Below are 72,089 nucleotides of genomic sequence, written 5' to 3'. Positions count from 1 at the left end.
AGTGTTTAAGGAGCAGGGTATGATCAGCTCTTGGAAAATTCTCAGACTGGTTGACATCAAGGTGAAGTTTCAAGCATCATCAATCTTCTGGTTTCAACCTGTCTAGGGTCTATGTTATTATGGTCAGCAGTTTTCATCTGGAAGGCGTCTGCTCCCTGTAAAAACAACTTAGGAATGTGTGTCAGGCCTTTATCTATATCTTTCAGGGAATTGGGAGTTTGGTGATTCTGCTGTGTGGTGGATTTATAGTCTAAATAGCTACCAGTTGTTCAGCCCAATAGCTATTCTTTATTTCTACATCTTCACATTTCCTGATCATTAACTCTTTTTTTCTTTTATGGTAGAGAGATTTTTTATTTATTTTGTTTTTACATCTTTATTGGAGTATAATTGCTTTACAATGTTGTGTTAGTTTCTGTTGTTCAACAAAGTGAACCAGCTATATGTATACATATATCCCCATATCCTCTCTCTCTTGCGCCTCCCACCCACCCTCCCTATCCCACCCCCCTAGGTCATCACAAGGCACCGAGCTGATCTCCCTGTGCTATGCAGCAGTTTCCCACTAGCCATCCACTTTACATTTGGTAGTATATATATATGTCAATGTTTCTCTCTCAGTTCGTCCCAGCCTCCCCTTCCCCCACTGCATCCTCAAGTCTGTTCTGTATGTCTGTGTCTTTATTCCTGCCCTGCCACTAGGTCCATCAGTACCATTTTTCTAGATTCCATATATATGCATTAACATACAGCATTTGTTTTTCTCTTTCTTACTTACTTCACTCTGTATGACAGACTCTAGGTCCATCCACCTCACTACAAGTAACTCAATTTTGTTCCTTTTTATGGCTGAGTAATATTCCATTGTATATATGTACCACATCTTCTTTGTTCATTCCTCTGTTGATGAACACTTAGGTTGCTTCTATGTCCTGGTTATTGTAAATAGAGCTGCAATGAATATTGTGGTACACGACTCTTTTTGAATTATGGTTATCTCAGGGTATATGCCCAGTAGTGGGATTGCTGGGTCATATAGTAGTTCTATTTTTCATATTTTAAGGAACTTCCATACTGTTCTCCATAGTGGCTGTATCAATTTACATTCCCACCAACAGTGTAGGAGGGTTACCTTTTCTCCAAACCCTCACCAGCATTTATGTTTCTAGTTTTTTCAATGATGGCCATTCTGACTGGTGTGTGGTGATACCTCATTGTGGTTTTGATTTGCATTTCTCTAATGATTAGAGATGTTGAGCATCTTTTCATGTGTTTGTTGACAATCTGTATGTCTTCTTTGGAGAAATGTCTATTTAGGACTTCAGCCCATTTTTGGATTGGGTTGTTTGTTGTTTTGATATTGAGTTGCATGAGCTGCTTGTATATTTTGGAGATTGATCCTTTGTCAGTTGCTTTGTTTGCAAATATTTTCTCCCATTCTGAGGGTTGTTTTTCATCCTGTTTATGGTTTCTTTTGTTGTGCAAAAGCTTTTAAGTTTTATTAGGTCCCATTTGTTTTTTTTATTTTTGTTTTTAGTTCCATTACTCTAGGAGGTGAATGATCATTAACTCTTGAGTCAGCCTTTTACTTCAAAAAGCGAGGACATTGGGGCTTGCATATGGTTTAATTTCTGCTGCAGAAACAGCCGAAGAGTTTCTAGTAACAGGAGAAGGAAATGTCCTGACTCATGGTCGTTCCTGTCACGTGTCCTCTATCTCCTGGTCTGTGGATTGGGACCCTCTGAAATACCTAAAGTCCCTCTCTCCCCTTTACATTTAGATCATACAACACGTCCACATAAGCAGCACTAAAGTCTGTAATGGAAATGCATGAAAACCTACTGGTTATTGTGGTGCTCTTGCCAAATCCTCCTTGATTTTCCCTGACTTACTCCTGCATATTCAGATTTTTTTTTATTTTTAATCTAGACTTCAACTGTCTACTCCACAAACCTAGTTTGAATTAACTCAATCAGTTTTATTCTCCCTTCAGGTGACCTCAAATCATCTACTAAATGTACCAGGTCTTTGGGATCATTTTTCATTTCATGGTCTCATCCTATTTACAGATCAGATAGTGGGCTAACACAATATTATCTACTGATTGATTTCATTTATTTGACATCTCAGGATTATTTTTCAAATTGTTTCCATTGTACTATATGGGAAAAATGTGGAAAAAATATTTATTAAGTCCTCAACCCTTCTAGAAGCTCATTGCTCTTCCAGAATTTGAAGGATTCGTTGCAGTGATGATATGAGCCCATTACTCACTTGTAATTCTGTGAATAATTCTGAAAGGCAAGTGTAATCATGAAAGTGTATCATAGAAGTAGTGGATCCTTGTCATAGGCAAGAGGATAACAAGGGCAAAATTTATTTCCAAATACTCTTGGAAGAAATTACATGTAAATAATAATTTTATGCCTCTGGTATGTCAACTATTAATAACTATGTAAATATTTCACATAGTATTGAAACTAGAGGCAACATTACAGGCAATTTTTCTCCATCCAGGAAGTACAGTCAAGTATTGGTAGTGATAGATGCTTCTAACCAAGATCTGCCACTATACAGACTGCCAACAAACACATGAAAGAATGCTCAACATCATTAATCATTAGAGAAATGCAAATCAAAACTACAATGAGATATCATCTCACACCAGTCAGAATGGCCATCATCAAAAAATCTAGAAACAATAAATGCTGGAGAGGATGTGGAGAAAAGGGAACACTCTTGCACTGCTGGTGGGAATGTGAATTGGTTCAGCCACTATGGAGAACAGTATGGAGGTTCCTTAAAAAACTACAAATAGAACTACCATATGACCCAGCAATCCCACTACTGGGCATATACCCTGAGAAAACCAAAATTCAATAAGAGTCATGTACCAAAATGTTCTAAATGATCTAAATAGACATTTCTCCAAAGAAGATATACAGATTGCCAATAAACACATGAAAGGATGGTCAACATCACTAATCATTAGAGAATTTTAAATCAAAACTGCAATGATGTATCACCTCACACCAGTCAGAAGGGCCATCAACAAAAAATCTACAAACAATAAATGCTGGAGAGGATGTGGAGAAAAGGGAACCCTCTTGTACTGTTGGTGGGAATGTAAATTGATACAGCCACTATGGAGAACAGTATGGAGGTTCCTTAAAAAACTAAAAATAGAACTACCATATGACCCAGCAATCCCACTACTGGGCATATACCATGAGAAAACCATAATTCAAAAAGAGACATATACCACAATGGTCATTGCAGCACTATTTACAATAGCTAGAACCTGGAAGCAACCTAAGTGTCCATCAACAGATGAATGGATAAAGAAGATGTGGCACATATATACAATGGAATATTACTCCGCCATAAAAAGAAACAAAATTGAGTTATTTGTACTGAGGTGGATGGGCCTAGAGTCTGTCATACAGAGTGAAGTAAGTCAGAAAAAGAAAAACAAATACCATATGCTAGCACATATATATGGAATCTTAAAAAAAAAAAAAACTAACACACCACTGTAAAGCAATTATACTCCAATAAAGATGTTAAGAATAATATATAGTTCTGATCAACCTAGGGGCAGGACAGGAATAAAGATGCAGACATAGAGAATGGACTTGAGGACAATGGGAGGGGAAGGGTAAGCTGGGAGGAAGTGAGAGAGTAGCACTGACATATATATACTACGAAATGTAAAAGAAATAGCTAGTGGCAAGCAGCTGCATTGCACAGTGAGATCAGTTTGGTGCTTTGTGAACACATAGAGCAGTGGGATGGGGAGGGTGGGAGGGAAGTGCAAGAGGGAGGGGATAAGGGGATATATGTATACATACAGCTGATTCAGTTTGTTATGCTGCAGAAACTAATACAAGATTGTAAAGCAATTATACTCCAATAAAATGTTAAAGAATATTTTTATATAGAAAAAACTAAAATAAATTAACCTCCTCAACCTCAAGAGCTGTAGAGCGGATGTTTTAAAACTGAAATAAATTTAAAGTGTTTTTATTTTCAAGATGCTGTCACAATCCTGTTTCAAGTTCCCTTTAACCTTGTAGCTTCTGAAAAATGGATTACTTCATATACACATAATGTTTGCCTTCTAGGTTATTTTTATATTTATACTCATGATCTTTATTCTAAGTGCCTCCTGTTATAAATACAAAATTACTACAGTTGAGTGATAAACTAGATTATTTGACTTGGGAGTCCAATAAGTAAGGTGGGAGTCCAATAAACTATATTATTTGACTTGGGAGTCCAATAAGTAAGGTGGGGTGAAAGAGCTGTGCTTAAAAGAAGAAAATAGAAGACAGAGTTAGTATGAGGTGACTTATTAGAAGGGAGAAATAATAATATATTTTGACGCTGAGCCTCTGGGAACTAGCCCTGTGTGACTGCTTCTGGTCTAGGCTAGCACCAAGAGCCCTGGAGAGGGAACCTGCTGACTCTGCCTCCAGGAGCTTAAGGTTAAACTCTTCTGTCCTGGCTTTAGTGTAGAGGAACTGATAGGGAGAATCTGTCCTTCTGAATAATTCAAGCCAAAATTAACCTTGGATAAGAAGGCCATGGTCTTTACCCTAGTTTTGAGCTTTCAATATATATATATTCATTGAGCCCATTAAATTAAGCCTAAAATACTATCAATCGTCTAGGTAACTGATCAGTTAACTAGAATTGTAAACAATCCAATTGTTCCTCACTTGGGGAATGAATAAACAAACTCTGGTAGGTCCACACATTGAATTCTACACAGCAATATAAAGAATAAACTGATACACACAACTATATGAATGAATCCTAAACCACAATACTAAGTGCCAAAAGCCAGACTCAAATTGCTATATATATTTAAATTTCCATTTTAGGAAACTCTGGAAAAGTGAAAAGTTTAAGTTAGGAAACTATATTAGTGGCTGCAGGGAGCTTGGATTGGAGGAAGAATTAACAATAAAGTGGCATGAAGGAAATTCTTGTTGTGATGGAATTGTTCTAATTATTCAGAACGTGATCTTGCCTTTCTGTCCCTTATTTTTCTCATCAGGAGGGTAAAAAGTACACCATCAAGCCTCTAGAGCTATTATAAGATTAAGTGACACAAAATAATTGCAAAACACCAGATACCAAATATGCAATCAGGAAATACACTGTAAGGGAATTATATTCAATATCCTGTAATAAAACAAAATGGAAAAGAATATGAAAAAGAATATATTTATATGTATAACTGAATCACTTTTCTGTACAGCGGAAACAATACATTATAATGTTACAAGGTTGTAAATCAACTATATTTCTATAAAATAAAAAAAATACACTGTAAAATCAGTGTTAGATATCTACTTTCTGTCATTGTACCCTAAAGTAAATGAATTATTCTTCAGTGTTTGCCTAATGCAAGTCTTTGCCTGGAGCAACTTTCTCATAGGATCCACATATATGAGGACCAGGAAATATATCTGGAGAGCTACTAACCTGTTGGTACCTGAGTAAATAAGTGGAACCAGCTATTTCACGTCAGACAGGGCTAGAATTACTTCCCACATATACTAGAGACTTCATGCAAATCACCAGAAGCTACCTTATATGGTACACAAATTACCCAATTATGGCCCCTCCAGGAGATCAATTCTGAAAAGATATCATTGTTTTGGACTAAAGCAACTCCACCCTAGGATAAGGGTTGGCAATTGAAGCATAGACTGGATTTCAGCTGGTCTGGCTTCCTCTTGGGTTTCTTTGAGCAGGGCACAGCTTGTTCAACCTGTCATTCTTTTTTTTAAAATAAAAGACAATTTTATTTTCTTTAACACAACTCCATAGAAAAAGTGGGTACCATGGTCTAAATAAGACTCATTTGATATCAGCAGTATACATTATGTAAAACTTGGAATCTCAAGGAAACTAAACTTTCTGCTGCCTTTTTGTTTACATAAGCTCACCTAGACAATGCCCTTCCTTCACCATGAAGATAGACAGCAGCTCAGTTCCAGTCAAGGTCTGGTTAGTTTTGACTCAGTCAAAATAGAAGGAAACCTGGATACAGGCTCCGGACTCTGTCCTGTTACATCATGAGATAAACTTGCAGTGAGTGTGAGCACTGCCATCTGCTTTGGAAGGCCTCAGCTTGGGCATTAGACCTATAAAGCACCAATTCTGGTGGAGCATCAACCTGTTCATTCTTGACCAGATTTATATCCTGTAAAGATCACACCCAAAGTATAAATTCAAATATCGCTTGGGGCTTAGGTGTCCCTATCTGATCTGTAGGCCACAGACTATTTGCTTTTAAGCAACAAACCAATGAATTAGACTCCTAGGGAGGCATGCCTATAGGAAAAAACATGATGCTTATTATGTTTTCCAAATTATAAAAGTTATAGATGCAAAATATGGCATTGAGATAGTATAGAAAAGTATAAAAAAGAAGGTGAAAAGCACCCCTAACACCCCATTCCTAAGAATTAATAGCTAGTATATATATTGCTGTATTTCAAACATATATATATATTTATATATATATATACTTAAAAAAAATATATATATTTTCTGTACTTAGATCTTAGCTCCATAAACATCAATATTAATGACATCCAGGTTTTTAGAAGAACAGCTCGAGCAAGGTTTCCATATATGATTCAGGATTGAATGGTTGTTCCTTGCTTTTCCTGGCCTTGATGACCTTGAAGAAGAAAGAGGTAAAGATAAACAATGAGATGACCCTGATTATACATTTCCCCCTTCACTCACACTGTGTCACCTTGCTATGGGCTGCATCCCTTTTTCTCTTCCCGTCTGAGGGGCTCTTCTCCCACTCTCACCTATCTTCTTTAGTGAATTCCTGTCTTTTGAGTCAACACCCCCAATTCTTGGTTGGGACCCTGAAATGAGATATGCACTCACACCCAGCGTGAGCGCATGTGGACAGGCAGGAGTTGTTGGAGAACAAGAGAGAGGAAGGAGCAGGTGTACTCAATGCCAAGTGTTGAAGGGAAAGTTCTTACTGGGAGAAAAGGTGGAAGGAAGGGGCAAAAGTTATTCCTGGCACCATGCTGTGAAGGAAGGATTGGGATATCTCATTGAGAGCCTGAGCACTGGCAAGATCGAAGAGCATGTGCATTTCTGAGTGCCTGATATATCAGCCTTTGTATTTGATCTGTTTGCATTCCAGCGCAGGCATACCTTGGAGATATTATGGGTTCACTTCCAGACCACTGTGATAAAGTGAATATTGCAATAAAATGACACACAACTTTTTTGCTTTCCCAGTGCATATAAAAGTTGTTTACACTATACTGTAGCCTATTAAGTGTGCAAGAGCATTAATGTATATACCTTAATCAAAAAGTACATTTTGCTAAAAACAGCTGACCATCACCTATCTCTCAGCCTTCATAGAATTGAAGAGTGTTAGGACCTTACCCTGGGAATGTTGTGGCTGGTTTGACCTTCTATCCAGACCACTAAAACTTTTTCCATATCAACAATAAGGCTATTTTGCTTTCTTATCATTCATGTGTTCACTGGGATAACATTTTTAATTTCCTTTAAAAACATTTCTTGTGCATTCACAACTTGTCTATTTGGTGCAAGAGGCCTAGCTTTTGGCTTCTTTTTTTTTTTTGCCTTCCTCACTAAGCTTAATAATGTCTAGTTTTTGATTTAACATGAGGGATATGTGACTCTTCCTTTCACTTGAACACTTAGAGGCCTCTGTAGGGTTATTAATTGGCCTAATTTCAATATTGTTTTGTCTCAGGGAATAGGGAGGCCCAACGAGGAGAGAGATGGGGGAATGGTCCATCAGTGGAGCAGTCAGAACACACATAACATTTATCAAAGAAACTCACCATCTTATATGGGTGTGTGGTTCATGGCACTGCAAAACAATTTCAGTAGTAACATCAAAGATCACAGACCTCTCAGGCTGGTGAGTGCTGGTCGGCGCCGATCCTCTGTGTGGGAATCTCTCCCACTTTGCCCTCCGCACCCCTGTTGCTGTGCTCTCCTCCGTGGCTCCGAAGCCTTCCCCCTCCACCGCCTGCAGTCTCCGCCCGCGAAGGGGCTTCCTAGTTTGTGGAAACTTTTCCTCCTTCACAGCTCCCTCCCAGAGGTGCAGGTCCTGTCCCTATTCTTTTTTCTCTGCTTTTCCTTTTCTCCTTTGCCCTACCCAGGTATGTGGGGAGTTTCTTGTCTTTTGGGAGGTCTGAGGTCTTCTGCCGTCGTTCAGTAGGTGTTCTGGAGGAGTTGTTCCACATGTAGATGTAGTTGTGGTGTATCAATGGGGAGGAAGTTGAGCTCCACATCTTACTTCTCCACCATCTTAAAGGAGCCCCAAGAATTTTTAATTTCATTTATTGTGCTGTTCATCATTGTTTGTTTGCTCTTTAGTTCTTCTAGTTTCTTTTTAAATGTTTCTTGTATTTTCTCCATTCTGTTTCCAAGATTTTGGATCATCTTTACTATCATTACTCTGAATTCTTTTTCAGGTAGACTGCCTATTTCCTCTTCATTTGTTTGGTCTGGTGGGTGTTTACCTCGCTCCTTCATCTGCTGCATACTTCTCTGTCTTCTCATTTTGCTTAACGTACTGTGTTTGGGGTCCCTTTTTTCAGGCTGCAGGTTCATAGTTCCCATTGTTTTTCGTGTCTGCCCCCATTGTGTAAGTTTGTTTCAGTGACTTGTGTAGGCTTCCTGGTGGAGGGAACTGGTGACTGTGTTCTGGTAGATGAGGCTGGATCTTGTCTTTCTGGTGGGCAGGACCACGTCCAGTGGTGTGTTTTGGGGTGTCTATGACCTTATTATAATTTTAGGCAGCCTCTCTGCTAATGGGTGGGTTTGTGTTCCTATCTTGCTAGTTGTTTGGCATGGGGTGTCCACCACTGGAGCTTGCTGGCCATTGGGTGGAGCTGGGTCTTAGAGTTGAGGCGGTGATCCCTGGGAGAGCTCTTGCCAATTGATATTACGTGTGGCCAGGAGGTCTCTGGTGGTCCGATGTCCTGAACTCGTCTCTCCCACCTCAGAGGCTCAGGCCTGACACCAGGCCAGAGCAGCAAGACCCTGTCAGCCCCATGGCTCAGAAGAAAAGGGAGAAAAAAAGAAAGAAAAAATAATAATTTAAGAAAAGTAAATTAAAAAATAAAAGAAAAGAAAATGTAGTAAAAGAAAATTATTAAAATAAAAAATATAAATGTAATAAAAAAAGAAGAGAGCAACCAAACCAATAAACAAATCCACCAATGATAACAAGTGCTAAAAACTATACTAAGATAAACATAAAAATCAGAAACAAGTCAGTCGCAGATAGCAAACTCCAAGTCTACAGTTGCTCCCAAAATCCACCACCTCAATTTTGGGTTGGTTCGTTGTCTATTCAGGTATTCCACAGATTAAGGGTACCTCAAGTTGATTTTGGGGATTTAAGCTGCTTGCTGCTCCTGAGGCTGCCCAGAGAGATTTCCCTTTCTCTTCTTTGTTCGCACAGCTCCTGGGATTCAGCTTTGGTTTGGGCCCCACCTCTGCATGTAGGTTGCCCTCAGGCTCTGTTCCCACCCAGACAGGATGGGGTTAAAGCAGCAGCTGATTAGGGGGCTCTGGCTCACTCATGCACGGGGGAGTAGTTATAATTGGAATGAGGGGTGAGCCTGCAGTGGCACAGGCCAGCGTGACGCTGCAACAGCCTGAGGCACACTGTGTGTTCTCCCTGGGAAGTTGTCCCTGGATCATGGGACCCTGGCAGTGGCAGGCTGCACAGGCTCCTGGGGTGTGTGTGTGTGTGTGTGTGGATAGTGACCTGTGCTTGCACACAGGATTCTTGGTGACTGCAGCAGCAGCATTAGCGTTTCATGCCCGTCTCTGCTGTCTGTGCTGACAGTTGCAGCTCACTCCCATCTCTGAAGCTTGTTTAGGTGGTGCTCTGCCTTCTGTGGGAAGACAGGGAAGGAATCCTCTCACCTCACACACCACAAAACAATGGTCTCTTGCCTCTTAGGCAGCTCCAGACTTTTTCCCGGACTCCCTCCCTGATAGCTGTGGCACAGTAGCCCCCTTCAGGCTGTGTTCACGCAGCCAACCCCAGTCCTCTCCCTGGGGTCTGACCTCCGAAGTTCAAGCCTCAGCTCCCAGCCCCCAGCCTCCCTGGCGGGTGAGCAGACAAGCTTCTCAGGCTGGTGAGTGCTGGTCGGCACCGATCCTCTGTGCGGGAATCTCTCCACTTTGCCCTTTGCACCCCTGTTGCTGCGTTCTCCTCGGTGGCTCTGAAACTTCCCCCCCGGAAACCACCCCCCGTATCCGCCAGTGAAAGGGCTTCCTAGTGTGTGGAAACTTTTCCTCCTTCACATCTCCCTCTCAGAGGTGTGGGTTCCATCCCTATTCTTTTGTCTCTGTTTTTCTTTTGCCCTACCCAGGTATGTGGGGATTTTCTTGTCTTTTGGGAGGTCTGAGGTCTTCTGCCAGCATTCAGTAGGTGTTCTGTAGGAGTTGTTCCACATGTACATGTATTTTTGATGTATTTGTGGGGAGGAAGGTGATCTCCATGTCTTACTCCTCCGCCATCTTGAAAGTCCACTCTATAAAAATGTATATATATATTTTTTTGCGGTACACGGGCCTCTCACTTCTGTGGCCTCTCGCCTTGCGGAGCATAGGCTCCGGACATGCAGGCTCTGGACGCGCAGGCTCAGCGGCCATGGCTCACAGGCCCAGCCGCTCCGCGGCATGTGGGATCTTCCCAGACCGGGGCACAAACCCGCGACCCCTGCATCGGCAGGTGGACTCCCAACCACTGTGCCACCAGGAAAGCCCTATAAAAATATTTTGAAATGAATAATTTCTAAAGTCTCTCCAAGCTTATAGAGGAGAATAAACAATTCCTATTAATCAACATAAAATTATATATAATTACCTTCTGGACTACAAACAGCCTATTCACAATTGTTTTATGTGGCTGAGTTTGAAGCTTACAATCTTTGGGGTTTCACCAGGTTTTCTGATAATGTGCTGTGGGACACTGATCTGTTGGTCAGATTCAACATCACACACAATGGAGGCACTATTTGCTTCCAGGAAACAACTATGCCAATAATATTTTGATATCATAATTTTTTTTTGGAGTGAATTTATCCTTCAGCTATTTATTGAAAACTTTTACATAAAAGAATGCACTCTCCATAGCCACTGCAGTGTGAAACATCTATTGTTTTCCTTCTTGGGTCTCAAATTCAAATGGCTTCATCTCTTTCAGCACCATGACTGTCACAGGCTTTTCTGCAATACTCTTGCCTGATGGATTCCTGCTGGACCACTGTCTTTTTCCACTCAGGCTGAAGGCAACAGAAGAAAGACTTCAGCTTGAGTAAAGAAGGTACTATTGAGGAAACATTACTTCATTCATGATATTAAACCTCTGAAAGCCAGCCAAGGTAGATGGAGTCAAAGAAGAGTTATAGAGGGGTTAGGAAGAGATATGAGACCTAGAATTATCTAGATAGACAAGAGAGTGCATAGGCAAGAATTCACGTCCTACTTTCAGATGAGGCCATATTACCAGCTTTGGAGGCAGACTCCCTGAACTGCATCCTTGCTTTTCTACTGTATGTGAAGAGCCCATCAGATCTCTGAGACATTGCTTACAAGGCAAAGAGGTGAAGCTGGTCCTTCTATTGACTGCATTAGGACACAAGATGTCCTCATTCCTCCACCCAATACTGTCCTGAATATTCATTTTACTCTGGTATAAAAGTAAGGGAGTTCATCAGGAGGTTAAAAAAAAATCAGCAATCTCAAACTCTTGCTTTTCCTTAAAAAAAAAAAAAAAAAAAAAACAGACTTCTATCAGAGCTGTTTCTTAAGACCCAAAAAGTATACGTTACAAAGAGAGAGAGAAAAAAAGATTAGAGATCAATGCAAGCTCACCCTGAAATGCGTGCCTCAGTTGATAAATGAATATGAAGATCACTATAAATAAAAGATGCTATGCCTTTTGGAGTAAAATATGAGGGCAGTCACAATGTGATGGATCAAGTTTACCTCAATTAACCCCCTGGGATAAACAGGGGTTTGGAGTTTGCTGCATTTGAAAACTGAACTGATTTAAAAAAAAAACAAGCTTCTATATGAAAAGAGTCATCCAGAGGCGCAAAAAGGAGAATTCAGTTTCTTTCCTTTTAGGTAGTCTCTCTCAGACACCTGCACAAGATTTAGAAAATGCTTTCCCCTGGACAACAGAAAGCAGTGCGATCATTCAGCATTCTGTGAAGGTGCACCAACTTATCTTATTGGTTGATGTGATAGCTGGAAGCTCTGTTTAGGGGATGGATTCTTTTTGGCCATTTCAGTCCACAAGCTTTGCTCAGAAAATATGCTTTCCATTAGGATGTACACAAATCACTTTTGTAACATACCATTCATTAGATTAATGTTAGTATTAGCGCTTTGTAGAGCACATATGTGTCATGGGCATCTTTCCAGAAATGCATTATGTAACACATGGGTTTCCAGTTCATAATTGCAAAGGTTTCAAAACCTGAGCTTCAGAGGAGACTTTAGAAACAGGCAAGCTGCAATGAATTGTTCACTCCTTTGCCTAACTAGTCTTCCCAAATTATGCGCCTTTTCCAGGAAATGAGATCAAAATAAAAATGAAATTCTTGGTTAAAAAAAAAAGCAAGGGAGTTCAATTATCTGCACAAACCTTCCCAAATTTTTAGAGATGCTCCTGTGCTTGATAAAATGACAGATTAAGTTAGATGTGAGGAAAGGGAATGACCTAGATCTGAGATCCTACAAATGAGTTAAAGAGAGAATTTAAAAGAAGAATCAACTCTACTTTTATGAATTTACCCTTAGAAATAATGAACTACTGCTAAGGTTTATATAAAAGAATTATATCTTGTTATCTGTAATTCTAAAAAATTGAAATAATTTAAATATAAAAAAACAGGGATTTGATTAAATTAAATATGTGATAGTCAGACGAGATAATACTATATAAATATTAAAACTGCTTTAGAGGAATAGTATGATAAATTGATTCAAAAAGGGTAAAGGTCCCAAACAAAATATACAATGTGTTTCTTATTAGATAAATAAACATTAAGTCACACACACACAATCACACTAGAGAGATATTTACCAATATCAAATATGGTTTTCTCTAGGTGATAAGATTATAGGTAATTATTTTCTTTGTGCTTTTCCAAATTGACAGAGATAGGAGATCGGGGTGTTGTTTTAGAGGCAAATGCTACTTTTGAAAAGCAAGTTGCTGCCCAAACTCAAAGGGGAATAGAGAAAAACAGAGGCCAAGTGTAGGACCTCCTGAGTGGAATCTCCAGTAGGACCTGGAGTGCAGGAAATGTCTATCCATTAGAGGACACTGATGGACCATGAAACAGACTCTATTTGAACCAATTCAGGAAAGTGTCAGCTTCACTTAGGTCACTCCAAGATTTCTTCTGTTTGTACCACTTACCTATAGCTGGACAATGTATATTTCCATTACTGATGACTGGAAGGCACCACTTACACCTGAATCTTGTCTCCCTGTCCAGAGAAAGTGGTTGTTCTAGACAAAAGGAAGAGAGTATGTATAATCAGTTTCCAGAGTTCATGCATCTGTAAAATGATATGATACCTGCCTCACAGGGAATGACATTGCATGCTTGTGGTGAATTCTGTGGTGAGTCTCCCATATGTTGTCTGCTGCTCCTCTTTAGGAAAGGTAATCATTCTTACAGAAGCCAAGACTCTCTCCAGGTATCACTCTTGCCTGAAGAGAGCTACCTCATCTTAGTGCAGGTGCATAAAGGTCTTCCTTCCTGTATCCAAATTATGACAACTCTGAAAGGTATTCCCATCTCCTGAGCTCCCTGTGGGATTTGCTGGGGTATTTGCTGCAATGCATTGGAGATGAAATTTTGCCTCTTCTTCTATGTCATTCCCTTGCAGGTATTAATCCTGAGAACACTCTCACATATACCGCCTGAAAACAACTGTCTATTCCAGAGTTTTCTTCTTATAGAATCCACCCTGTAACAATGTGTTAAGATGCCCAGAGCCTGGCAGAGATTAGGAGCCAGTAGGTGTTTAATCTGATGAAACTGAAGCAATTTCCCTTTTTGTTACCCAGACATACCTTTCATATTATAGCCTTGTTCTCTTTACTTGCATGCTGTGCGATAAAGAACAGAGGGCTCCAATGTGGGACATGACAAGGACAGTGACTGGAGGATGCTCTTACAAGGACTGAGGCCCCTCCACTTGCTCATCACAACTAATATGAGAGACTTCCAGTGGGGCATGTTCATGACATCATTTCTGGGAGCTGCAGAAACATCAGAAATCACTTCAACTTGACTTCTCTCTTTCATTAGCTTTGCTCCTTTTTTCCATTTGTATTTCTTATCAATGGGTTAAAAGTAAATAATACACATTAACCCAGAAGAGATAAACATAGGTAGCTGAGAAAATGTAAATATTTCCTCTCGGGAATACAAGAAAATTATCTTGAGTCAAAACTTGCGCTGGGATCACACACACCTGCAGCTGCTTTAGCATATTGTAGCAGTAGGTAAATACCTTCAGAGATATAGGTACAGGAATATAATGATACACAAAAACATTCTGTCTCTGACATAGATGTTGTCAGACCAAATCCAGGAGAATATATTGACCAGAAATCTACTGTAAGAAATAACAATGGAAATTTTTCAGGCTAGAAGAAAGAAATGTCACACAGAAAGAAGAACTTACTGAAATAATGAAGAACACTTTAAAAGGCAAATACATGGGTAAATATGAAGAGTACTGACAGTTTAATACCACAACAATGATGAGGACAGTGACAGTGATGATGATAATAATGATGACACTGTATGTGATTATAACATGTAGAGGTAAAATATGCAATAATAATAATCATAATATTAGCACAAAAGATGGGGGGCACATAAGTTAACTTTTACTGCATAATAAACCACCCCAAAGCTTAGTGGCTTAAAAAAAACAAACATTACTATCTCTTATAATTCTGTAGATTGTCTGAGCAGTTCTTCTAATCTTGGCTGGCAGATGACTTCTCATACACACACGTCTGGGACTTTAGCTGAGACGCTGGGAAGACTGTGATAACTGAGGCTTCATCCCTTGTGGTGTCTCATCACCTAAATGCTAAGCAAGGTTTGTTCACAGTAAGGCAGAAGGGTTCCCAGAAACAAGAGAAGGCAAGCTCCAATGTACATATGGTTTTCACATCTGTTCTTCATGTTTCCTAATGCCCCATTGGCTAAAGCAAGTCACATGCCTACAGCCAGATTCAGAGGTTAAGATATGGAGACTTGGGCTTCCCTGGTGGCACGGTGGTTGAGAATCCGCCAACAGATGCAGGGGACACGGGTTCGTGTCCCGGCCCGGGAAGATCCCACATGCCGCGGAGAGGCTGGGCCCGTGAGCCATGGCCGCTGAGCCTGCGCGTCCGGAGCCTGTGCTCCACAACAGGAGAGGCCACAGCAGTGAGAGGCCCGCGTACCGCAAAAAAAAAAAAAACAAAAAAAAACTATGAAATTTAAGTTAATTCATTTTGCCCCCTTTGCTGAGTAAATCTTAGTAAATTATATATTTTAGTAATGGGACAGTCTCAAAATTAGACATTAGGGTGGAGAGCTCAGTGTTTTCAACAGTAAAACATCTCATCACCAATTTTAGTGTAAAGTAATATCTGAGAAAACCTTGCGAGTAAAAAGAGGAAATTCCGAAATAAAGCAGAGTAAAGGAATTCTTGTTCTAGCAAGGATCATCAGAGAAGCCCTCCTGGAAATTGGTCTGTCTCAGACAAAATGATCAAATAGGGGATGAAAATAGCAGAAAGTCAGAGAGGTGGGAAAGTATGCCTTGTCCACTATTTTAAGTGTCAGAGAACAATAGCTATGATGAACCAGGAACTGCATCTATTCATATACTTTCCCTGTGCCGTGCAATGCAGACGAGATTAATGGCGCCAGTTCTAGGTGTGTACAGTAGGACACAACTGAGCTACATCACCCCTGATGTTTTCATAGAGGTTCAGTCTCCTTTCCTGCTCCAGCACTGAGTCTCATCTTTATTCTACTTAAAATGGGGAGATCATCACAGAGCCACTGATGCCTTTTCTGACACCAGAATTATCCAAGGTTTACGGTATTAGTTTGGGAAAAAGAAAAAATAAAAGAAAATAAATTTGAGATGCAGATTGCAGAATGAGAGAGAAGAGAGACTATATGGGAGAAGCATTCAAGTTGGAAAGAAAAGAATTCCACCTTATAATTTAACTAAATTCCCACTTGGTGCAAGTGTTCCAACTTCCCTCTCATGCCTAACCTTTCTAACCCTAGCCCTCCTCAGATATACCTTTCACCCTAAATTTTGCACATAACTGCTTGTCACTGCATTTTGGTTTTTGTTTTCTGAATTCTTAATCTATCTTATTTCCTAACCACCATAATGTTCTACTCCTGATTTTCAATTAAAATTTATTTTCCAGAAATATCCACTTGCTCTCTCCTGGCAGTTCATTCACTTCACCATGTTCTGGACCCGGGCTAGACAGTTTCCACACTTTATCTCCTAACCAACCTATAAGCACAGGCGATACTAAGAAATATTTAACAAACTGCATGGTGCAAGGATTGACCAACTAGAACAAGTGTCCACTGTAAATGGCCAGTATAGTCATACAAGACAATTATCACTTCACTGACCTTATCTTCCACAATTTTCTCCCTCACTCCACTCCAGGCACAGTGGCCTCCTCAGAGTTCCTCAAGCTTCCAGGAACACTCATATTTCAAAGACATTTGTAACTGTTGGGTTTTTGTCTGCCTAAAAGATATTTTTCTGAGTGTATTTGGTTTGTACTTATCACTTTCTATTCTATATGTTTTATTCATTTTACTCATTTTATTCATGTCTCTACCCACTAGAATGTACACTCCATAATGGTAAAGATCTTTTTCTATTTTGTTTCCTGTTTTATTTCCAGCATATGGAAGGGTGACTGGCACAGAGCCTGCACTCAGTGATTATTTTTGTATAAATTAATTTACTAATTTAATCTACAGAACAGTACCCTGATATAGATAATTTTATTATCTCCATCTTATAAAAAGGGAAATTGCAAATCAGAGAGACTGTATAATTTGTCCAAGAATACACAGACAGTCAGTGGCAGAGCCTGGATTAATCTCCATCTATTTGATTACAAAAGTCATGCTCTTTCTACTGTGCCATGCTGCCTTTAAGGAGAAAATGGTTCATGGTTGGTGTCCGGTCCAACACAGATGTAGATGTGTGGATTTTGTGCCCTCTTAAATTCCCTTCTGGCCAAAGAATTGTATTCCTCATGATGGATCTAAATCGCTCTCAACATGGCTTATATTTTTATGTTTAGATCTTGAGTTTCCAGGATATATACTAAGGCCTTAAGGAAGTGCAAAACAGAAACAACAGTGTAGAAGAGGAGGGATTGGAGCTTAGGGAGGTTGATCCACAGGCACTCACCAACAATTAAAGGTAAAAGAGAGAGAGAAAGAGGCAATTATCTCGTTTCTAGTTTGGAAAATTGGGTGGTAAACAAAAATAAGAAAGGAGGAATTGATTTACCATAGACAGAAAGGTATGCATGGGAGAAGTTTTGATACATCTTTAGGACTTTAGAATTTTAGGGCCGAGATATTTGAGTATCCAACTGGTTCACGGCCCAACTCATGTAATGTGCTTCTCATTTTGATTACCTGTCCTATATCCCTGGTTATGAATTTTCCTGTTTCCTTCATCATGTCATTAGTTCTGATTTAGCTTCATAACAATTTGGCTGAAATAAAGTGGCTTAAAATTTTGAGCAATGCAGACTGAAGTAGAGGGGAGAGCAAGGTGAGAAGAGTGGAGATGAAGCTGGGGTGCTGACTCAGTAGGAGGGCTTATTCTGCTGGAGGCATCAGCATTCCGTGGAACTACATCCAAAGAGACAAGGCAAAACAGAGATTGGCTCAGGATATATCAGTAACTGGAACAATCCAATGTGGCAGGAAGTGTCTGTAATTTAAACCAGCGGTTCCCAGCCTTTTCAGCATCAGGGACCGGTTTGATAGAAGACAATTTTTCCACGGGCGTGGGTGGGAGATAGTTTCAGGATGATTCAAGCACATTACACTTACTATTCCGTGGCTGATCTGACAGGAGGCGGAACTCAGGCAGTAATGAGAGTGATGGGGAGCGGCTGTAAATACAGATGAAGCTTCACTTGCTCACCTGCCGCTCACTTCCTGTTGTGCAGCCAGGTTCCTAACAGGCCAGGGGCCGCCACCGGTCCCTACCCCAGGGCTTGGGGACCCCTGATTTAAACCTTATGGGAGCCCCATAAAAAATATGAGACTCAAAGAAGGCCAGGCAACTGAGGCTTATATTACCATCCTGAGCTAAGCAGAAGCGGGTAGAGGTCTGGGGCCTCAAAGGGGAAGAAGAAAATTCACAGGAAGATAAGAAGAACAGATGTTTGGTAAATAGATGTTTGCCCTACCATGCAGATAAGTCCTTCTGATGTAAAAAGTTACCTTTGGTAATACCTCTCTTTCTGGTAGAGGCCCCCTATCTAAATTCTTTTAGGTAGGTTTAGGGAGATGTAAAAAGGTTTTCCTGAGTCTGCTGGTTCTTAATTGCCTTTAGCTCAAAATCCACATGTCAAAGTGAGATATTTGGGGGTGACATTGTACTCCTCCTCATTCCTAACTCTTATTTAGACTCTTCAGTAGGTTTTGCATCATTTGCTCATGTGTCTCTTGGATTTGTTGCTTTAAGCAATTGGCCTCCAACTCTGGGATTTCTTTCCCCTGCCTATTCTGACTACTGGCCCTACCAATTATTGGCTCACATGGCCATCCTAGCCTCCTAAGGGAAGGGAGCTTGGGACTGGAAAGATGGATGTAAGAGGCAATAGGATCTAAGAAAAACATAACTATCTTCTCCACTTGAAGTTGCTAACATCTACTAGCTGTATACATGCCAGATTCAACCTGTAATTTTTCCCTTATATCTCTTTCTGGAGGCTGTTGCTGGCACTTCTGATGTGTGATTGACATGGCATTCCTTAATCAGATTACCAAAAGTTGGGTGTTGATTTTATTTTTGCAGAAAGCAGAACAGAGGAATCATATATATATATATATATATATATATATATATATATATATATAAAATATGACCTAAATGACAACACAGGAAGGATGAAAGTATTTGGTGTTTGGAAAAGAGAACAAAATCCAGTGTAAAGAAGGGGATAAACTTCAACTTACATTCTTCAAGCTGTCAAAAGCTGGAGAAAAACTACAGCTAAAATCTGGAGTTCATAGTTTCATTAAGGTGAGAACTTCACGGAGGAAAGGCAACTCTCCAAAAGGATAATGTTTTGTGTTCGCTTTCAGCAAACTGGACAGGTGCTATTGAAGAGGATATGGTGTGGAAGACCCTGATATTTAGTACGCTTACAGCTCACAGAACTTAGGAGTTTCCTTTTAGGAAATACACATCCTAGGCACACAGTTAAGAGGACATGGACTTCATAAAGCAGAGACACATGCTGTGGTACCCACACAACCCTACAGACTGTTGAATACTTAGTGTTCAACACTAAGTCTAATGCAGGCGGTTTGCCCAAAGTTGGACAAATTATTCTGAAAGAGGTATATAAAAGTAGACACAGACCAGGTATACCTTGAGGACACATTTCTCAAAGCCAATTCCTTGCACCTATCATAGTCCAGGGAAATTGAATCAGGATAAACCCGTACTGCTGACTTTTCGTCTCTCCCACATACCAGTACATCTTGCTGCCACTACTTGGTCCTCTTCCCCATTTCTTAGCTTTGTTTGCACTGGCTGCTGTCTCCCTTTTTAAGAGTGGGGTGGAGACTTGAGACACTGGCATATGTGACCTTGTTAAGTAGGAGTGTATATCTCGAGCCAGATTTAACTTCAGAAGAGTGATTCAAGAGTGAACAATGTACTAGGAGGAAGGAAAGAAGATAATTTTATGAGAAGAAAAGAAAGATGCACTTTAGGAGGACAGTGGAGCATTGAAGGGGTAATTGATCAACTTCATCTCAGACTATGTATATGTTTTCTTCATCCAGGTTATTAAGGTCAAAAATTGAAATGAAATGGATCAATTCAGATCAACTGGTCTAAACAGCATTTAATTGAAGAATACCTAATACAGACAGCCTCTTCAATCAGACTGTGAGTTACTGGAGAGCAGCAGTACACAGGTTCCTTCCCAAACCCAGGCTAGTCAGAATGGGATAATTCCTGGATAAACAATTCCATACAGATGAGTAAAAATAACCAAATTCACAGGAAATCAAATATCAAAGATTTATAGCATGAAAAGATTGTCAACCTCACTGATAATCTGAAAAATGAAGTTAATATAAAATTTACTTTTTTCTTATGTTTAAGTGTACTAGAAGACCACTAAGGTTCCAAAAAAGGGCTTGGCAAAATTTTTCTGTAAAGCACCAAATAGCATATATTTTAAACTATGTGGGCCCTAGAGTCTCTGTTACGGATGCTTAACCTTGCACTGGCTACCAAAGGAGCCATAGACAATCCATAGATGAATGAGCATGTTTGTGTCCAATAAAACTGTATGGTGGACATTGAAATTTGAATTTGATATAATTTTCATGTGCCACATTCTTCTTTTGATTTTTTCCCCAAGCATTAAAAAGGTATACATAAGAAAATTTTTTGATAATTTAAACTTCACCAAAATGAACGTCTTTTCAAAAGTTACCTTTAAATCATGAAAAGGCAAGCCAAAGATTGAGACATAGTATTTGCTAGTCACATAGCCACTAAAGACCCTGTACCCAGAATTTATAAAGGATTCTCAAAACTCAGTATCATGCAAACAAACAGCTGAATTTTTAAGATGGGCAAAAAGAAATACATAGGTGGCAAATAAGGACATAAAAAGATGCTCAGCCTTATTTATCTTTAGGGAAATGCAGAATAAAACTACAGTGAGATACCACTATGCACCAATTAGAATGACTAAAATTTAAAAAGATTGACCATACCAGGGGCTGATGAAGATGAGGAGGAAGTAGAACTGTCATGCAATGGTGGCAAGAATGTTAAGTGGTACAGAACTTGGCAAAAAAGTTGGATAGTTTCTTTGTTTTTTAAAATTAACATGCACTTACAATGCTAAACTCTGAGGTGGATGCAGAGCAACTGATATTCTCACACATTGCTCAGGGGAATGAAAAATGCTACAGCCACCTTAGAAAACAGTTTGGCAATTTCTTTTTTTTTTTTTTTTTTTTTTTTTGCGCTATGCGGGCCTCTTACTGTTGTGGCCTCTCCCGTTGCGGAGCACAGGCTCAGCGGCCGTGGCTCACGGGCCCAGCCGCTCCGCGGCATGTGGGATCTTCCCGGACCGGGGCACGAACCCGTGTCCCCTGCCTCGGCAGGCGGACTCTCAACCACTGCGCCACCAGGGAAGCCCGGCAATTTCTTATATATTTGAAATACATTTATCATATGAACCAACAGTCTCACCCCAAGATTTTTATTCATTGAAAATGATAACACAGGTTCACACAAAAATCTGCGTGCGAATATCTGCAGCAATTTTATTTGTAAATATGTCAAAGTGTCAACAATCCAATTGCTCCTCACTTGGGGAATGGATAAACAAACTTTGGTGGGTCCACACATTGAATTCTATGCAGCAATAAACAGGAATAAACTGATATACACAACTACATGGATGAATCTTAAACATACTATACTAAGTGAAAGAAGTCAGACTCAAAATGCTATATACATTTTAACTTCCATTTTAGGAAACTCTGGAAAAGGGAAAAGTTTAAGTTAAGAAACTATGTCAGTGGTTACCAGGAGCTTGGATTGGAGGAAGCTTTGACAATAAAGTGTCATGAGGGAAATTCTTGTTATGATGGACTGTTCTAATCATTAGGAACATGATCTTACCTTCTGTCCCTTATTTTTCTTACTAGGGGAGTGAAAAGAAGAACATTATCAACCCTCTAGAGCTAATATAAGATTAAGTGACACAAAATAATTGCAAAACACCAGGTACCAAATATGTGATCAAGAAATACACTGTAAGGAAACTATATTCAATATCCTGTAATAAACCATAATGGAAAAGAATACAAAAAAGAATACATTCATATGTATAGCTGAATCAGTTTGCTGTACAGCAGAAATTAACACACACTATAAATCAACTCTACTTCAATAAAATACATGTAAAAAACTACATTGTAAATTTCAGTGTTAGCTATCTACTTTCCGCCATTGTACTCTAAACTAAATTAATTATTCGTCAGTGTTTGCCTAATGCAAGTCTTTGCCTGGAGCAACTTCCTCATAGGATCCACACATGTGAGAACCAGGAAGTATAGCTGCAGAGCTACTTACCCGTCAGTACCTGAATAAGTAAGTGGAACCAGTTATTTCACATCAGACAGGGCTAGAATTACTTCCAACATATACTAGTGACTTCATGCAAATCATCAGAAGCTGCCTTATTTGGTACACAAATTACCCAATTATGGCCCCTCCAGGAGATCAATTCTGAAAAGATATCATTGTTTTGGACTAAAGCAACTCCACCCTACGATAGGGGTTGGCAATTGAAGCACAGACTAGTTTCAGCTGCTCTGCCTTCTTCTTGGGTTTCTTTGAGCAGGGCACAGCTTGTTCAACCTGTTCATTCTTTACCAGAGTTATATTCTGTAAAGATCACAACCAAAGTATAAATCCAAATATTGCTTGGGTCTTAAGTATCCCTATCTGATTTGCAGCCCACAGACTATTTGCTTTTAAGCAATGAACTAGACTCCTAGGGAGGCATGTCTTTAGGAAAAATCATGTTTATTATTATTTCCAAATTATAAAAGTTATAGATGCAAAATGAGGAATTGAGATGATACAGAGAAGTATAAAAAAATGCAGAGCACCCCATCCTTAAGAATTAATGGCTAGTATACATATTGTGGTATTTCAACCATATGTATACATATATACTTTTTTTCTGTACTTAGATCTTAGCTCCATAAACATCAATATTAATGACATCCAGGTTTTTAGAAGAACAGCTATAATCAGGTTTCCATATATGATTCAGGATCGAATGGTTGTTCCTTGATTTTCCTGGCCTTGGTGACCTTGAAGAAGAAAGAGATAAGATAAACAATGAGATGACCCTGATTATACATTTCCCCCTTCACTCACACTGTGTCACCTTGCTATGGGCTGCATCCCTTTTTCTCTTCCCGTCTGAGGGGCTCTCCTCCCACTCTCACCTATCTTCTTTAGTGAATTCCTGTCTTTTGAGTCAACACTCCCAATTCTTGGCTGGAACCCTGAAATGAGATATGCACTCACACCCAGCGTGAGTGCATGTGGACAGGCAGGAGTTGTTGGAGAACAAGAGAGAGGAAGGAGCAGGTGTACGCAAAGCCAAGAGTTGAAGGGAAAGTTCTTACTGGAAAGAAAGGTGGAAGAAAGGGGCAAAAGTTATTCCTGGCACCATGCTGTGAAGGAAGGATTGGGATATATCATTGAGAGTCTGAGTAATGGCAAGATCAAAGAGCATGTGCATGTTGGTGGGAATGTAAATTGATGCACTATGGAGAACAGTATGGAGGTTACTTAAAAAACTAAAACTAGAACTACCATATGACCCAGCAATCCCACTACTGGGCATATACCCTGAGAAAACCATAATTCAAAAAGAGTCATGTACCACAATGCTCATTGCAGCTCTGTTTACAATAAAATAGCCAGGACATGGAAGCAACCTAAGTGTCCATCGACAGATGAATGGATAAAGAAGATGTGACACATATATACAATGGAATATTACTCAGCCATAAAAAGAAATGAAACTGAGTCATTTGTAGTGAGGTGGATGGACCTAGAGACTGTCATACAGAGTGAAGTAAGTCAGAAAGAGAAAAACAAATACCGTATGCTAACACATATATATGGAATCTTGAAAAAAAAATGGTTCTGAAGAACCTAGGGACAGGACAGGAATAAAGACGCAGACATAGAGAATGGACTTGAGGACACGGGGAGGGGGAAGGGTAAGCTGGGAAGAAGTGCGAGAATGGCATGGACTTATATATACTACCAAATGTAAAATAGGTAGCTAGTGGGAAGCAGCCGCATAGCACAGGGAGATCAACCCGCTGCTTTGTGACCACCTAGAGGGGTGGGATAGGGAGGATGGGAGGAGGGGAGATGCAAGAGGTAGGGGATATGGGGATATATACATATGTATAGCTGATTCACTTTGTTGTAAAGCAGAAACTAACACACCGTTGTAAAGCAATTATACTCCAATAAAGATGTTAAAAAAAAAAAAAGGGGGGGGTCTTCCCTGGTGGCACAGTGGTTGAGAGTCCGCCTGCTGATGCAGGGGACGCGGGTTCGTGCCCCGGTCCAGGAGAATCCCACATGCCGAGGAGCGGCTGGGCCCGTGAGTCATGGCTGCTGGGCGTGCGCGTCCGCAGCCTGTGCTCCGCGGCGGGAGAGGCCACGGCAGTGAGAGGCCCGCGTACCGCAAAAAAAAAAAAAAAGGATCATCAGAGTAGCTACTGCATAGGGTTATTCTGAAAATTAAATGAGAAGATCTATGTACGATATTTAGCACATGTCCAAAATTATCAATATCATCCACTCAAGCAAGCTCTGTTCCACATTGACTATCTTCAGTAATAAGCAAATTCGACATTAGCTGATTCCACATGTTTTGTGCAATGATTGGGTCCTATGGGATTAACTGCAATTAAGTACTCCAAGTTTGATGTCCTTTATTCCTACATAGGCATCTATACACAGACTAGAAATCCAGAGAGCACTAAAAGCACCATCATGATGAATGGCAGGGAGCAAAATTATAGTTTGAGAGTTTTTTACAACCTCAGTCACAAAAGAGATTTTGGGGAGAACACTTAATCGTAAAGACATTTTTTATATCTACTATTTCACTTAAATGTCAGATTAGAGAATAGGCTTTAATTAAAGTTTGTAATAAGTAAAAAAAAAAAAAAAGAGCATGTGCATTTCTGAGTGCCTGATATGTCAGCCTTTGTATTTGATCTGTTTGCATTCCAGTGCAGGCATACATTGAAGATATTATGGGCTCAGTTCCAGACCACTGTGATAAAGCGAATATTGCAATAAAATGACACACAATTTATTTGCTTTCTCAGCGCATAGAAAACTTATGTTTACACCATACTGTAGTCTATTAATGCAGTAGCATTAATTAATGTATTAATCAATGTATTAATGTACATACCTGAATCAAAAATACTTTATTGCTAAAAAGACATTAACCATCATCTGAATCTTCAGTGAGTCATACTCTTTTTTTTATGGAGGAGGATCTTGCCTGGATGTGGATGGCTGCCGACTGATGAAGGTGATGGTTGCTGAAGGTTGGGGTGGTGGTGGCAATTTCTTAAATAAGACAATGAGGAAGTCTGCTGGATTGACTGACTCTTCCTTTTCATGGAAAATCTCTCTATAGCATGCATTGCTGTTTGATAGTGTAGGGGAACAAAGTTTGCCACGTTTACCACCCCAAAATATGTCTTTCTGGCATGAGGATTAATTTATGTTGATTATCTTTAAGAAAGAGTCTGTAAGTCTTTCTTTTCACCTCCCCTTTAGCTGTGTAAAGAATTTAGATAAAGGGGCTGTTCGCAGAATAAAGGCCTCCTCAGAGGTATCTGCAAAGAATATGGGCTAGGTGTAGTGGAGGAAAACTTGGCAGGGCCCAGAGATCAGAGTCCAGTCTGTGTCCCATCCTCTCTGCATGCCCAGAAACCATTTGTTTACCAAAACATTTGTTTTTCCATCTTCATGTGAATTGTCTTTCTCCCCAGTGGAAGTCCCAAACAACTACCCCCAACATACTCTTTTGTCATTAACTGAAGTTGGTATTTAAGGTGAGGGTTTCAGTCATCTTGGTGAGTTACTCACTTTTTCTGGGTCTCTCCCATGTATGCATGCTATTAAACTTTTGTTTGCTCTACTTCTGTTTATCTGTCTCATGTCAATTTAATTCTTAGACCAGCCGAAGAATCCAGGAGGGTAAAATAAATTTTTTTCCTCACCGAGAATAGCACTTTACACACAGTAGAACTTCTTTCAAAATTGGAACCAAACTTCTCAAACCCTGCCAAAGCTATATCAACTAAGTTTGTGTAATATTCTAAATCCTTTGTTGTCATTTCAACAGTATTCACAGCAGCATCATCAGGAGTAGATTCCATCTTAAGAAGCCATTTTTTTAATTCACCCATAAGAAGCAACTCATTATACGCTGAAGTTTCATCATGAGATAGCAGCAATTCAGTAACATCTTCAGGCTCCACTTCTAATTCTAGTTCATTTGCTATATCTACCACATCTACAGTTACTTCCTCCACTGAAGTCATGAACCTTTCAAAATCATCCATGAGGGTTGGAATCAAACTTCCTTCAAATTTCCTTCAAACTCTCATTCATGTTGGTATGTTGACCTCTTCCCATGAAATAGGAATGTTCTTAATGACATCTAGAATGGTGAATCCTTTCCAGAAGATTTTTATTTGACTTTGCCCTGATCCATCAGAAGAATCATATCTACTGCAGCTATATAGCCTTGTGAAATGTATTGCTTAAATAATAATCCCTGGGCTGCAGAATGGATGTTGTGTTAGCATGATAACAACATTAATCTCGTTGTACATCTCCATCAATGCTCTTAGGTGATCAGGTGCATTGTCAATGAGCAGTAATATTTTAAAAGGAATCTTTTTTTTTCTGAGCAGTAGGTCTCAACAGTGGGCTTAAAATATTCAGTAAACCATGTTGTAAACAGATGCACTGTCATCCAGGCTTTATTGTGCCATTTACAAGAGCAGAGGCAGAGTAGACTTAGCAATCTTAAGGGCCCTCAGAATTTCAGAGTGGTCAGTGAGCACTGATTTCAACTTAGTCACCAGCTGCGTTAGTCCATAACAGGAGAGTCAGTCCATCCTTCAAAGCTTTAAAACCATGCACTGACTTCTCCTCTCTAGCTATGGAAGTCCTAGATGGCATCTTCTTCCAATATCAGGCTGTTTCATCTTCATTGAAAATCTGTTGTTGAGTGTAGCAACCTTTATCAGTCATCTCTGCTAGATCTTCTGTATAACTTAGCTGCAGCTTCTACATCAGCAGCACGCGCTGCTTCACCTTGTACTTTTATGTTATAGAGATGGCTTCTTAAACCTCATGAACCAACTTCTGCTAACTTCAAACTTTTCTTCTGCAGATTTCTTATATCTCTCAGCCTTCACAGAATTGAAAAGTGTTAGGACCTTACTCTGGGACTATTGTAGCTGGTTTGACCTTCTATCCAGACCACTAAAACTTTTTCCATATAAAAAATAAGGCTGTTTTGATTTGTTATTCATAGGTTCACTGGCATAACATTTTAAAATTCCTTTAAAACGTTTTTCTGTACATTCACAACTTGTCTATTTAATGCAAGATATCTAGCTTTTGACCTCTTTTTTGCCTTCCTCACTAAGCTTAAATATGTCTAGTTTTTGATTTAACCTGAGAGATATGTGAGTCTTCCTTTCACTTGAACACTTAGAGGCCTCTGTGGGGTTATTAATTAGCCTAATTTCAATATTGTTTTGTCTCAGGGAATAGGGAGGCCCAAGGAGAGGGAGAGAGATGGGGGAATGGCCCATCAGTGGAGCAGTGAGAACACACATAACATTTATGAAAGAAATTTGCCATTTTATATGGGTGTGCGGTTCATGGCACTCCAAATGATTTCAATAGCAACATCACTGATCACAGATCACCATGACAAATATAAGAATAATGAAAAAGGCTGAAATATTATGAGACTTGCCAAACATGACACAGAGTCAAAGTGACAAATGTTTTGGAAAAATGGCACCAGGAGACTTGCTCTACACAGGATTGCTACAAACCCTCAATTTCTCAATTTGTCAAAAAAAAAAAAAAAAGAAAAAAAAAAGCAATATCTGGAAAGCACAAGAAAATGAAGTGCAATAAAACAAGGTATGGCTGTGTTAACTTTTGTTAGTGTTCCACGAATCCATCCCACATGAATGTGTATATGTGAGTTTGACAAAGACCATGGAATTTTCCCTGTAGGACCAAACACCTCTGTTGTAGACCAGTATGTGTATCTCACTAAAGGCAGGTAACTTTGTGTTCTGAAATGCTCAGGGGCATCCTTGATCATTTAGATTGAAATGAGCTCTGTTAACTATCCTCTGGGATAAAAGGTATTTCTTCTATTCTATACATGATGAATCAGAGGTTCCTAGTATTTAAGTTATTAGTCACCTAGCAAATGACAGAACCAGTATTTGAAACAAATCTGCCTTAAGGAAGTCCAAATTTACTAAATAATCTACCTGGTCTGAAAATTCAAACAATTCTACAATATTTAGCTTAGATATCATATCCTTTAATAGCCTCTCTGAAGTTTCTCTCTTCAATATGATTAAAAGTACCCTTAAATGAAAACTATAAGATGCTGATGAAAGAAATTGAAGATGGCACAAACAGATGGAAAAGTATATCATGTTCTTGGATTGGAAGAATCAATATTGTTAAAATGACCATACTACCTAAGGCAATCAACAGATTCAGTGCAATCCCTATAAAATTACCAATAGCATTTTTCAAAGGACTGGAAAATTTTTTTTTTATTTTGTATAGAAACACAAAAGACTCCAAATAGCCAAAACAATATTGAGAAAGAAGAATGGAGCTGGAGGAATCACGCTCCCTGACTTCAGACTACTACAAAACTACAGTAATCAAAACAGTATGGTACTGCCATAAAAACAAACATATAGATCAACAGAACAGGATAGAAAGCCCAGAAATAAACCCACACACTTATGGTCAATTAATCAATGACAAAGGAGGCAAGAATATACAATGGAGAAAAGACAGTCTGTTCAATAAGTGGTGCTGGGAAAACTGGACAGCTACATCTAAAAGAATCAAGTTAGAACATTCCCTAACACCATATACAAAAATAAACTCAGAATGGATTAAGGACCTAAATGTAAGACCCGATACTATAAAACACCTATCACAAACATAGGCAGAACACTCTTTGAAATAAGTTGCAGCAATATTTTTTTGGATCAGTCTCCTAGAGTAATGGAAATGAAAACAAAAATGACCAAATGGGACTTAATTAAACTTAAAGCTTTTGCATAGCAAAGGAAACCATAAACAAAACGAAAAGACAACCTATGGCCTGGGAGAAAATATTTGCAAATGATGCTACCAACAAGGGATTAACTTCCAAAATATACAAACAGCTCATACAGCTTAATATCAAAATAACAAACCCAATCAAAAAATGGGCAGAGGACCTAAATATACATTTCTCTAAAGAAGACATATAACGGCCAACAAACTCATAAAAAGATGCTCAATATTGCTAATTATTAGAGAAATGCAAATCAAAACTACAATGAAGTGTAACCTCATACCAGTCAGAATGGCAATCATTAAAAAGACTACAAGGGGGCAGAGTCAAGATGGCAGTATGGGCTTCCCTAGTGGCACAGTGGTTGACAGTATGCCTGCCGATGCAGGGAACACGCGTTCATGCCCTGGTCCGGGAGGATCCCACATGCCACGAAGTGGCTGGGTCCGTGAGCCAAGGCCACTGAGCCTGTGCGTCTGGAGCCTGTGCTCTGCAATGGGAGAGGTCACAACGGTGAGAGGCCCATGTACCGCCAAAAAAAAAAAAAAGATAGCGGTATGGGAAGACACCGAGTTACCATCTCCCCACAACTAGGGAGCCTGCCTAGTTGGAGGACCCAGCCTGCCAGTGGAGGACCCTGATGTCCAAGGAGATGGAGGAACCCTGAAGTGAATGGGTAAGATGTGGGGGGACTGAAGGGGGAGGTCAGACAGGATTGGCACCCCTGAGGACAGGGAGATCAGGAGACGCAGGTAGGAGGGGCCCTCTGGGAGGAGGAGCTGGAGAGGAGTGGAGGGTGACTGCCCCACCCACTCGGGCCCAGGGAGCCTGCTGAGCTCCCAGGCCAATGCCCTGCCTTCCAAAGGCCCCTCCAGGCCACGTGGGTCCTTGGGAACATAGGAGGGAGGTCAGGGAGATCAGGAGAGGCAGGCAGGAAGGGCCCTTTAGGAGGGAGGAGCAGGAGAGGAGAGGAGGGTGTTTGCCTCACCCACTCAAGCCCAGGAAGCCCGCTGGGCTCCCAGTTGAGGTCTCCTACCCTCTAGGACCTCTGTTCAGTTGAGCCTAGGCCCCACGCCCCACTGCTCCCAGAGCCTTTTCCAGCACTGTGGGTCCTAAGCATAGGCCCTGTCCACTGCCCAAACCTTGACCTTGCTTAGGCCCTACCCTCCACAATCAAGGCCTTTTCCACCATTTTTTTTTCTTTTCCCTCCTCCTCTTTTTTACTATTGTGGTACCTTCCAGTTGATAATTCATTTATATTTTTATATTCTTTCTAACGTATCTGTTAGTTTCCTAGTCCAATTTTATTTTCTACATTGTTATTGTTCCCTCTCTCTCTCTTTTTTTTTTTTTGCCACCCCCACGGTTTGCAGGATCTTCATTTATGAGCCAGGTTGGGCAGAAGCTCCTGCAGTGGAACCTCCAAGTCCAAACCACTGGACTAACAGAGAATCTCAGACCCCAGGGAATATTCATCAAACTGAGGTCTCACAGAGGTCGTCATCTCAGCACCAAGACCCAGCTCTACCCAACAGCCTACAAACTCCAGTTTTGGAAGCCTCACACCAAACAGCAAGTAAGACAGGAACACCATCCCACTAATTAAAAAAAAAAAAATGAGAGGGCAAAAAAATATGTCACAGATGAAGAAGCAAGGTAAAAAACGTACAACACCAAATAAATGAAGAGGAAATACACAATTTACCTGAAAAAGAATTCAGAGTAATGATAGCAAAGATGATCCAGAATTGTGGAAATAGAATGGAGGCACGGATTGAGAAAATACAAGAAATGTTTAGCAAAGATCTAGAAGAAATAAAGAACAAACAAAGAGATGAACAACACAATAACTGAAATGAAAAATACACTAGAAGGAATCAATAACAGAATAACTGAGGCAGAAGAACAAATAAGTGAGCTGGAAGACAAAATGGTGGAAATAACTGCTGAGGAGCATAATAAAGGAAAAAAAAAAGAAAAAAATTGAAGACTATCTCAGAGACCTCTAGGACAACACTAAATGGACGAACATTCACATTATAGGGGTCCCAGAAGAAGAAGAAGAAAAGAAAGGGTCTGAGAAAATATTTGAAGAGATTATAGTCAAAACCTTGCCTAACATGGGAAAGGAAATAGTCACCCAAGTCCAGGAAGCACAGAGAGTCCCATACAGGATAAACCCTAGGAAAAACACACCAAGACACATATTAATCAAACTAACAAAAATTCAATTCAAAGAAAAAATATTAAAAGCAGCAAGGGAAAAGCAAAGACAATATACAAAGGAATCCCCATACACAGATTTTTCAGCAGAAACTCTGCTGGCCTGAAGGGAGTGGCAGGATATACTTAAAGTGATGAAAGAGAAAAACCTACAACCAATATTACTCTCCCCAGCAAGGATCTCATTCAGATTTAACAAGAAATCAAAAGCTTTCCAGACAAGCAAAAGCTAAGAGAATTCAGCACCACCAAACCAGCCTTACAACAAATGCTAAAGAAACTTCTCTAGGTGGGAAAAACAAGAGAAGAAAAAGACCCACAAAAACAAAGCCAAAACAATTTAAAAAGTGGTAATAGGAGCATACATATCAATAATAACTTTCAATGTAAATGTATTAAATTCCCCAACCAAAAGGCACAGACTGGCTGAATGGATACAGTAATACGACACATATATATGCTGTCTTCAAGAGACCCACTTAAGACTAGGGACACATACAGACTGAAAGCGAAGGGATGGAAAAAGATATTTCATGAAAATGGAAATCAAAAGAAAGCTGGATTAGCAATACTCATATCAGATAAAATAGACTTTAAAATAAAGACTGTTACATGAGATAAGGAAGGACACTACATAATGATCAAAGGATCAATCCAAGAAGAAGATATAACAATTATAAATGTTCATGCACCCAACATAGGAGCACCTCAATATATAAGGCAAATGCTAAGAACCATGAAAGAAGAAATCAACAGTAACACAATAATAGTAGGGGACTTTAACACCACACTTACACCAATGGACATATCATCCAAACAAAATATATAAGGAAACACAAGCTTTAAATGACACAATAGACCAGATAGATTTAATTGATATTTATAGACCATTACACCCAAAAGTGGCAGAATACACTTTCTTCTCAAGTGCACATGAAACATTCTCCAGGATACATCACATCTTTGGACACAAATCAAGCCTCAGAAAATTTAAGAAAATTGAAATCATATCAAGCATCTTTTCTGACCACAACACTATGAGATTGGAAATCAATTACAGGAAAAAATACTGAAAAAACACAAATACATGGAGGCTAAACAGTGCACTACTAAATAACCAAGAGACCACTGAAGAAATCAAAGAAGCAATAAAAAAGTACATAGAAACAAATGACAATGAAAACACATCGACCCAAAACCTATAGGAATAAAAGCAATAAAAACCATATGAACATCTCAATAGATGCAGAAAAAGCTTTTGACAAAAGCTTTTGATGCAGCAAAAGCAGTTCTAAGAGGGAAGTTTATAGCAATTCAATATCACCTCAAGAAACAAGAAAAATCTCAAATACACAATCTAACCGTACACTTAAAACAACTAGAGAAAGAACAAAGAAAACCCAAAGTCAGTAGAGGGAAAGAAATCATAAAGATCAGAGCAGAAATAAATGAAATAGAAATGAAGAAAACAATAGCAAGGATCAATAAAACTAAAACTTGGTTCTCTGAGAAGATAGGCAAAATTGATAAACCCTTAGCCAGACTCATCAAGAAAAAAAAGGGAGAGTACGCAAATCAATAAAATTAGAAATGAAAAAGGAGAAATCACAACTGACACTGCAGAAATACAAAGGAATATAAGAGACTACTACCAACAACTTTATGCCAATATAATGGACAGCCACGAAGAAATGGACAAATTCTTGGAAGGGTACAATTTTCCAAGACTGAACCAGGAAGAATTAGAAAATATAAACAGACCTATCACAAGTAATGAAATTGAAACCGTAATTAAAAATCTTCAAAAAAAGAAAAGTCCAGGACCAGATGGTTTCACAGGCGAATTCTATCACACATTTAGAGAAGAGCTAACACTGACCCTTCTCATACTCTTCTAAAAATTGCAGAGGGAGAAACACTCCCAAATTCATTCTAGAAAGCCACCATCACCCTGATACCAAAACCAGAAAAAGATATCCTAAAAAAAGAAAATTATAGATCAATATCTCTGATGAACATAGATGCAAAAATCCTGAACAAAGTACTAGAAAACAGAATACAACAACACATTAAATGGATCATACACCACAGTAAAGTGGGATTCATCCCAGGGATGTAAGGATTCTTTAATATATGCAAATCAATCAATGTGATACACCACATTAACAAATTAAGGAATAAAAACCATATGAACATCTCAATAGATGCAGAAAAAGCTTTTGACAAAACTCAGCACCTATTTATGATAAAAACCCTCCAGAAAATGGGTATAGAGGGAACCTACCTCAACATAATAAAGGCCATATATGACAAACCCACAGCAAGCATCATACTCAATGGCGAAAAACTGAAAGCATTTCCACTAAGATCAGGAACAAGACAAGGATATCCACTCTTGCCACTCTTATTCAACATATTTTTGGAAGTTCTAGCCATGGCAATCAGAGAAGAAAAAGAAAGAAAAAGAATACAAATTGGAAAAGAAGAAGTAAAACTGTCACTGTTTGCAGATGACATGATACTATACATAGAAAATCCTAAAGATGCCACCAGAAAACTAATAGAACTAATCAATGAATTTGGTAAGGTTGCAGGATACAAAATTAATGCACAGAAACCTCTGGCGTTCCTATACACCAATAACGAAAAATCAGAAAGAGAAATTAAGGAAACACTCCCATTTACAATTGCAACAGAAAGAATAAAGTATCTAGGAATAAACCTGCCTAAAGAGGTGAAAGACTTGTACTCAGAAAATTATAAAATACTGATGAAAGAAATCAGAGATGACATAAACAGATGGAGAAATATACCATGTCCTTGGACTGGAAGAATCAAAAGCAATCTACAGATTCAATGCAATCCCTATCAAACTACCAATGGCATTCTTCACAGAATTAGAACAAAACGTTTTACAAGTTGTAAGGAACACAAAAGACCCTGAGTTGCCAAAGCGATCTTGAGAAAGAAAAATGGGGTTGGAGAAATCAGGCTCCCCAAATTCAAACTATACCACAAAGCTACAGTAATCAAGACAGTATGGTACTGGCACAAAAACAGAAATACAGATCAATGGTACAGGATAGAATGCCCAGAGATAAACTCACACACATACGGTCACCTAATTTACAACAAAGGAAACAAGAACATACAATGGAGAAAAGACAACTTCTTCAATAAGTGGTGCTGGGAAAACTGGACAACTACATGTAAAAGAATGAAATTAGAGCAACTACCTAACACCATACACAAAAATAAACTCCAAATGGATTAAAGACATAAATGTAAGCCCAGACACTATAAAACTTTTAGAGGAAAATATAGGAAAAACACTCTTTGACATAAACCACAGCAAGATCTTTTTTGTCCCACCTCCTAGCGTAATAGAAAAAAAACAAAAATAAACAAATGGGACTTAATTAAACTTAAAAGCTTTTGCACAGCAAAGGAAACCATAAACAAGACAAAAAGACAACCCTCAGAATGGGAGAAAATATTTGCAAGTGAAACAACAGACAAAGGATTAATCTCCAAAATATGCAAACAGTTCATGGAGCTCAATATCAAAAAAAAAAAACAACAATCTAATTAAAAATTGGGTGGAATACCTAAATTGACATTTCACCAAGTGAGACATACAGATGGTCAAGAGGCACATGAAAAGATGCTCAACATCACTAATTATTAGAGAAATGTAAATCAAAACTACAATGAGGTAGCACCTCACGCCGGTCAGAATGGCCGTTATCAAAAAATCTAGAAACAATAAATGCTGGAAAGGGTGTGGGGAAAAGGAAACCTGCTGCACTGTTGGTGAGAATGTAAATTGTTACAACCACTATGGAAAAGAGGATGATGACCTAGAGGGGTGGGATAGGGTGGATGGGAGGGAGGCTCAAGAGGGAAGGACATATATGCATATGACTGATTCACTATGGTATACAATAGAAACTAACACAGTATTGTAAAGCAATTATACTCCAATAAAAATATATTAAGAAAAAGATACTATGTGGATTAAATGAGATAATGTAAAGAAAAAAATAGTTACAAGTAACAAATGCTGGAGAGGGTGTGGAGAAAAAGAAACCTTCCTTACACTGTTGTTGGGAATGTAAATTGGTGCAGCCACTATGGAGAACAGTATGGAGGTTCCTTAAAAAGCTAAAAATAGAGTTACCACATGACCCAGCAATCCCACTACTGGGCATATGCCCTGAGAAAACCATAATTCAAAAAGAGACATGTACCACAATGTTCACTGCAGCACTACAATAACCAGTACATGGAACCAACCTAAATGTCCATCGACAAATGAATGGATAAAGAAGATGTGGTACATATATACAATGGAATACTACTCAGCCATAAAAAGAATGAAATAATGTCATTAGAAGCAACATGGACGGACCTAGAGATTATCATACTAAGTGAAGTAGTCAGAGAAAGACAATTATCATATGTTATTATTTATATGTGGAATCTAAAAAAATGATACAAATGAACTTATTTACAAAACAGGAATAGATTGACAGACATAGAAAGCAAACTTATGGTTACCAAAGAGGATAGCAGTGGGAGAAGCGGGAGTAAATTAGGAGTTTTGGATTAACATATGCACATTATTATCTATAAAATAGGTAACTGAGGACCTACTGTATAGCACAGAGAACTATACTCAGTATCTTGTAATAACCTATAAGGGAAAAGAATCTGAAAATGAATATATATATGTGTGTGTGTGTGTGTGTGTGTGTGTGTGTGTGTGTGTGTGTGTGTGTGTAACTGATCCCATTTGCTGTACACTTGAAACTAAGAAAACATTGTAAACTATACTTCAATACAAAAAAAATAAATTTAAAAATATCATTAAAAAAAAGAATAATGAAAAGAAACTTTACACCCACTAAATGGCAAAAATTAGTTCTCGTTCCACCTGCTGGACTCTCCGTAGTAACAGCAGTCTAGTTTTCTTAAAGACTTCTACTTTGGAACAATAATGACCCCCCAGAAAATCTCACCTTGATGAAACTGTGAATTATGGATCTCAGCTGCCTCTTATCCCCACTTACTGCCAATTCAAAGCAGATGAGTGTAAGTCTATCGCCTTTCTCACAGCTGATTCTGGTCAGTCGTTCTCCATAAACCAGGACTTCCATCACTCCTGTATTATCTTGTATTTCATAATATATGCATTCATTACGTACCAATTTCTGCAAAAGAAAATTAGCATCCATCTTCTGAGAACTGGATCAGGAATTTCCACAACTTTGAAAAATATAGGGTGTTAGTGGAAACTGTTGTCTCAGACCAGTTAATATGAGCTGGAGGTCCAGAATTACAGGTACCAAATAGTGTAAGATATCTTGTTCAGTTTATCCCCCCATTTAAATTCTCTTTCTGTCTTTCCTTCCTTTAAGTCTTTGTGTGCTGGGTTCTTCTAGAAAACTGGATTACTTTCCTAATTTTTCCTGCTCCCATCTCAGAATAGCTGAGATTTCTTAAGAAAATTGGATATAGTGTGGTCTGATAAGCTTCACAGGTTTCTTTGGATCTCCCTGAGAACAAAGGCCATTCATGTCTTATTATGAGTCTCAAAAAGATGGTTGCAAGTCCTCCTTAAGCAGATTATTATTTCAATATGTAATTCTTTCCTCTATCTTCTCTATTTATTCATTCTTCCCTAATCTGCCCAATCTTGAATCTAGATCATCTACTTCCATTGTTCTAATTTCTGTATCACTTACTTTACTCATGAATTCTACAAATGCACATGTGTGCACAGTCACTTAAACAGAGTGTATGGAAAACAACAGGGGGATAGGTAAACAGCCACCCTAGAAGACATATATAATGGATTATGAAACAATACTTCACATAACGGTTAGGTCAGCTAACCTTAGTATTTCTATGATGTGTTGGGACTGAAATACCTACCCTAATTCTAAGAATTCAGCAAAATTCTGCATTTTATTGCCCATATTAATATATTGTGGAATGAAACAACTTGATTTTTCTAGCGTTTTCAACATCCATATTTCTCTTATTTGTTAATGCCAAGGTTTTTTGCTCAACAATTTTTTGATGAATGAATGTGAAGAAGTGAGAGAACTTTAGAGGTCAGATGATCAGAATCTTAGCTAACTGTGGATAAGAGCTGATTCTAGGGCAAAGTAGTCTATTGATTTCTGACTCTGGTTGTCATAGTTGAAATCCTAGCTTGGAAGGGCAATTCTTTATTCACAATTAAGTTAAGCTGTCACTGAAACAGGAGGCAGAACTCAAAGAAACAAAACCAGAAGGAGAGCTCTCTCTCTTCGCCCCCCCCACCTCTCTCTATATATCTATATATATAAACATATATAGATGGATATAGATTTGTATGTATCTATATATATATACAGATATAAACTCTGCCCTTTACTGGCTCAGGGTGGCTATGAATGGATTAGCACAGCTGTTAAAATCCCATGATTTCTGGAGGACTTGCATGCTGTTACCTTGGGAAGAAGAATGTTAAGAGATTGTCTATGTTATATTCTGAAGTGGGAAGACGGCACCCAGGTATCCCTGGTCAGGGGGGCTTTGAGTTCCTGTGTTTATGAAGTTAACCAAATTCATTCGGCAGCTAAGACTTTTACGTTCCAGGGTTGCAGAAGAAATATTGCAGAACAATGGTGTGGGCTTACCTCATGCACCAGAAACACCCCATTCACAAATGTTCCTAGAGCTTGCGAGTAAAGATGACTGATTTTAGGAGTTGCATTTGCCTTTTGAATCAGGCGTTTAGAGATCTCCATCTTTCGGTCAGGGTTAACATCAGACACAGATGAGGCATTGAACACCTCCAGGAACCCACTGCGGCCAAAATAATCTGATATGGCAATGATTTTCTTTGGGATGAACTTCTCCTTCAGGTCAACATGATAAACCTTCACTTGGAAGAACTGGCTCTCAGTAGCCACTGTGGCATGAAACATCTTCCTCTCGCCTTCTCTGACATCATATGTAAATGGTTCCGTTGCTTTCAGCACCATCACTTCTTTGGGCCCCCTCTGGAAGCCCTCCTCTCTGGAAGCTTCTTTAGGTACAGCCTTCAATCTTGGTTTCTACATAGAAGTATACACCAAAAACAGGCACAATTAAGAACAGGATTCACTCTCTAATGAGAATCATCTACGGCTAAATGTTGACCTCAACAAAGAACATAATTAAGAACATAATTAACATATTAAGAACATAATTAGGTGGAGTTGGGAAAAAAACATAATTAACATATTAAGAACATAATTAGGTGGAGTTGGAAAAAAAAAAAACCTAGACAAAGATCACTGACGTGGTATATATAATCGAATGGAATGTATGGAGATGATTTAAACAGTGAATTTTCTTCTTTTTCATTGTTTTATGAGTGTGGTAGGAAGAATACTTTTCTTTAAAAGGTTTTTTAAACCTTTTTAAACTCAAGGGAAGAACTATTTCTCCCAGGAAGAGCTATGTAGAGTACAGAGGCAGTGGGCAATAGCAATGCTGCTGTGTAGTGATTTCTAGTAGAGATGAGGATGAAAAAATCAACTTAAATTATCCCATCAACTCATTTCAGTGTGCAAGATAAGATACAAATTTGGATGAACATAAATTGCCCTTGATAGCACTGAGAGTAGAGAATGGCTCCAGTCAGAATCCATTGATCTCATCCCAGTAGATGTGGCAATTTAAAGACCCAAATTTGAAAGTCTCTTTTCAGGAAAGCAGTGTTATGTTGAAAAAGGGTTAGTAGACAGTCACTGGAAAAAAATCCCATGAACTTTCTGAATTTGGAAATGTCCTGGATAAGGGATGTTTTGAAGAGTAGCAGAATCAGCCACCCCAAAATATGTTTCTTTGGCATAGGATTATCTTAAGCTGATTATTTTGAAAAACAACATACATAGAGGAAGCTCTAAAACCAGAAAGAAAGTTGCCCTTTTGCAAGGGAAATGTGTATTTATAAACTAAATCTCCATTTCCAAGGGTGTCTCCCCCTGTGTACTAGGAAGAGAAGGAGGACTCTAAATCTCAAGAGAATACTATCACCAGAGGAGAAACTGACTTAAATTTGCATAACAAACATCACCCTTGTTTTTCCTGCTTTTCCTGGTAACCTCCACAAAACGGGCCTCCCCACACTTGTCTTTCTTCTGTCTTCACTAAAGATGGTATTTAAGCTGGGGGCTTAGGCCACCTCAGGGAGTTACTCATTCTTCTTGGGTCTCGTCTATGTATAGATGAGGTATACCTGTTAATAAACTTCTGCTAGCTTTTTCTTGACAATCTTTGCTTTAATACAGGGGTCTCAGCCAAGAACTCAGAACGGTAGAGGGGAAGTTGCTTTTCCTCCTCTACACACCCCTGTTAGAATAATGGCAGGACCCTTAGGAGAAGAATGCCAAAGGAGAAGTCAGGTGTCAGGGGACTTTTCTATGCCCCCCTGTCTACCCAGTGCCTGCACCATTTCTGAGTTTCAGGAGAGCAGTTTGAATTGGAGGGGAGGTTACTGATCTGTAAGAAGTGTGAAGGCAAGGGGGGGCCATGGGAGTTCTAGGGACCAGTTCATGGAGACAGGCCAGCTGCCTCCACAGACCAGCAGTGCTCCATGTGGTCTGACTTGTACCGTTATACAGGCCACAGCCTGGGGGTCATGAGGCTTAACTCTGATTTCTCATCACTGTGGCCAATTCTCCCTACATCCGATGCTCATTCCCAGGCCAAGTTAATCAGGAAAAACAAATCTCATACTAGTAACAACAGCAGCACCTTGACAAGAAGTGCACAGGACCTAAGGAAGAAATTATGTATCTATACTCAGGGTCATGAAAGAAGACCTGATGGACACATGTTCTTATTATGTTCATTGTGTGTATAGGGAATACTGAAAATAGCCTAAAGTCAAATAGTAAAGGATTATTTTTAAATTTATAAAAATTTAAAGATGCAGTTATTCTCTTACATTAAAATAATAATTTAAATCTATACTTCTTGAATTAAGTAGCACTTCAAGATATAGCAGGTGAAAGTAAAAACCTGAATTATAGAAAAATATGTGTAATGTGATCAACCTGGGATAAATTGATATTCTTTGTATATACATAACAAAAGGTAAAATCAGAAAGACTGTTTACCAAAATATGGCATTTGATAGAAGGGAGATTTCAGATAGTTAAAATTAATTATTTTTGTCTATGTATCTGCATTTCCTAAATTTCTTAGATGATATTACTTCCATAATTAAAAAAAAGAGAAAGAATTGGTGATAGTGCTTTGTTTGTTTCTGTATTTCTCCACCTCATTGCACCCTAATCTCTCTCACTCATGATGTATTGAGAGAAACACAGAAATAAAATTAAACAAACAAATTACTAGTTATACCCATGACTGAAGAGGAATGATTTATGTGCACATTAGGTCATAGAATATCCTAATACAAAGGGCAGCATAATAAGAGTCCGAATTTGAATGTAGGTAGGATCTCAAAATACACACTCAATAACAATACGTGTGATCTAATTAATAAAGAATTGTATGTTGTAGGGGATTAGTGTGAAGTTCCTTTATGGTTCTAGAGAACGCTGTCATTATGTTGTAGGGAGGGAAAGTACTGAAAACAGGAATCTGGTACCTTGGTTGAGGAACTGCTGGATGAGGTTGGTGGCAGCATCTGAGGAGTCTGAAGGCAGCCCTCATTTGGGATTATGCTGAAGTTTGCACATTGTGGAAGCTGACTCTGCTCCGGGCAGAGTTTCTTTTTCTTGGAGTCAAGCGTTTTATTGGTTGTGTCTTCTATTCTTTGAATCCCAAAATATGTATTTTCTTCTTCCTGGTTAATGGTTTTCAATATCAGATGAACCATAACATTTCTCTCTCTCTCTCTCTCTCTCTCTCTCTCTTTCTCTCTGTCTCTATCTCTCTCTGTCTCTCTCTCTCACACACACACCACAGGATCTTCACTCTGCCAATTTGCTCTGGAATAATAGTACATCTTCAGATACCCTCAACACCTCCCCAGCTTGGAGTCCAACCAGGATTTCAAACTTCTCTCTGCAAATGTTAAAAACTCAGGTGATCAAAATTTCATCGATCTGTTTTGGAATTCTGGCTCTACCTCTGCTGCAAACTGGCCTGTATCAACTTCACCAAGACAACACTTGGAGTAATTTATTAGTAGAAAACTCTACCAGGTTATAATGGAAGCACATCTCTGAACAATGTTGGCTGTACTTATGGACATTTTATTAACTAAGTCTTCATTACCTTATATATTTACCAAATAAGCAAATCGGTTCTATCATCTACTCTTCAAATCCAGGAAACCCAGGTCTGCATTCATTTGAATGCTTTGTTTATCAGCATACCAGAGACACTGTTTCAAATTCATAATTCCAGAGGCAGGATTCTGCTATCTACCTAGTCTCTATCAAGCAACCAAATCTTTCGTAGTTCTCAGCAATAAACAGACCCATTCACGGTTTCACCCAGGGCATTCTCAGTACATGGATTTTTATAATTGTTTAAGCCAGGGCAGGAAGTGTCTGTAAAATCAATTATTTTGACTACCTTTGGTTTCACTGATGAAAGACCATTTCTAACGTTCTGCAGTATAGAATTGCCGCAGTTCTTACCACTTCTAGCATTCATTTAACCAATCCATAAAGTATCAGTTGTTGGTAAAATTGTAGTTGAGGGAGCTGCTTAAAATGCCTGTCTCTGGCATGCAGCTACTTGATTAGAACACCCTCTGACCTTCCTTGTCACTTCATTCCTCATTAGAAGGCTTAAGAGTCTGGGCAATGGAAACAAATCTGAGATATAACACTATCCGACATAAATTTTTACAAATAAATTTCAGATATTGTAGCATCTATACAACAATATATGCAACTAAAAGCTCAAGTTTTAGAATTCAGTTAGGCTACATTTGAATCCTGGCTCTCACATTCACCTTCTGCATGAACTTGGAGAAGATTTCTAACCTCTAAGAACTTCAGTTTTCTCATATGTAAAATGGGATTAACAATAGCATCCTCGTGTGACGTTATAAAGAACAAATGAGATAGTGTACACAAAGGACACAGGTTTTAGAGTCTAGCATCATTAAATGCTCATTACCTAGAAATATCACTACATTATTATTTTACAGTAGACACAGGGCTTTCTATTTTTGCTCTGATCCACAGATGTTTCATGCTTAATGTTGGCTTTCTTGATGGAAACCCAATATAGAGGTGGTATGGGAAGCACTTTATTAAAGAAGCTTCTCTATTCACTTCTGCTACATTTAGTAATTCAATCTCATTGACAAGAGCATCTTGATCATTTTTTACATTCGGTTAAACCAAAAACTCCCATCATAACAGTAGGATTTAGGTCCCTAAAACATACTATATGGCTGGATAATACTTAAAAATAGTAATTGAATTTTTTCCCTTGGCTTATTTCCTTCACCACTCTACCCTGTTCTTGAAGCATGCCAATGTGTGCTGTTTGCTACTGGGGAGACATAACAGCAGGAATAAAAGAAAATATTGGTCTGCTTCTGTCTTTGAATCCCAAACAGAGCCTATATTACAAAGAAAACAGTTGGGAGACCCCATGATGAAGAAGAGCAAGGCTTTCCTGCTCTTTCCACTGATGAATCAAAGACAGAATGGGTCAGATCGTCTTTGTGCCAGGTCTCCTACAGAGGTGGCTGGACCCCAAAGAAGAAATGACTGAATGGTGTGTTTAGGTGTATGAGGCCAAAAGGACAGATGAGCCTCCCTGGGATTCCTGTGCTCCAAGGAGTTTTAGGGGCAGCAGAATGATTCTTATGAAAGTAGAAATGACTATGTCACAAGTTTAGGCAGATAGGACCTTAGAAAGTGTCAATTCTAAGCCTGTATGCATAGAAAAATAGGGTTGTCTTGCAAGGGGGGGCGGATATGGGGATATATGTATACGTACAGCTGACTCACTTTGTTACACAGCAGAAACTAACACACATTGTAAAGCAATTATACTCCAATAAAGATGTTAAAAAAAATAAAGAAGAAAAATAGGGTTGTCTAGAGATGTCCACATAAGTCATTGTCGTAGCAGAGAGACAGTGAGCCTGGGGTTTCAATGACTAGACCAAGGCCAGCTGGACCTAGAGGCAAACAGGCACAGATTACTAGCTCCATCCCATAAATAAAACAAAGAGAGACTATGTGAGGAATTATTAATCATTGGAGGTAACAGTAATAAAAACAATAACAAAACTTGAAAAGTCTTGTCAGAAGAAATCTGTCTTCAACTGGTATACATGGATTTGCATAGGGGGCTTCAGCCTCAGCAGCTTGGAACTTGGGTGACAAACTATTTTAGAGAATAGTGATTTAAATACTCCTTTTGCCTATGCCTCAGTCACTTGCTTATCTACCGCAGAAATAGGCATTGTACCCCAGTGTGATGATAAGCACAGGGGTCAAATCAGGGCAGAACAAAGGCAGGCTAGGATAGGAGCTGATACACACGTGTGTGTACTCACTTTTCCATTCTCATCTGGTCTTTGCTGGGAAAGAGCACTGTGAATGAAAACTACGGCCTGCCACATCCATAAACTGAGGATGCTGCAGCCATCAAGCCATCACATTACAGCTGCCCCAACGGTAAGCCCTGAGGGAACTCAAGATAGAAACAGGATGCCCGCCATCTAGCAGTCAACTGCTGCAGCCAACCCTGATGGCACACCTTGAGGAAACTCAGCATGAGAAAGCACAGGAGACTGGCCCCAGATAGCTGAGGTTCATAGCAAAGGAATGATTTCAGTGAGTTCAGACTCTTGCATCTTCCTATACATAGAAAAGTGCTAAATTCCTTAACTTGAGATATCTGGCTGTCTTTATTAACAGTAATCTTTTGATGTTCCAACTACCTGGTCTTTGTTGCAAAACCTCCTATACATCCTGGCTCCCCACTTGCTTCTTCAGAGCAGTATCTCAGAGCTATCTGAGATTCTGTGTCCCCCGCTTAAGTCCTCATATTGTCTGCTGAATAAAACATAACTCTCAACTTTTAGGTTGTGCATTTTTCTTCAGTTGACCTGCGCCTTATAACTGATGTTATAGTATAGTAACAAAGAAAAATGTACATTTATTACAGTTGCGATAAGTGCTAAAAAGGAAAAGGAAACAGATCTTTGAAAGCAAACAAAAGGAATACCTAGGACTTCCCTGGTGGCACAGCCGTTAAGAATCTGCCTGCCAATGCAGGGGACAAGGGTTCGAGCCCTGGTCCGGGAAGATCTCACATGCCACGGAGCAACTAAGTCCATGCACCACAACTACTGAGCCTGTGCTCTAGAGCCAGCGAACCACAACTACTGAGCCCGCGAGTCACAACTACTGAAGTCTGCATGCCTAGAGCCCATGCTCTGCAACAAGAGAAGCCACCGCAATGAGAAGCCCACACACCACAATGAAGAGTAGTCCCCACTCACCACAACAAAGACCCAACGCAGCCAAAAATAAAATGTAGATAAATAAATAAATTTATTAAAAAAAGAAAAAAAGAGGAATACCTAATGTATTCTGGGAGGGGGGGTATCAGTGAGGACTTGTATGAGGAAGAGATTCAGGTTTGCACCTGAAAGGTGTAGACACCTGAACCAGTGGTGAATCAGGACAAGTGATTCCAAACAAAGAAAGCAGTCCATGTCAAAACATCTGACATGGGAAGGAGCACAGAACTTTGAAAATAAACCCTATCATGTGGTGGGTGAACAAAGGGGAGTAGGGCCAGGGAAAGTGGAATGTAAGGGTGAACACACATGCATCTTGACTTGTCTGGTCACCTTCCCCTCCTCTTTCTATTCAACACAAGAGTGTAACCCTCTCAAAATTAGAGATTATTTCATAAATACATGCTTTGTAAATAGCCAAGGAGTTAGAATAGAGTGGGATCACAAAACATACACGGAAAAATGAATGAGTGATTATATTAAATAAATAAATGGTAAATTGTGGGAAATGAGATTATGATAATTCTTGTACTTATGTTGTAGGAGGTACAAGGAATGGGAATAGGGAGCAGGTACCTTGACTGAGAAACTGCTGGATGGTGTTGGTGGAGGTATAGATTTCACTGGACAACTGCTCCCAGTTGGGCATTTGCTGGTTGCTGAAGTTCCTGGAAGTTGACTCTGTTTCTGAGATACGGTCTTCCTTTTTAAGTCGTTAATTTTGGTGGCTATGTCATTTTTTTTCTCGAGAAAAAAAGATTTTTTCCTTAGTTCTTGATAATGATATTCAAAATCACATAGAACACAACATCATTTCTTTTCTCTCTTTTTTTTCTTTTCTCTTTTTTAATGTAGAGTCTTAAGTTTTCAATTTTTTTCTGAAATAATAGCACATATACAGATACCTGTATTACCTATCCTTCTCCTATCTCAACTAGGATTACAAATTTCACACTCCAAATATTAAAAGCTCAGATGAAATTTCATTGTTTTGGGATGGAATCCAGGTCCTACATCTGATGAAAACTGGCCAAAGCAGGAAGGTAAACTTCCCTGGTTATAAGGGAAGCAAATCTCAGTCCAGAATTGGCTGCATTTAAGGATGTTTATTAACTATGACTTTCTGATCAAGAAAATACACAAGTGGGTTTCTGATATCTGCTCTTCAGGCTCCTAGAAACCTACTGATATTTTGGGAAAGATTACTGGACGAAATATGGACTCTTGGAACTAATAAAAATGACAACAAGGAAACTACACCCCAAATAGAGAGTCCCTTTATATGGGAGGTCTGTCTTCAAGGGGCATGTGTGTGTGTGGGGGGGGGGGGGGTGGTGGGTATGCAGCCTGAGTCAGAGGGCAGCTTGGTTCATAGGTGAGAAACTATGTTAGAGAATAGTGGTTTAAATCCTGCTCTTGCCTACCCTTCATGTTGCCTTGGGGCCATCTTTTAGTGCCCATTCATCTCAAATACAGGCTCCATAGTCCTGGGTTGCATATAACCACAGGGCAAAACAAAAAGCAGGTTGGAATAGGAGTCAATGTCTACAGGTGTGAAATCACTTTCCCACCCCTGTCTTGTCTTCCTCTGGGACAGGTTACCTATAATCTGAGCTCCTTGTCTAGAAGGAAAGAAAAATGTAGTTATCACAGTTGTGATAAGTACTATAAAGGAATAGTAAAGTGTCCAAACAATGAGAGTATCTGATCCTTTCTTGAAAGGGGTTGTTTCAGTGAGGACTTGCCTGGGGAAGGAATTCAGGTTGGTACCTGAAGGTTGAAAGCATTTGAGCCAGAGAAGAGATAGGGATAATGAATTCCCAATCAAGGAAAGAGCCTATGTGCAAACACCTGACATGGGAAAGAGCATATAATGCTGAGAACTAGTCTAGGCCCATGGTTAAGGGGAAAGGGGTGAAAGGAGACTGAAATGTAGGGGAGAAACATACCCTTATAGTCATGTCTAATTGTCTGGCCACTACCATTCCTTATTTCAGGACCAAACATAAGACAGTCACATTCTTGAGGTCAGGAATTATTTCATAAATGCATACCTTGCCAAAAGCCACAGGACTTAGAATACATTGAGGTCTCAATATCTGCATTTGATAAATTAATGGGTGATTTTATTATATAAGGAAATTTTATATAGTAAGGGATTACTGAGAAACTCTTTCAAGGTCATGAGGATCCTTATAATATGATGTAGGGTGGTGAACATATTAGGAACAGGAAAACGGTACCTTGGTTGAAGAACTGCTGGATGGGTTTGGTGGAAGCATTTGAGGAGTCTGGGGAAGGCTCTCAGTTGACTCTGTACTGGTTACTAACAATCCTGGAAGCTGACTCTGATCCTTCTTTAGATTCATCCTCTTAGATTCATTAGTTTTTGTGGTTTTCTTTCCCTGAAAGTAGGGTTTTTTCCCCCGGTTAATACTTTTCAATAATAAAAGAAACACATCTTTACTACTGAGAAAATCAAATTTTTATTATTAGATTCTAATTATACTAAAATTTATGTCCTTGGGAACTCCAGGGAACTACATATAGTCCATCGTCTGAAGAGATGCCCAGAAGGTAAGCAGTGCACATGTATGTTGGCTTCATACAAATAGTAAGGAAAATTTTATACATGTCATTCCTGTACTCACTTCTGTGTTGATGAGAGGAGCAGTGGACTTGGATTTAGAAGATCTAAGTTTGAATTTAGTCTCTTTGAGTAGGCTTTGGCAAGCTGTTTTCCTAATCTGCTTGCTATTTTAATATACATCTAAAAGAGGGGTAATGATTTCATATTTCCACCATAGGGAATTATATTACACAATTTAAAGTGCACAGTAGTTCAGAAACATAATGGGTGATCAGTACCTATTAATTCACTGGCTCTAAGATTAATTTTCACTCTGGCCCTGGATCCCTTTTTCTCTGATTCGTTTATTTGCACGTTGAGAAATGAATAAAGAACTAAGTGTTCATAAGAAGGTAACAAGTAGAAAAGCCACAGTAAAATCTCCTTTTGTGGGACCTTAGCCATCCTACCTTCACAGGTGTATCCTTGATTGATTCAGGTCCCAAAGCTTTATCAGTGGTGGATGTAGATTGGTCAGGACTGGGTTTATTCAGCTTGCTTTTTTTCGCTGGAGTTGCTTCTTTTGCTCTGCTTCTCCTAATAACTGATGTGGTAAAAAAGAACATGATAAATCCAGAGGAGATGGTCTAAGATACCTGAAGCACCTTCAATACTATTTCCTGTCACTTCCTGCTTGTGGATCTGGGTAAGCTTGTATCTGCCTCTACTGCATTAGCCTAGCTTGGCCATAGGTGGCCAGCAGTAGCAGCATAGGTATAGGTACTGGCTCAGACTTCCTCAGTGGTTTCCTTTCTTGTCCCCTGTACCACAAGCATATTCTTCCTGTCCTCTGGACTCCTATCTAGCTCAGTCGAACACTTTTACAATCCACTTATTCTATATTTTCCTTTTAAGAATCTAAAGTTTTCATGATGCTAGTGGTGGGTCAATTTCTACAGAAGATCTATTTGAATTACTGAAACCAGAGAAAATGAATATAATCTAATTTGTGATGGGACAAAGTGGTGATACTAGACTTTGACTTTTTAAAATATGTTTTCCTAATCCAGTGGTTTTATAAGAGGCAAGTTCTTCACATCTCTCAGAGGTAGGTTTTTATTTAAGTACTGCCTCAGAGTTTTTCTAGAAAGTATAAAAATGATAGAGTAAATATGATAATAGAGCATGCATATCAACTGATTTAAATATTTCAAGAATCTACATGTTCTAATTTTGTTTCATCATTGTCTAACCTTTCTAATGTATGGAAGCCTCAGCCTTTCTCATCAGCTCCTTCTAATATTTCCTTTGCCCACACCCCCAAAATACACCCTCTAAAACATATCAGATCTCTTTGTAGGAAAGGCATCCTCTAAGTTGTCAATTTGTTGGCATCTGAAGTACTACCATTGTCATGGCTACTGAGTCCTAAGTTGGGAAACAGAGGTCTAAACTTTGACCAAATCAGGGTTCTATTTAAGGTTGAGGTCAGTACGGAGAGAGTGTGAAAGAGGTTCTTCCAAGTACCTTTTAACCTCTCCTTTCGAAGAGTTTTAGCAAGGTCTTTAAGTTCTTCTATATCTTTGATCAAGTCTATTAATTTTTCAACACAGGCAGCCCCAGGGTACCTTACTTCCATCAAGTCAGCAATCTTAATTCTGTCATAGTCATCTTGCATTTTACTAGTCAGTCTTAAATCCCTGGCCAGTAAACTCTTAATCATGCTAAACTGATAATCCTTGATGTGCTGAAATCCTTTCAGCAGAACAATTCTTTTGAATTCACTCCCCATCTCTCAAGTTAGGGATGTGCCTGCAAGAGAAAAATAACATACAGTGTTACACCTTTATACAGACAATTTAAAAGACTGGTTATATCTATGTGAGTTAACGGCATATGTCAAAGTATTATCCATGGGTGTGTGTGACAAAAAGAGACTATTACCAGATGTGTTACTGCAGAAAATGGGTTGAAAACTGCTGTATGAGAAACTTCTAAGAAATTCTCCCATTTTAATGATGATCTTGAGTTGGTTTAAGGGTGGGTATGGTGGAAGGAGGTCCAGAAATAAGCAATGGTTGCAGTGTGTCAAGTATGGACTATGCAGTGTCAAAGTCCCTGATTCCTCCTCCCATCCTTTATTGGAGCTGCAGCATACTTCTTGAATGTCTGCCTTGTTGGTTCATGACTCTTTCCACCATGTCTGAAGTGGCCTATGAACAAAACGGGCTGCAACCTCTCACCTTATACAAATATCCTTCTGCCATAGCACTACAGCTCCACGCTGGGTACCAACCCTAGTCCATCCACTTGGCACTTCCCTAGTCAGTTCTTATTAGCATCATCTCTCCCTGGGGCGTGGACCATGTTCTCTGTGTCCTATGTGCCCATATCAGTGTCCCTTTGTTGGACTTCTCCCTTCTCTCTTAGACAGGATCACAGCATTTATTGGCTGGAATTATTTCGATGGCTGCTTGATTTTTCTCCTTCCAGGCTTAATTTCTCTAATCAGTTCTTTTCATAGAGCCAGATATCTCTCTATAAAGCCACAGTTCTAGCTCACTTGACATCCTTCAACAGTTTCCCATTTTCTCTTTGAAAAAGTTCTTGCTCCATAGCCTGGCTTAAAATGCCTTGAATTATCTGCCTTTCTTTACCTCTGTAATTTTTATTATTTATTTATTGTAATCTTTGCTCTAGAAATACACACCACACCTTACCTTTTCATATTTCATGACTTTGTTAATTCCCTTCCCAAGGCCTAGAAAGCCATTCCCATCTCTCTTCCTCTGAATACCTCCTTAGAGCATTCAAGACTCAACTGAGGCTTTGTCTTCTGAAAGCTGCCAGGGGCCTGACTTGGGAGGGAGTGTCACTCTCTGGGCCTCTTTAGCACCGCCCTGTGCACCTCCTTGATGGCACTCAGTGTATGGTGTGCATTCCAGTTTTCTGTTTCAAGTCATGAATTCTTTTAGTTAGGAAACATGTGTTCGTGTACCTCTTCTATAATTGGAATGTTCAAATTCCCAGGGTTGTGAATTATTCCTTCTTGAGAGATCAGGAGCATCCTCAGTGAGATCAGGCCCATAGAGTGATGAGCCCACACTGGCCCAGGACCACCACAGTGCTGCAGACTGCCTTATCAGAAACCAGCCAATCCACCAGCAGGCCTGAAACAGCCCAAGAATCTCCTGGGCCATTGACCTGCCTGCCAGTAGGTCGAAACCAATTCTGGGACACCATGGACCCCTTAGCCAGTGGCCCTAGGCTTTGGCCCCAATGACCAACAGGCTTATACCAGCTTCAGGACCTCCAGGGTCCTGTAGCCAGTGGCCGACCCACCAGTGAGCCGGCACTAGTCCCAGTAAGCCCTGGTCCCTGGTCCTGTCCTTTAGCAAGCTGACTCCAGCCCTGGGGCCACTGGGCCCCAGACCCAACCACCAACAGGCCAACACCAGTTCTGAGACACACTGGACCCCTCAGCCAGCTGCCCCATGACCAAACCCCACTCACTAGTGGCCAGCACCAGTTTTGGGACACGCCAGAACCTGTAGCCTGCTGGCCTGCCCACCAATGGGCCAGCACTGTCCCTGGGACCCCCAAGGTTGCACAGCCGGTCACCTTGTGACCCAGACTCACCAACCATTGTCCTTAGCACAAGGCAGGGCCTGGCAACCAACTGGGGTCAGTCACACCTACCAGACTATACACGATAGTCAGCCGACCACAAAAGAAGACTTGCATAGCCCTCATAGGGTGAACCCCTAGAGCAGGGGCCCCCGAACCCTGGGCTACAGACAGGTACCAGTCCATGGCCTATTAGGAACAGGGCTTCACAGCAGGAGATGAGCAGCGGGCAAGCAAGCAAAGCTTCATCTGTATTTATAACTGCTCCCCATTGCTCGCATTACTGCCTGAGCTCCACCTCCTGTCAGATCAGCGACCGCGCTAGAGTCTCATAGGAGCGCGAACCCTACTGTGACTGCGCATGTGAAGGATTTAGGTTGTGCACTCCTTATGAGAATCTAATGCCTGATGATCTGAGGTGGAGCTGAGGCAGTGTTGCTAGCACTGGGGAGTAGCTGCAAATATAGATTATCGTTAGCAGAGAGGTTTGACTGCACAGAGACCATAATAAATCAATTGCTTGCAGACTCATATCAAAACCCTATCAGTGAGTGGCAAGTGACAAGCTGCATCTGGTGGTAGGCTTTATAGTGGCAAGTGAGTTGATGTACTTCAATTGTACAGCTGCATCTGGTGGCAGAGCTTAAGCCAGAATCCGACACATATTTTAGTCTGCACATGGCTGGCCCATTATTTTATTTACTACTTCTGTCCATGCCTCTTTCCCGCATTGCGCACTTGTCTCAGTCACAGTTTTGGCAAGCCTGCAAGCTAACCCTAGCCAAAATGAGTAAAAAACAAAAGTCACTGGAGAGCTTCTTTGAAAATGGGGAAAGACCCAATGATGAGACAGCAGAAGACTCTTAAGACTGCCAACAAAATGAAAGCTGCATTTAAAAGAAAATACCAAGAGTCCTACTTAAATTACGGGTTCATTGCAACAGGTGATTCACATTCTCCAAGCCCACTTTGCATAATATGCGGTGACCAGCTATCCAACGAAGCCACGAAACCTTCAAAACTGTTTCACCACATGGAGACAAAGCACCCTGCATGAAAAGACAAGCCTTTGGATTTTTTCAAAACAAAAAAACGTGAACACAAAGAACAGAAGCAATTATCGAAGGCCACCACTTCATCACATGTGTCTGCACTGAGAGCATCATTCTTAATGGCTAATTGCATTGCTAAAGCTAAGAAGCCCTTTACTATTGGTGAACAGTTGATCCTGCCTGCTGCTAAGGACATTTGTTGTGAACTTTTAGGAGAGGCTGCAGTTCAAAGGTGGCACCTGTTCCTCTTTCGGCTGCACCATAACTAGATGAACTGATGAAATAGCAGAGGATATTGAGGCACAATTGTTAGAGAGGATTAACGAGTCACCGTGGTATGCAATCCAGGTTGATGAGTCTACCGATGTTGACAACAAAGCAACAATGCTTGTTTCTGTGTGATATATTTTTCAGGAGGATTTGCATGAGGATATGTTATGTGCACTTTTGTTGCCAACCAACACCACAGCTGCAGAACTATTCAAGTCTTTGAATGATTACATATCAGGAAAACTGAACTGGTCATTTTGTGTTGGTATATGCACAGACAGAGTGGCTGCCATGACTGGACAGCTTTCTGGTTTCACTACTCAGGTCAACTGGGTCGCTTCTGAATGTGAGTCTACGCACTGTGTCATCCATAGAGAAATGCTGGTTAGCCGAAAAATGTCACCTGAACGTAACAACGTTTTGCAGGATGCGATTAAAATTATCAGCCACATTAAAGTACATGCCCTTAACTCACATTTGTTCACGTAGCTCTGTGAGGAGATGGGCACAGAGTACACACATCTTCTCTTATAAACAGAAGTGAGATGGCTTTCTAAAAGTAGATCACTGGTGAGAGTTTTTGAGTTATGAGAGCTGCCTCAGAGATTTCTTTTAGAAAAACAGTCACATTGGCGGCAAATTTCAGTGACACAAAATGGGTCTCAAACTTGCTTACTTGTGTGATGTTTTCAACCTGCTCAACAAACTCGATCTGTCACTTCAGGGGAGAGCTACAACTGTGTTCAAGTCAGCAGATAAAGTGACTTCATTCAAAGCCAAACTGGAATTAGGGGGGTGACGAGTGAACATTGGGATATTTGATATGTTTCAAACATTAGCAGGGATTTTGAGAGACTGAGCCAGGGCCTTCTTTCTCCCAGCTGGTACATGATCACCTATCTCAGCTTTCTAGAGAGTTTGAGCATTACTTCCCAACCACAAAAGACCCCCAAACTGGGAAGGAATGGATCTACAACTCATTTGTGAGTAAGCCAAGTGAATCGATTTTGTTCATGCTAGAAGACGATCGACTGCTTGAGACTGCAAATGACAGTGGCCTTAAAAGTATGTTTGAGACAACTTCAAATCTCCATGCAGTCTGGATTAAAGTCAAGGTGGAATATCCTTAAATTGCCACAAAAGCACTGGAAAGCCTGCTTCCATTTCCAACATCCTATCTTTGTGAAGCAGGGTTTTCTGCAGTGTCAGCAACCAAAACAAGATTATAGAGTAGACTGGACATGAGCAACACACTTCAGCTGTCACTGTCTCCCATCATCTCCAGATGGGACCATCTAGTCGCAGGAAAACCGCTCAGGGCTCCCACTGATTCTGCATTATGGTGAGTTGTATAATTATTTCATTATATATCACATTGTAATAATAATAGAAATAAAGAGCATAATAAATGTAATGCGCTTGAATCATCCCAAAACCATTCCCCCCACCTCAGTCTGTGGAATAATTGTCTTCCATGAAACTGGTCTCTGGTGCCAAAAAGTTGGGGACTGCAGCCCTAGAGCATATAGCTCTGGTGACCAGAAGGGAGTGCACTGCTGGGACAAATAGGACATCTTCTACAAAAGACTACTTCTCCAAGGTCAGGAAACATAACCAACGTACCAAATACACAGAAATAAAAGAAGAAATTAGGTAAAATGAAGCTATAGAGGAATATGTTCCAAATGAAGGAACAAAATAAAACCTCAGAAGAACAACTAAGTGAAGTGGACATAGGCAACCTACCCAATAAATAGTTCACAGAGGTGACCATAAAGATGCTCAAAGAACTCGGGAGAAGATTGGATGAACAGAATGGAAAGTTAGACGTTTTCAACAAAAAATTAGAAAATATAAAGAAGAATCAAACAGAGATGAAGAATAAAATAACTGAAATGAAAAATAAACCAGAAAGAATCAACAGTAGAGCTAATGATACAGTAGAACAGATCAGTGAGCTGGAAGACAGAATAATGGAAATCACTGAAGCTGAACAAAAATTAAAAAAAAGAAAGAAAGAAATGAGGACAGTTTAAGAGAACTCTGGGACAACATCAAACATGTTATCATTCATCATATCATAGGAGGGTCCCAGAAGGAGAAGAGAGAGAAAAAGGGGCAGAGAACATATTTGAAGACATTAATAGCTGAAAACTTCCTTAACCTGTGTAAGGAAACAGACAGGAAGCCTAGAGAGTCCCAAACAGGATCAACCCAAAGAGGACCACACCAAGACACACTGTAATTAAGATGGCAAAAATTAAAGATAAGGAGAAAATATTAAAATCAGCAAGGGAAAACAACAGGTTTCATACAAGGGAATTCCCATAAGGCTATCAGCTGACTTTTCGGCAGAAACTCTGCAGACCAGAAGGGAGTGGCATGATATGTTTAAAGTGATGAAAAAGAATAATCTACAACCAAGAATACTCTTGCCAGCAAGTCTTTCATTCAGATTTTATGGAGAGATTAAAAGTTTTACAGGCAAGCAAAAGCTAAAAGAGTTCAGCACCAGCAAACTGGCTTTAAAAGAAATGTTAAAGGGACTTTTCCAAGTAAAAAGAAAAGAAACATGAAACATAAAAGGAAAAAAATCTCATTCGTAAATGCAAATATACAGTAAAGGTCATATATTAGCCATGTATAAAGCTAGTAGGAAGGTTAAAAGACAAAAGTTGTAAAATCATCTACATCTGCAATAAGTTGTTAAGGGAAACAAAAAGATGTGAATATGATGTCAAAATTATAAATGTGGAAAGGGGGGAGGAAATGCAGTGTTGTTAAAATGTGTTTAAACTTAAGAGGTCAGCAAGTTAAAATAATCATATATACATGAACAAGACAAGGATGCCCACTCTCACCACTTTTTTTTTTTTTACATCTTTATTGGGGTATAATTGCTTTACAACGGTGTGTTAGTTTCTGCTTTATAACAAAGTGAATCAGTCGTACATAAACATATGTTCCCATATGTCTTCCCTCTTGCATCTCCCTCCCTCCCACCCTCCCTATCCCACCCCTCCAGGCTGTCACAAAGCACCTAGCCAATATCCCTGTGCCATGCGGCTGCTTCCCACTAGCTATCTACCTTACTACGTTTGTTAGTGTGTATATGCCCATGACTCTCTCTCGCCCTGTCAGAGCTCACCCTTCCCCCTCCCCATAACCTCAAGTCCGTTCTCTAGGAGGTTTGCGTCTTTATTCCTGCTTTACCCCTAGGTTCTTCATGACATTTTTTTCTTAAATTCCATATATATGTGTTAGCATACGGTATTTGTCTTTTTCTTTCTGACTTACTTCACTCTGTATGACAGACTCTAGGTCTATCCACCTCATTACAAATAGCTCAATTTCGTTTCTTTTTATGGCTGAGTAATATTCCATTGTATATATGTGCCACATCTTCTTTATCCTTTCATCCGATGATGGGCACTTAGGTTGTTTCCATCTCCGGGCTATTGTAAATAGAGCTGCAATGAACATTTTGGTACATGACTCTTTTTGAATTTTGGTTTTCTCAGGGTATATGCCCAGTAGTGGGATTGCTGGGTCATATGGTAGTTCTATTTGTAGTTTTTTAAGGAACCTCCATACTGTTCTCCATAGTGGCTGAACCAATTCACATTCCCACCAGCAGTGCAAGAGTGTTCCCTTTTCTCCACACCCTCTCCAGCATTTATTGTTTCTAGATTTTTTGATGATGGCCATTCTGACTGGTGTGAGATGATATCTCATTGTAGTTTTGATTTGCATTTCTCTAATGATTAATGATGTTGAGCATTCTTTCATGTGTTTGTTGGCAGTCTGTATATCTTCTTTGGAGAAATGTCTATTTAGGTCTTCTGCCCATTTTTGGATTGGGTTGTTTGTTTTCTTGTTATTGAGCTGCATGAGCTGCTTGTAAATTTTGGAGATTAATCCTTTGTCAGTTGCTTCATTTGCAAATATTTTCTCCGATTCTGAGGGTTGTCTTTTGGTCTTGTTTATGGTTTCCTTTGCTGTGCAAAAGCTTTGAAGTTTCATTAGGTCCCATTTGTTTATTTTTGTTTTTATTTCCATTACTCTAGGAGGTGGGTCAGAAAGGATCTTGCTGTGATTTATGTCATAGAGTGTTCTGCCTATGTTTTCCTCTAAGAGTTTGATAGTTTCTGGCCTTACATTTAGGTCTTTAATCCATTTTGAGCTTATTTTTGTGTATGGTGTTAGGGAGTGATCTAATCTCATACTTTTACATGTACCTGTCCAGTTTTCCCAGCACCACTTATTGAAGAGGCTGTCCTTTCTCCACTGTACATTACTGCCACCTTTATCAAAGATAAGGTGTCCATATGTGCATGGGTTTATCTCTGGGCTTTCTATCCTGTTCCATTGATCTATCTTTCTGTTTTTGTGCCAGTACCATACTGCCTTGATTACTGTAGCTTTGTAATATAGTCTGAAGTCAGGGAGCCTGATTCCTCCAGTTCCTTCTTTCGTTCTCAAGATTGCTTTGGCTATTCGGGGTCTTTTGTGTTTCCATACAAATTGCAAAATTTTTTGTTCTAGTTCTGTGAAAAATGCCAGTGGTAGTTTGATAGGGATTGCATTGAATCTATAGATTGCTTTGGGTAGTAGAGTCATTTTCACAATGTTGATTCTTCCAATCCAAGAACATGGTATATCTTTCTATCTATTTGTATCATCTTTAATTTCTTTCATCAGTGTCTTATAATTTTCTACATACAGGTCTTTTGTCTCCTTAGGTAGGTTTATTCCTAGATATTTTATTCTTTTTGTTGCAATGGTAAATGGGAGTGTTTTCTTGATTTCACTTTCAGATTTTTCATCATTAGTATATAGGAATGCCAGAGATTTCTGTGCATTAATTTTGTATCCTGCCACTTTACCAAATTCATTGATTAGCTCTAGTAGTTTTCTGGTAGCATCTTCAGGGTTCTCTATGTATAGGATCATGTCATCTGCAAACAGTGACAGCTTTACTTCTTCTTTTCCTATTTGGATTCCTTTTATTTCCTTTTCTTCTCTGATTGCTGTGGCTAAAACTTCCAAAACTATGTTGAATAAGAGTGGCCACTCTCACCACTTTTATTTAACATAGTATTAGAAGTCCTAGTCACAGCAACCAAACTAGAAACAAAGAAAAATAAAAGGAATCCAAATTGTAAAGGAAAAATTTAAACTGTTACTGTTTGCAGATGAAATTATATTATACATAGAAAATCCTAAAGACACCACAAAAAACCTACTGAAACTCACCAATGAATTCACTTAAGTTGCAGGATATGAAGTTAATATATAGAAATCTGTTGCATTTCTATACACTAACAATGAACTATCAAAAACAGAAATTAAGAAAAAAATCCCATTTACAATCACATCAAAAAGAATAAAATGCTTAAGAATAAATCTACTAAGGAGGTAGAAGAACTGTATTTGGAAAACTATAAGACACTGATGAAAGAAATTGAAGACAACACAAAAAAATGGAAAGATATAATGTTCATGGATTGAACGAATTAATATTATTAAAATGACTAAACTACCCAAAGCACTCTACAGATACAATGCAATCCCTATCAAACTACCAATGGCAGTTTTCACAGAACTAGAACAAAAAAATCTAAAATTTGTATGGAAACACAAAAGACTTCAAACAGCCAAAACAATTTTGAGAAAGAAGAACAAAGCTGGAGGTACCATGATCCCTGATTTCAGACTATACTACAAAGCTACAGTAATCAAGACACTATGGGCTTCCCTGGTGGTGCAGTGGTTGACAGTCCACCTGCCGATGCAGGGGACATGGGCTCGTGCCCCAGTACGGGAAGATCCCACATGTCGCGGAGTGGCTGGGCCCGTGAGCCATGGCCGCTGAGCCTGCGCGTCCAGAGCCTGTGCTCCACAACGGGAGAGGCCACAACAGTGAGAGGCCCGCGTACCGCAAAAAAAAAAAAAAAAAAAAAGACACTATGGTACTGGAATTAAAACAGAAATATAGGTAACTGGAACTAGATAGAAAGCCCAGAGATAAACCCATACACATATGGTCACCTTATTTTTGATAAAGGTGCAAGAATATACAATGGAGAAAAGAGAGTTTCCTCAATAAGTAGTGGTGGGAAAAGTGGACAGCTACATGTAAAAGAATGAAATTAGAACACTCCCTAATACTATACACAAAAATAAACTCAAAATGGATTAAAGACCTAAATGTAAGGCCAGACACTATAAAACTCTTAGAGGAAAACATAGTCAGAACACTCTATGACATAGATCACAGCAAGATCCTTTTGACCCACCTCCTAGAGAAATGGATATAAAAACAAAAATAAACAAATGGGACCTAATGAAACTTAAAATTTTGCACAGCAAAGGAAACCATAAACAAGAAGAAAAGACAACCCTCAGAATGGGAGAAGATATTTGCAAATGAAGCAACTGACAAAGGATTAATCTCCAAAAGTTACAAGCATGTAGCTCAATATCAAAAAAACAAACAACCTAATCCAAAAATGGGCAGAAGACCTAAATAGACTTTTCTCCAAAGAAGATATACAGATTGCCAACAAACACATGAAAGAATGCTCAACATCATTAATCATTAGAGAAATGAATGGCCATCATCAAAAATCTACAAATAATAAAAAAAGAAAGGTCATGAAGAACCTAGGGGTAAAACGGGAATAAGACACAGACCTACTAGAGAATGGACTTGAGGATATGGGGAGGGGGAAGGGTAAGCTGTGACAAAGTGAGAGACTGGCATGGACATATATACACTACCAAACGTAAAATAGATAGCTAGTGGGAAGCAGCCTCATAGCACAGGGAGATCAGCTCACTGGTTTGTGACCACATAGAGGGGTGGGATAGGGAGGGTGGGAGGGAGGGAGATGCAAGAGGGAAGAGATATGGGAACATATGTATATGCATAACTGATTCACTTTGTTATAAAGCAGAAACGAACACACCATTGTAAAGCAATTATACTCCAATAAAGACGTTAAAAAAAATCTACAAATAATAAATGCTGGAGAGGGTGTGGGGAAAAGGGAACCCTCTTGCACTGTTGGTGGGAATGTAAGTTGATACAGCCACTATGGAGCCCAGTGTGGATTTCCTTAAAAAACTAAAAACAGAGCTACCATATGACCCAGCAATCCCACTACTGGGCATATACCCTGAGAAAAACATAATTCAAAAAGAGTCAGGTACCACAATGTTCATTGCAGCTCTATTTACAATAGCCAGGACATGGAAGCAACCTAAGTGTCCATTGAGAGATGAATGGATAAAGAAGATGTGGCACATATATACAATGGAATATTACTCAGCCATAAAAAGAAATGAAATTGAGTTATTTGTTGTGATGTGGATGGACCTAGAGACTGTCATACAGAGTGAAGTAAGTCAGAAAGAGAAAAATAAATACTGTATGCTAACACATATATATGGAATCTAAAAAAAAAAATGGTTCTGATGAACCTAGGGGCAGGACACGAATAAAGATGCAGACGTAGAGAATGGACTTGAGGACATGGGGAGGGGGAAGGGTAAACTGGGACGAACTGAGAGAGTGGCAAGGACATATATACACTACCAAATGTAAAATAGATAGCTAGTGGGAAGCAGCCACACAGCACAGGGAGATCAGCTCAGTGCTTTGTGACCACCTAGAGGGGTGGGATAGGGAGGGTGGGAGGGAGGGAGACGCAAGAGGGAGGAGATATGGGGATATATGTATATGTATAGCTGATTCACTTTGTTATACAGCAGAAACTAACACACCATTGTAAAGCAATTATACTCCAATAAAGATGTAAAAAAAAAAAAAAAAGAAAGAAATAATCACTATGTTGCATAACAGGAACTACCACAATGTTGTAGGTCAGTTATACTGCAATAACAAACAAACAAACAAACAACAAACTCATAGAAAAGAAATTAGATTTGTGGTAAACTGTGAGGAGAAAGGGAATTGGATGAAGTCAGGAAAAAGGTGAGAACTTCCTTTTATAACATAAATAGGTACTAGGGATGTAATGTACAACATGATAAATATAATTACCACTGCTGTATGTTATATATGAAAGTCATTATGAGAGTATATCCTAAGAGTTCTCTTCATAAGAAAAAGAAAATTTTTTTGTACTTCTTTAATTTTGTATCTATATGAGATGATGGATGTTGCCTAAACTTATTATGCTTATCGTTTCATAATGGATATAAATCAAACACTATGCTGCACACCTTAAATTCATACAGCGCCATATGTCAATTATGTCTCAATAAAACTGGAAGAAAAAAATATAAAATGCAGACCTTAGCTCCCTTTCCCCAGATAATCATTTAGATTCATTAAATAGCCTCTCTGAAGTTTCTAGATTGTGAATTTCAAAACATATCTAGTCCCAGGGGTAAGAGAAGAGGTACTCCCCATCTATCTTGAGGGGAAAATAATTTTTAGAGTAGAATTTTTAATCTAGTCTAAATGATACTTAAATATGAGGGCCTCAAACACTATTGCATTCAAGGCATTGGTAGTTTTGGCAGACAAAGACCCACATGGAAACATTTATTGGAAATAATAGTCAGTAAAAATTAATATATAAAATCAAGAAAAACTGTAAGCTGAAAGGTAAGTAAGGGTGAAAACTTAACTTGATTAGGTGTGTCTATGCCTTAAAAATAAATAAAGCCCTGACTGAAGAGAAGAGAAGCAGGAAGTATATCAACATGGTGGAGGGAGAGAGGGAGGACAAAGAATATGACAGTTCACTAATGTATTTGTCTTAAATGGTAAGTCAGATGGGGGTATAAGTAAAAAACAAATCAAAAAAGGAGAATATAGAAGTATCATAAATTGAAAAGAAGAAAGCAGATACAAGACAATATATGTTAATTATCAGCATAAAGGTTCTAACCGGTTAAGCTTAAGTGACAAATTGGTCAACTTGGATTTAAGAAATCTGCCAATGTATTGTTAACAAAAGATCACTTAAAGGTGGAAAAGTAAAATATTTATCATGCAAAGAGTAAGTAAAAGAAAACCAGTTTATCTATATTACTGTGGTTTTAAATAGATCTGAAGATAAAAAGTATCATCAGAGCACAACACAATGATAAAACGTCCACCTCCTAGGGAAATACAACAGTTTTAATTGTGTATTTGCCTATTAAAAGTAAATATAATAAGTGTAATTAACAGCATTTATCTAACATACATAAGATTCTGAAATGAATATTAAAAATCTTATATTCTAGTCAAGCACATATAAAATATTACTGTATCAGGCCATACAGAAAGTCTTTAAACAATTCTAAAAGTAGACAATAGAAATCTATTTGTAATTGCCTCTCTCCTATGCCTTGCCACCAGAAAAAAAAAAAGTATTAATTTTCAGGAAGGCAGAAAGGAATCCTAAAAGAAACTGAAATAACAACACTGGCAGCTGGTGTAAAATGGAGTCTAAAAGAAAAAGTAAACTGTCTTAAGAGAGGTAAAGAAGCCATGTTTTATATAACTGTACTTGCGGAATTGAAACTTGTCTGCTCTTCTCTGTGTGTGTGTGTTTTCTAAAATTAGGACAATGCCATACAATACACTTTTATATCCAGATGTATTTTTTTACTCAATATTATTTTATGATACTTTTATCATGCCCCTATCTTGACTTTCACCGAGGCCCCCACCACAGCCACCAAGTTTCCTGTGCATCTTCCAGGGAAGGAAACCAAACCTTTGCTCTAAATATAGCTCATGCCGCTAGTTGCCTGGGGAATAGATTATAATATCTTCTATAGTCAAAATGCATCTCCCTTTGTTCAGGCTTCAGTTGTAGTGGAATAAAATGTCTATTATTTGCCTAGGCAGTAAAGGATTAGAATCAAGCTACTGCTGTATTCACTTTTCTGAGTATAGTTGATATAAAACATTTCCCCCCAAATTCTTCATGACTAAAGCTCCCCTTCTCACCTTGAGGCTACCAACCAGGTACCCACAGCTCTCTAAAGAAATCCCTACCAGTCTTACCTCAGTGAAAATGTCCTCCACAGTAGTCTAGATGTTGAGGTTTTCTTCAGATATGCAAGAATCACTGCTTATTTTGCTTAAGTAGGACGATAAATGAGTAAAGCTCTCAGAGACTGAACTTCAGAATTTTATAATCTCCTGAAGGGCAGAGGAAAAAGAAGTATTTTGAAAGACAACAAGGAAAAAGGGCACTGGCTATACAAAAACTTGACTTAGTGCTGGCTTCCTCATACGGTGCTTTCCCCGGGGAGAGAGAGAAGTTAGGAAACAGTATTGAGACTCCTCCCACCAACGTTCTTAGCTTTCAGTTTCATTAGTCAGAGAAAATAAACGGTTTATTTCCTGTAAATATCTTAATCAAAATGAAAAATTATGGCAAAGTTACACTTAAAATTTTTTTATTATAAATGTCAGTAGATGAAAAGAGTTCCAACATTAGGACTCTGTTATCCAGCAGACTTACATGAGGGTCATTAGAAAACTATATTCCCTTGAATGACTCTCAAATATACAAGAAGTAAGGTAAGCCATCTGGCCACTTATCCCTTACTTCCTGTTCTCAGAGTAGCAGTGGCAAGAAGAGATCTTGGAAGAACCCTCTATCTCTACTCTTTTTGACTGAAACTCCTGGAAGGGGGTGAGTTTTCTATAAAATAGCTGTTGGTTTAAATAGCACCTAAAACATTCACCCAGTTAATGACTGACACACCTGGAGCTTGACAGAAGTAGAAGGTCATTACAAATATGTGAATCCTTCCTCAGATTATGTAGAAAGGAATGTGATATTAGTGGCCCTCTTGACTATGATTAGCTACTTAACTTCACTGATTAACCTCATGCTTACTCATCATGCTTTCTGCATTAGTCAAAGGTAAACACAAGTGGCTAGTGGGCTTATATCATGACAGCTTCGAAACCTTGCAAATTCTGGAAGAACACTGAACCCCTGGAATAAGAGGGGCCTGATAAACCTTCCGGTCTACGGTGTTACTTCTGTGAAGGACAGTGGATACCTTCCGGAGTACCATACGCCCTGAGATGTCGAATAAATGCCACCAGCCAGCAGACCTTATAGTGGTTACTCACCAGCTGATCTGCAAGTAGAGTGAGATCATGACTGCAAATGGGTCCTAAAACAACTAATGTTCGTAGATAATCCGAGGTCTTCTAAAGAGAAGAAAGCCAATTACTTTCATACAAACTAGAGTGATGGAAGGGATAGTTGAAGTCTGGATATGAAACCATCTGAATAACTTCACCAAAGTAGGAGTAAGTCAGGAAAAAGCAAAGAGGATCTGGAGTGAGGTCCAGAAACACCTGTGGGTGTTCACTGTTTCCTGTCACAGGTTTTAGGTTGCTGTTATGTGGATACATGGAGCTGGTGTTAAGGTAATGCGTAAAGAGGAACTTTAGGGAGGTCAGGAGATCCCACTCCAGAGATCAGAGGGCAGTGGACACATGGGAGGAATGGCCATAATTCAGAACATTTTCCTGCCCCTTTTCTTATAATCAATTCATGTGGAGTAATGTTCTCAGTAGAGACTCCAGTATACAACACACAGATTACTGTTATCAATAAACACAGTTCAGAGCAATGCTCCATAATTCATATTGTGCAGTTGGTATTTTAATAGACGAAGCAAAGGAATGCTAAAAAACCTTAACTTTGCCAATCTAGTTAAGGTTTACAGAATTTCACTCTCAGGAGGATGAAATGTATGGCATGGAAATAGAGGCAGACACTCAGTTGTGCAAACCAAGACAGTTCAGCTAGAGAGGAGAGATAGGAAGGGAGTAGGAAATGTCAGCACAGTTAGTATGTGTGTTGCTGGTTCTATGGCAGCAAGACAAATTCTAGACTCCTCTGAGGAGTGAGCTAGTTACTTCATGCCATGGTCACGACTGGCTTGGAAATTCAGTGGGATTCAGCATTAGAGGAAATTAGAATAACCAAGGGACTCGAGAGTGCAGATTAACATCAATCTCTGGTTTTGGCAATTCAGCTGAATAATATTCTTCTCAAACTTTAGGTTTGGCTTTTATTACCCAAACACACACACACACACACACACACACACACACACGTATACATACACATACATGTATGCACTCTCATACATGCATGTACACACACATGCACAGACAGCCAATCATTCTCCTGTTTTTGCATTCTTGGAAGAAAATTCTTCTATCTACTTTTTTTAATTCAATAAATATTTAACAATAAGTAAGATTTAAGGATCTAATGTACAGCATGGTGACTATAGCTAATAATACTGTATTGTATACTTGAAATTTGCTAAGAGAGTAAATCTTAAGCATTTTTACAAAAAAAGGTAACTTTTAAAGTTTGTGTTTGTGTGCTCTTTTTACTCTTAAATATGAGTAAACAGACATGAATCACGTTCAGAAAAACCCCTAATGTGAAAAAGAACAAAACATGCAGAGAAAGGAACTTAAAAGAAACAGAGACAAAGGATGAGGGAGAAGAAAACTACATATATATATATATATAGAGAGAGAGAGAGAGAGAGGGAGAGAGAGAGAGAGAGAGAGGGAGAGGGAGAGGGAGAGAGGGAGTCATCAGAGATAGAAGGCATTGTATCAATGAAATAAAAAGATCATGCTAACAAATGTGAAAAAATAAAGAAATTAACAGAAGAGTTTTTAGAGATGTGTCTTTTAAATGTGATAGCAGAAAAAATTTAAACTTAATAGAGTGGTGGAGGATAAATTTGAGGAGTTCCTTTTCAGTGTATACCTAGAAGACAATGAGATGGAGAAAAGGGAGAGAAAAGAAGAAGTGTAGAGGTTTATGCTTTGGTGAATATTAACCAGCTCAAGGTGGTTATATATAATAGATGCCCAAGCAAGAATGAACCAAGACAATAAAGAAAAGGAAGTTATCAAAGAACTAACATCTAGCTTGCTGAATGGTGTGGGGGGGGGGGGACAACATATATAAAAGCACATTATTTTAAAATCACAAAACACCAAGGAGAGAGCAAGTCTTAAAGCTTCCAGAAGAAAAAAAAAAAACAGATCACATCCAAGGATTAGGAATAAGAATGGTATGGCCTTTTTTTTTTTTAACATCTTTTTTGGAGTATAATTGCTTTACAATGGTGTGTTAGCTTCCACTTTATAACAAAGTGAATCAGCTATACATATACATATATCCCCATATCTCCTCCCTTTTGTGTCTCCCTCCCACCCTCCCTACCCCACCCGTCTAGGTGGACACAAAGCACTGAGCTGATCTCCCTGTGCTATGCCGCTGCTTCCCACTAGCTATCTATTTTACGTTTGGTAGTGTATATATGTCCATGCCACTCTCTCACTTTGTCCCAGCTTACCCTTCCCCCACCTGTATCCTCAAGTCCATTCTCTAGTAGGTCTGAGTCTTTCTTCCCGTCTTGCCCCTAGGTTCTTCATAACCATTTTTTTTTTTTTAGATTCCATATATACGTGTTAGCATATGGTATTTGTTTTTCTCTTTCTGACTTACTTCACTCTGTATGACAGACTCTAGGTCCATCCACCCCACTAAAAATAACTCAATTTTGTTTCTGTTTATGGCTGAGTAATATTCCATTGTATATAATGGCATGGCCTTCTTGACAGCAGCACCAGAAGCTAGAAGACACGGCGGGTGGGAGGGGGGCGCAATCGCTTTACCACTTGAAGGCAAACAATTTTTAGCCTGGTATTCTATACCCAGCTGACAATTAATTACACATAAGTATAAGGAAGGAACAAAATTGTTCAGGGAATCTCCAGAACAACGATGAAGAGAAGTCCCTGAACCTTGACTCGTGAAGAGCTGGAGAGCAGAGCAGCTTGTCCAGATGGAAGGGGTGGACACGGAACTCAAGGAGGACTCCCGACCAAAGAAAGAGTGGTGGGGGGTGCGGGAAGAAGGGGGTCTGCCTGTGCTGCAGGTGGTGAGTGGCCCTTATAAAGTAAGTGAGTTTGCTTTGAGGGAAATTTTACAATTTTGGCAGTTTAGAAAGTCCTAGGGACCAGGGCATAAAAAGTTGAACAAACTATTAAAGAAATGTCATTGACTTCAGAAAAACATTAAAGACGCATAAGGAAGGAACACAATACAGTATATAGCTTACCTGTGAGTTTTATTTACATAGTCATAGTAATATAAAATACCAAACATTGATTTGGCCAAAAATACCAAACATTGATTTGGTCAAAAATTTTTTGAAAAATTTTGAAATGACTGTATTGCGGAAATGGAAGGAAGGAATCACATGTATTTGTGAGATGTGGGGCTCTCACAATGTACAAGAAAAAGGGTTTCATATAAAACAAACTTGTGGTTACCAATTATCCCCGGGGAGGGATAATTTAGGAGTTTGGGATTAATGTACACACACTGCTATGTATAAAATAGATAACCAGAAAGGATCTACTGTACAGCATAGGGAATTTTGCTCAATAGTTTGTGATAACCTATAAGGGAAAAGGATCTAAAAAAGAATATATATATATATATATATATGTGTGTGTGTGTATATATACATGTACATATATATATATTCTGAATCACTGTGCTGTACACCTGAAACTAACACAACATTGTAATTCAACTATACTTCAATTAATAAATAATAAAAAAATGTTAAAAGATTAAATTAAAACATAAGGGGCTCTACTAGATGCTGATTAAAGTATCAGAATCTTTCCACTTGCTTATCCTAAGGATCTATTAATTTTACACAAACTTTCAAACACAACCTACATTAAGATATAATAGTATTTTATAAATAGAATTAACTACTTCCAGCTAAGAGAATTGGGGAAGTTTCCATTAGGGAAAAAGGGCATTTGGGCTGGTCCTATCAGAAAGAATCAGATTTCAATAAGTTGGAATACAAAAAATAAAATCCCAGGTCAGCAGAATGGAATAGTCCATTTCTAGGACTGTCCATGTAGAGTCAACAAGTCATCTATTCCCTGGGGTCCCTGATTGCCTCTGGCACAGAGAGCTAACCTTTATCACTAGCCTTTAAGCGGTAGGGCCTTCCATAGGTTATCTCATGTAACCTCACAACACACTATGTGTAAATACATTAACCACACCTCATCGATGAGGGAACTAAAACTGAAAGGCGTTAAGGCTTTTGTTCAAGGGTACCCAGCTAGTCAGTGCTGGAGACAGAATTTAAACTCAGTTATTTTCTGTTAAATGCCCATTTCCTTTCTATCACTCTGCCCTGCCTTATGGAATATCTGCACATAATTTATAGACTTGACATACCAATATACAGAAAGCGTTTTTTTAGGAGTACAGACAGATCAAATAAAGAAACCCTAGAGGGGCAGGCTCTGCACTCACCCATAACCACCGTTTCTAGGTCTTTCTCACCACATCCTTCCCCTCAGCTCTCACACAGCTCAACATACAGATAAATGTTCTACCAGAGAGGAAGCAACAACCTCAGACTGTTCAAGATTCTTACTGCAAATTATACAATCGACTATGGCTAGTTGTACTTTCTTTTTCAATTTGTTGTACAATGTGATGATTTAATGAATTGGAGGGGCTTTATTAAAGGATAGTAACCTCTCAGATCATTGGGAAGGCTGAAGGAGCAAAATCAAGTCTAAACTCATGCAAACAAAAAATGCCACATGCTTTGCACACCTCCTTACCCCGCCCATATTCACACACTCCAAGCCAGGCAGCAAAACTGCTCTGAATGAGCAAGCTCAGTGCTTCTGCCACTGCACACAAGATGTCAAGACCTGACTTCACCTTATTCACGAAATCTGCAGTACGAATGCCACTTCCATATCAGGAAGTTGACCTTTAGGTTGCTGCATTCGCCTAAAACCCACACATCTTTGAAAACAGCTGTATCAGCAAGAGGGAAGCCCCATGTGCATCCTGGTTCTCCTGCTGAGGACTTCCAAATCAAGCCTCCCTTGGAAGCAGGTGACAGGGCAAACCTATGCCACATGTATCCAACTGGGCTGCAAGAGAACTTGAGAGTCTGAATTCTGAGTTGGGAGGTGGGAATTGTTACATGTGAATTATTTAAAAGATGTTGGGCAGCCATGAATATGACATGTCTGCTGTAAACCCATTCAAAAGACATAGGAGTCATTCATCACTCACGGATTTCTGGCTCAAGAGCATAGGTGAATGATGGGGTGAATGACGGGGGAGTCATTACAGAGAATAAGAGCACTGGAGGTGGGGTACATCAGGACAGGTGAAGAGACGTGGCTTGAGTGCTAGAAGTGTTGAATTTGAGGTTCCTGTGAGATGTAAATGGAGATTTAATTGCACATATGACCCTGGAGCTTAGATGAAAGGTCAGAACTCCAGATAATAAAATGGACAGCATCAGAATACAGACGGCAATCGATGCTGTAGAACAGGATGAGATCGTCATGCTGAGTGAAGACAGTGTGGGCCTTGGAGCCACAGAGAGCTCAGACAGGAAGTGGCTGGGCGGAAGAGGAAGAGTCAGCAAGGGAGACTTACAAAGAAAGGCCAGAGCAGGATGGAAAAGAAGCAACAGCTGGCGCGGTTCTGGAAGGCAAGACAGAGAGTGTTTCAAGAAGGGTGGGGTTCAGACCCAGCAAACCCTTCTAGAAACAGTCATTAGGTAATTAGTCATTTCCTCCATTTACCCCTCATTCCATAATTTTAGTCTGGTTTCCCCTGTTTACGTTGAGTCACAATGACCTGAAACAGACAGTAGGTAAAAATGTAACACAAGCGAGGCAATAATAAAAGCCTGAGAGTCGATCCTAAGGCTTTTCCAGCTTCTAAATCATATTCTCAGGGCCTCCTTCTCTTCCTACCTTGTGAACACGGGCCCTTTGTTCGTGGTGTGTGGTCATCTTTCTGTTCTCTTCCTGGTCATCTTATCCATAATGCTCTGTGGCCAGGCCTTTCCCCACATCCCTCTGTCCCGATAGACTAAGCTCAGGCTACCCTGACCATACCTGCCCTCCATTTCACCCTCGTCCTTCATTTGGTTAATTCCTATTCACCTCCAGATCTCTCTTTATATTTCACTTTCTCCAAAATTATTTTCAAGTCCTCCCAGCCTAAATTTGGGTTAAGTACTCCAACTGTCCATCCCCATAAAACCCAGGGCTTCCCATATATCGACATTGTGCGAAGAAGTGCCCGGGCTCTGGCTCTGCACGAAGTTAGAATTCCCGCTCCACCGCCTGTGTGAGCTTGGGAACGTCTCTTACCCCACTGGAGACCGACAGTGCCTAATCCATGCCGGTGCTGTGAAAATTTAAAAAGTTCAAGTACTTAAGGCACTAAGCATAGTCATTGAAAGACAGAAAGCACTTGGCAAACACTGTGCATTATTATTAATATCATCCGCATTATCACTCTCATCATATTGTTTAAGGCCTAATATCTGCCTTCTTCCCTGAGATATAAACTCTGTAGGGGTAGAAACTGCATCTGTCTTGTTTAAAAACAAAAGAAAAAAAAATCAACACTGGGACTGGAATCAAGTAAGACTTCAATGCACATTCATTAAGTATGGGATTCTCAGGCACTTGTGTAAAAAATAATTCCAAACCCAAAGGGCCCAGATCCTCCACAAACCTGCCACCCTAAAAGTCATTTCTATCCAAATGTATAATGAAAAACTCACACTCCACATATCCTAAATCAGTGATAATCTTGGGCCCCTAAGTACCATCTCTTTCTGATTCTGCTTTTACTGTTAATGGAACCACAATCCTCCCAGTGACCTAGGCTCCAAACCTCATAGTCATCTCCAATTCTTCCCTCTTCCTTGACGCCTACATCTAGTCAATTTCATAAATACTGACAATATTAGGGACAAGGCTGATTCAGGGGTGATGGTAGTCAGGTGAGGTTGTGATAAAAAAATAAAAATGATCACCATACCTGATAGTAAGTTAACCTTTCAATATCTATGGGGAGCCTGCCTGAAGGAACCGTCCTCGTGCTGAACTGCTGAAGGGCACCTGAAGACAAAAACAGGGGGATCAGGATGGTGATTTTGGTATTTATATTCCAACATTTATATTAATCATTTATTAATGAATTTTTAATGGTAATAACCTGTCAAACCATTTGTGTGTTATGAAAAGCAACTGCAGGCTTTCTCTTCATTCTCAAGAGTCTGTTTTTGAATTTAATAGTGACATGCAGCACAGTTGGGTACATTTCTTCAGTGCTAAGTGGTCCTTTGATCCCTGAGGTTTCCTGCATAATCGGAAATGTTCCAATTTACTCTTGTCCCTTTCCTACTTCTCATTTACCACAGTGGATGATGGAAAATTACAAAATGATAGAAAAAGTTAATGCAACTGGTGATAAGCCAGGAGAGTGACCCTAATTGGGACATCAAGTAGGCAGGAAGAAGGGGAGGTGGGATAGAAAAAGCATAGGGTTACTTTGACATTATCAGGCATAGCTGAGGTTCTGGGGTGATTGAATTGGCTCTGGAAAATGGGATGATGTGTGTATATGTGGGACATAAAAGTTGTGTCTCTGACACCTGGATCCTACATCTTCCTGGCCATGTGGCCATTGTACATGCCTTAGAATCATGGGATGAAGATACACCAGGTACTAGGAGCCTCATGAGTCAGTTGGGCCTGATGTTTATTGTTTCATAATGTCAAGGAAATGACCTAAAGTTTCACACTGGTTTTCCCAATTATAACCCCAAACATATGCTTCCAAAAAGGCAACGATGTCCCTCCACAAAGCCCCAACCTCAATGAAACTATAGTGTCCAAATATCAGCCGCAGCTTTTTTCCCCGATGTATTGTTGGTTAAAAGTAGCTATTTTTAAGCTTATCTCCATTCTCACACTTGATCTTAGTCCATCATCCAACTCACTACATCTTCCTTCCTTTGCCTTTTCTTGAAACATAACACAGTATCCTGGCTAAGGATTGTCATACATATGAGAAGGACAAGGTTTTCATAGAAACTCCTGGCCTGGGTGATGGGCTATCTCTGAGCCACTGACCGACCTGGGTACATACAAGTATTGTTTAAATTAATAATCCTAACTGTGCAAAGTAAGCATGACTATTACCCCCACTTTATAGATGAGAAAATAGAGGCTTAGAGGTGTTTTGTGACCGGCCCCAAATCATACAACTAATGAGTAGCAGTAATAGGGTTTGAACTTCAGCCTTGTGAAGCCAGAGCCAAAGCTCTTAAAGATTATAAAACACTGCCCCTTCGTGGCAATATGAAGAAGTACAGCTCAGTGACCAGCAGGATAAAAACCACGTGGCTCAACAGGAGGTAAATATATAGCATATGTCTTGCTTAAAGATGTAGCAATTTGGGGTTGTTTGTACAGCTCCACTACATGCAGGCATCCTTACTGAGTCTTGTTATCTGGCTCTTCCTTAAGAAGTTCTTTTCCTAGTTCTATTCTTTTACTCTCAGCGTAGCTGAATGCAAAACAAA

General features: G+C 39.4%; 2 protein-coding genes and 1 long non-coding RNA gene across 8 annotated transcripts; all 3 read right to left on the bottom strand.

Annotated features, from left to right (window-relative positions):
* Positions 1-5,211: 5,211 nt before the first annotated feature.
* Positions 5,212-19,154, bottom strand: LOC117312381 (uncharacterized). 3 transcript variants are annotated; one of them, XR_004526631.2, is made up of 4 exons: positions 14,153-19,154; positions 13,490-13,582; positions 7,869-10,820; positions 5,212-6,700 (listed from the first exon to the last, which is right to left on the bottom strand). It is a non-coding gene; the product is annotated as an uncharacterized lncRNA (long non-coding RNA). The 3 variants fall into 3 exon arrangements; XR_012332345.1 differs by having other exon boundaries at positions 5,212-10,820; positions 14,153-19,152; XR_012332350.1 differs by having other exon boundaries at positions 5,212-9,093; positions 14,153-19,152.
* On the bottom strand, positions 10,831-11,642 carry LOC117313132 (interferon-inducible protein AIM2). The gene is given in 5 exon segments (XM_033860456.2): positions 10,831-10,980; positions 10,983-11,119; positions 11,121-11,273; positions 11,275-11,400; positions 11,536-11,642. Coding segments are annotated over 5 exon segments (654 nt in total). The 3' UTR covers positions 10,831-10,849.
* Positions 19,155-22,934: 3,780 nt separating the features above from the next.
* On the bottom strand, positions 22,935-63,795 carry LOC101325394 (interferon-activable protein 203-like). Of its 4 annotated transcripts, XR_012332323.1 has the most exons (11): positions 63,715-63,795; positions 62,629-62,766; positions 49,174-49,458; positions 48,117-48,250; positions 47,321-47,482; positions 45,654-45,821; positions 41,220-41,417; positions 38,251-38,670; positions 36,583-36,774; positions 25,391-25,551; positions 22,935-23,246 (listed from the first exon to the last, which is right to left on the bottom strand). XR_012332323.1 is itself a non-coding variant. In XM_033856778.2 (9 exons), the coding sequence occupies exons 2-9, from the start codon at positions 49,436-49,438 to the stop codon at positions 23,184-23,186; spliced, it is 1,602 nt and encodes a 533-aa protein (XP_033712669.1). In that variant the 5' UTR covers positions 49,439-49,458; positions 62,629-62,865; the 3' UTR covers positions 22,935-23,183. The 4 variants fall into 4 exon arrangements, 1 of the variants encoding a protein (XP_033712669.1); XR_012332321.1 differs by lacking the exon at positions 63,715-63,795 and having other exon boundaries at positions 62,629-62,867; XR_012332322.1 differs by lacking the exon at positions 63,715-63,795 and having other exon boundaries at positions 23,183-24,698; positions 62,629-62,867.
* Positions 63,796-72,089: the final 8,294 nt, after the last annotated feature.

The sequence above is a fragment of the Tursiops truncatus genome, chromosome 1 (genome assembly GCF_011762595.2).
Source record: "Tursiops truncatus isolate mTurTru1 chromosome 1, mTurTru1.mat.Y, whole genome shotgun sequence".
In the NCBI taxonomy this organism is placed as follows: domain Eukaryota; kingdom Metazoa; phylum Chordata; class Mammalia; order Artiodactyla; family Delphinidae; genus Tursiops; species Tursiops truncatus.
The sequence above is the reverse complement of the archived record's forward strand: the minus strand, read 5'-3'. Positions and strand labels throughout refer to the sequence as shown.

Excerpts from the sequence above, each read along its gene's own strand:
- LOC101325394 (XM_033856778.2), bottom strand. The coding sequence starts at position 49,438 with ATGGGGAGTGAATTCAAAAGAATTGTTCTGCTGAAAGGATTTCAGCAC. Across the intron at positions 41,418-45,653 it reads CCAGCAGTTTCTCAGTCAAG|GAAGAAGAAAATACATATTT; the intron begins GTACCTGCTCCC and ends ACCATTAACCAG. Across the intron at positions 36,775-38,250 it reads GGGTGTTTCTGGTGCATGAG|AAATTGGTACGTAATGAATG; the intron begins GTAAGCCCACAC and ends TTTCTTTTGCAG.